The sequence below is a fragment of the Urocampus carinirostris genome, chromosome 6 (genome assembly GCF_059441175.1).
Source record: "Urocampus carinirostris isolate Australia breed hairy pipefish chromosome 6, RoL_Ucar_1.0, whole genome shotgun sequence".
NCBI classification, from domain to species: domain Eukaryota; kingdom Metazoa; phylum Chordata; class Actinopteri; order Syngnathiformes; family Syngnathidae; genus Urocampus; species Urocampus carinirostris.
In genome coordinates, this window is record NC_142354.1 from 24,394,133 (window position 1) to 24,455,080 (window position 60,948).

General features: G+C 38.3%; 4 protein-coding genes across 4 annotated transcripts; all 4 read left to right on the plus strand.

Annotated features, from left to right (window-relative positions):
- Window positions 1-6,993: 6,993 nt before the first annotated feature.
- On the plus strand, window positions 6,994-17,763 carry ip6k2b (inositol hexakisphosphate kinase 2b). The gene is made up of 5 exons (XM_088338385.1): window positions 6,994-7,367; window positions 11,854-12,085; window positions 13,301-13,464; window positions 13,568-13,743; window positions 15,351-17,763. Exons 1-5 carry the CDS (start codon window positions 7,154-7,156, stop codon window positions 15,879-15,881), a joined length of 1,317 nt encoding a protein of 438 aa, XP_088194511.1. The 5' UTR covers window positions 6,994-7,153; the 3' UTR covers window positions 15,882-17,763.
- A 9,555-nt stretch (window positions 17,764-27,318) lies between these two features.
- On the plus strand, window positions 27,319-35,079 carry sec61a1a (SEC61 translocon subunit alpha 1a). The gene is given in 8 exon segments (XM_088337346.1): window positions 27,319-27,502; window positions 32,561-32,607; window positions 32,746-32,824; window positions 32,892-33,032; window positions 33,102-33,166; window positions 33,168-33,212; window positions 34,722-34,875; window positions 34,964-35,079. Coding segments are annotated over 8 exon segments (831 nt in total).
- Window positions 35,080-35,321: 242 nt separating this feature from the next.
- On the plus strand, window positions 35,322-39,317 carry LOC148364322 (mitochondrial intermembrane space import and assembly protein 40-B-like). The gene is made up of 3 exons (XM_088337179.1): window positions 35,322-35,522; window positions 35,760-35,855; window positions 38,362-39,317. Exons 1-3 carry the CDS (start codon window positions 35,501-35,503, stop codon window positions 38,697-38,699), a joined length of 456 nt encoding a protein of 151 aa, XP_088193305.1. The 5' UTR covers window positions 35,322-35,500; the 3' UTR covers window positions 38,700-39,317.
- A 3,335-nt stretch (window positions 39,318-42,652) lies between these two features.
- uroc1 (urocanate hydratase 1) lies at window positions 42,653-60,325 on the plus strand. Its single transcript, XM_088338386.1, has 19 exons — window positions 42,653-42,928; window positions 44,923-45,053; window positions 45,144-45,237; window positions 45,312-45,371; window positions 48,407-48,535; window positions 48,608-48,669; window positions 50,559-50,625; window positions 50,691-50,834; window positions 50,943-51,031; window positions 51,155-51,217; window positions 51,580-51,759; window positions 51,836-51,933; window positions 53,511-53,583; window positions 53,727-53,916; window positions 53,995-54,093; window positions 56,209-56,308; window positions 56,406-56,487; window positions 59,687-59,786; window positions 59,891-60,325. The coding sequence occupies exons 1-19, from the start codon at window positions 42,803-42,805 to the stop codon at window positions 60,029-60,031; spliced, it is 2,028 nt and encodes a 675-aa protein (XP_088194512.1). The 5' UTR covers window positions 42,653-42,802; the 3' UTR covers window positions 60,032-60,325.
- The last annotated feature ends 623 nt before the right edge of the window (window positions 60,326-60,948 follow it).

Here is a 60,948-nt window from a genome sequence, read left to right on the forward strand (position 1 = left end):
TAAGTTATCTACAAAAGGAATGTTAGTTATTCAGCACATAGTTTTAGAATTTGCCACAAGTATGATACTAATGATAACAGGATGACAAGTACAAGCGGAATTCTTGGGAAGACCTGGCCCAGCCCGTGTAAACGACAAATTTAGAAGTTTTTCCAGGAAATTTCCTGGTTACAACTCTTAGGTCTAAACACCTATGTAACATAATGCTAGGTTGCTTAATAATAACATAATATATGTCAAGTGTTTAAAATAATAAAATTAAACATCTGGTCTTGTATAAGTGGAAAACTGAAAACTTATTAATTTATTTCTTTATGTATTTATAACCACATTTAACAGTTCCTGTCGAAGAATAATAACAGACAGTGTGTATTATTTAGAGCCTCCTACTGTTAAAAAAAAAAACTCTGTTCATTAAAAAATGAATATTGGTTTGAAATAATAAGCAGAATACATGATCATATAAACATGCATTTAGAAAAAGATATTCACAGATAGTGTTTATTTTAAATAGCATGAGCCTCACCTTACAGCAAGGGTCGGGAACCTTTTTGACTCAAAGAGCCATAAAAGCAAAAAATATTAATTTTATTTTGGGAAAGAGCCACACCATATATTATGAGACAAAATTGCTAAACCCGCACCCCAGACAAAAGCTTAGTCTTCAGCACATTTATTTTTGATGATTTGATAAAAAAGATGAAAAGAGAATAATGGCAGAGCCCCTGTCCCAAAATCAACAAACATACCACTTTAAACTTGTCTCTTTCTTGCAATTACTCAAGATCGGTTTAACTCCTTTTGACCCTTTTTTTCATACATATTGGTTTCAAAACCAGATGCAAGCAGTTATTGTGTAAAAACGTCACAACATTCTGCAAATAGGGAGCCTAATGAGCTCACTTTTGGCGCAGATGGCGTAGGGCGAGAGATGGGAGGGAGTGCTTGCACTTTTTGCATGGCTCCACCCATCCCTCCCACTCACCCAATCAAAAGACTAAGTTCTCTTCCGGTGTTTTGGCGTATTTACAGTGTGTTCTGTGGATTCATCATAAGGTATCTGAACACTGAACACAGATTATATAGTGAACTTTTATATAAAGGATTCTTTAGCGTTGTACAGCCAAAACGAGTTTTTTCCCCCCCTTTTTTGTGTGACACCTCGACTGTAAATTGTAGTGAAAAACGTGCCCTATATATACTGCGAAGTAACATCGGTTATTAAGCTTTGAATTGGATTTGCGTGTACCTGAATAGGTTGAAGAATTCAAATTTCGAACAAGATGGAGAAATTTTGCATGCAATCAAATTTGTCTCTGAGCCATAGATATTCATAGAAAGAGCCATATATGGCTCGCGAGCCATAGGTTCCCGACCCCTGCCTTACAGGGAGCAGACATATTTGTCCACCATCTCACTTCTACGGGTACCCAAACACCTCAAAAAGGCTGGGCGAAAAAACAGTAAAATGGTGCTTTTTGCTCGGTTTCAGTCTCTGTAACTTGTATTTTTCTTTGTGCTTTTAAGCAGGCGTTTTAGGTTTCCCTCCACAATACAGCAATACTTAATAGTCAAATAATACTCACTATCCCTTAAAAGCTGCAACAGACAAGGTCTGGGAAACAGAGGAAAACCACTGCTGTTACAAGAGAACAAAAATAATCGTCTCACATTTGCCAAAAAGCATCTTGATTATCCTCAAGACTTTTGGAGAAACATTTTGTGGACTGATGTGTCAAAAATTTAACTTTTTGGAAGGTGGCACAGCATTTGACCACAAGAACAAGATGCCAAAGATAAAGCATGGTGGTGGCAGTGTGATGTTTTAGGTTGCTTTGCTGCCTAAGGACCAGAACAACTGGCAAATATTTTTTCACGACAGTTTATGCCAATCGTAAGAGTTTATTTTTAGTGCATGCAGGGACTTTAGTACAATGACCTACAGCGACTTATAACCGCAACCCATGTTATGACTAAAGATAAATAACAATCAAAACAAAACCTTGTTTAAACCCAAATCAATTGAAGGCACAACTCGATAAGCTGACCTTGATGTCACCCGCCTAACACACTATCAACAACTCTCTCATTCTCTGTCTCAGGTGATATGAGGTATTGGGCCCCTATGCACAGGAATGTCAAAGTTGTTTTCTCCTGGTTCGACATCAGGAATAGCAGAAGTAGCAAAACTTCTTGTCTTTTGTGTAAACAGAAAAATTGAAAAACATCTGAAATGAAACAGCAGCTTATTTTTTTCTGGGAAGGGAAGAATAAACTAGATTTGAGACTGCGTTTTTTTTTCGGATCAATTCCGAGACCTCTAATATGTTTTATGTTATTATTTACTGGTCTTAAATAATCCTTAGACCATAGATTTGTATTTACTCCTCTAGCGGCCTGTTTTGTACACAAATCGGCAATAATAGCTTACATTAACTCAGTGTTACTAAACCTTTTTTGAGCCAAGGCCCATTTTTTTTCATCAAAAATATCGAGCGACACTTTCTGTCGAAAATATTTTTTAAATGTATTCCACACACATGTTTCATGCTACAATTTCAGGTTAAAAACTGAACAATGCAATTTTTTTGCCATAGAAGACGTCGATGCTAGTTTTCAGTGAAGGAAAAAACGCTAGTTACCAAAGTGGAAGAAATCGCTTGCAGAGTAAAAGGAAATGGCATTGGTTTTTGACACACTTTATATCTACAGTGCGACTTATAGTCCGGCAAATACGTTTACATGAAATTGACAAATCATTTATTATTTTATTGTTTTTAATATTGTAAATCTGCAAAGGAAATTTCCTAGGATGCCTGTTCCTTATTTTGACTAATTGACTCTTGTTCATTGTTTTGACTGTCACAATCAGACAATTATGTTACTGTTCTTTGATTTCCACGACGTTTTGGACTGATTGGCTTTACTAACCTATGAGTTGTAATAAAAATTTAAAAAACTCGGGAGCGGTCTTTTAGAACAGGGGGTCTTTCTATCTGAAGTTGACCGGCCCTGGTCCTCCTTACATGTTCAAAATTCACTGATGTCTTCTCTCCTTATTTTGAGTGTCTACCAAACTTTAAACTTATTACAATTTAAAACATTAACTCCTTAGGTTTGACCACTTTTCTTAAGGGGAAGTTTACATCCAGCAACCCCTGACAGAGCACCTGACCAACATGTCTGGACTCAAACGGTTGTACAGAGTTTTCCGTCTGGACATACAATTCCCATGAGACGTCAGACTGTTACAACATGTACATGCTTCGCTGTCACCTCCACGAGTGAGGGAGAAGCCTGTGTGTCATGTTTCCTACTCAGAGTTCAATGCAGTGGGCAACATGAGACCAGGCTAACGTAATTGGTGGAAATATGTCAAGTGGTCAGGTTGGGGTTTATTATTTCGATTTTTTTTCAATGTTGTGTGCGGTTCGCTGTTGTAATACGTATTTTTAGATGGAACATAACAAACGGACAGGTTGGAAATGAGGGTCAACACAATCCAAAGTACTGACCTACTTGAAACGTAAAATCTACTTGACCCTGTTTAAAAGGCTGACAGATTATTTCCTCCTTTGCGTGCTCGCGGGTTGCGAGATGAGATGGGTAAAAACCAGCGCTGGAGTGGGCAGTTTGATGTTTTTTATTACAATAAAACAAAAGAGATAAATAACACTGGATATTCTTGGTTTGTGAGTACAGAACCAATTTTCACCAACATTACAGTTTTATATGTTAGACTACCGCTTTTCTCCTCTTAAAAACACCTACTGATTTTTTTTTAAGTCTACTTTTTTCAAATCTAACAACAAATCTTGATACAAGAATAGTATTTAGTTTACGCCTTCTTGATCATAAAGCAAGACTACTCCAACTGCTCCAACGACCGTATTACATTTCCCTTTTGATACAAGTTTGCCACCTTCTGTTTTAAATAAACACATTTTGTTGTCTTTTAATATTCCTTAGATGGATAGTCATCTACAGCTTTTTAACGTCAAAAGGTTGGCTTGTGTTCAGAACAAGACTGTAAAAATTTCACAAGTGCACTTTCAAAATGGCTGACAGTATATATATATATATATATAAGATATATACACAACTGTAGTTGTAATAATAAAACGTGGCACATCATTTAAAGTCCAAATTGTGTGAGTTCTCCAGTTATATGTTATAAGCATCTCAATAATCTAATCAAGTTAATAATTTAGTGGTAGGTAATGCACATAATGATTATTCATAAACACAGCAAGGTATGACAAAAAGAAACATGAGTCATTGGAAAATTCCCTAAATTCTAGCTTCATACTAGACCTTTGTCCAGACTGAATCCTGCAGGCAGTAAGATGAGACTCATGGCCTCCCTACCGACTGTAAATGAGAACACCATTTAAAACAAGGTAGAGAATGTATAACGACAAATACATTGAGACAAATTAATAAGTATTTTGAATTTATGTATATATATATATATATATATATATATATATATATATATATATATATATATATATATATATATATATATATATATATATATATATATATATATATATATATATATATACATATATGATGTAAATATTTGGTTTCTGTTTTCACTTTATGTGTACATCATGTCCATGTTTTTGTTGTCCAAGACTTCTGCTTCAGGGTAGTCACGTTTTTTGCCGATCGAGCATAACAACATTCATGTCCATTTCAGCAGTCAACAATAATCAGGCAGGCACATAGCAGCAAATTCTCCACGGCAAGATGGAAAAATAATATGTTTTTACTGTGACTAAATTACATTAAGAATGGGACTGCGTGCAACTTAAAATCAGAAAGTCTCGCCTTCAACTTCTAAACACACAGCAATGTAATTTGTTCTGCTTGAAATGGAACGATTATTTTGTCAACAAAGATGTTTTTGAAAAGTACGATTATTGAGCAAGTCTTATTGTCCAACTACCATGATAAATCCAAAGCTAACGGGTTATGTTTTTTTTCACTAAACATTTACTTCGCTTAAGTAATTATTTACTACCTTCACTTGAATAATATTATTCCAAAGTAACAATAAAGTTACTTGGGTAGAATGTTTGACTATTAAACTCACCTTTGATCCTCCCAGGGCCAGCTTGCACCTCTGAACAGCAAAACATGTATACAAATCTGAACAAAAATACATTTAAATACTGTATTATCAAAGTATTATGTTATGAATTACTTATAGTTTTAGAATTAGATTCCTTCTGGTTTGTTTTTGATTACAATGCAGTGTTCATTGTTCAAAACCGCGATAAATATGCAATAAAATACTTAAAAGAGACCGTTGCATTATTGAGCGACTCTGTTGTTGCAAAACCAAACAATATTGATTCCAGAAATATGCAAAAATACATCAAGTATTATACAAATTTGCATTTTTTAAGGTTGGGAGGTGTATTTATTCGACATAACCTGAGCCTCACCTAAAGGGAGGTGGCATAATTGTCCGCCATCTTTCATCTTCGGGTAAATGAAAAAAAGTCATGAAAAGCTTGGCATTAAAATGAGAAGAAAAACGATGCCGTTTGGTCACTTTAGTCCTCTTAGTTTGTTGTGTTTCTTGTGCTTTTTAGGTTGCACTACACAATCCAGCAAGATCTAGTGGTCAAAGAGTAAACACTGTCCCTTTAAGAAAAACAATAAGATTAAAAAAAAACATAGGTTAGATCGGCAAAATTTTACAAGCCAGGGCTTATTAACTTTCCCAGGTTGTGAGTCATAAAATAGTGCAACGTTGTAAAATGGACTGATTTTGTCTTTGCGTAGTCCACATTTCTTGGCTAAGAAACATGGGAAATGTAGTGTTACATCACTGCTGACGTGTTACATCCCTTTTTGCGTTTAAATATGTCAAGGTATAGAAATCAATATTAAGTTATAAAGACAATGTCGAAAAGGCTTCCATGCAAAATGCATACGGCACAATTTTGATTTACTCCATTGCCAGGGTTGGGTAGGGTTACTTTAACTGGATTACTTTCAATTACTTTTGGATTACTCCAATACCAAATATGCTCATAAAAGAGAAAAGACACTAAATATTAATAAAATTATGACTCACAACACGTGGTGAGCTTTCTCTCCTGGCTTTGATCTCTTTGATCTCCGGCAAAACTAACATCAAATGCAACAGAAACAAAATGAAAATAAATCCAAACAGCTTGCCAACATCATTTTTGCCGTTCTATGTATTCCGTTACTCCCCAAGCCTGCACAAAATTTAGTAATTTTATTCTTATTTAGTTTTTGTCTTTTATTAGCATATTTGGTATTGGAGTAATCCAAAAGTAATTGAAAGTAATCCAGTTAAAGTAACCCTACCCAACCCTGTCCATTGCACTGTGCAAATGGTGGGTTTAGCCAGATACTGTGAATTCCGTAATCAGTTCATGTAAACAAATCTTTTAACCGTACTTCTCTCTGGCCTACCTTTACTTCCCACTGACATTTAAAAACAATGCTCGTGCTGCATCTTGTCACCCTGGCAACAAAGAATAAGAACCTGCAACTTAAGTAAACAAGCCCAAAATTAAAGGGCGGGAGGCTTCGGTGATGTTTTTGTCTCGTATTTTTCCTGTCCTCCCATCCCCCTTTATTTTTTCTTTCTCTCTCCCCTTTGTTTTTGTGAGCCTCTCGGAGATGCCTTGTCTCCTCCCAGCGACAAGAGCAACCTCCTGATTGGTCAATTCTCGATAGGGGAGGTGAGCATTGGGGGCGGGGCTTCCCGATCTTCACCAAGCGAGCCCTTTAACCAGTGCGTCAGTTGTTCTTCATTATCGCGACGTCGAGCATCTACGTTTGTACAGCACATTTTTCATTCGCCTTTAATGACACACACGTTGCGTTTGATGACAAGTTAATAATCCATAAGATTGTTAAATTATACAGGGGAGACATACACCCTGTCTCAGGACTCGTTTCGCGAAGAATTAGGGAGATTTTCTTGCCTCCGTTCTTCCTGCTTGAAGCCTTTTGTTTTCGCTCGAGCGCTCCCTCGGCAGCGCCCCCTGTGGACAAAATAGGAAACAGATCCAGGATCGAGAACCAGACCAGCGGGGGTGCCTTTCGCCTCCGTCGGGACCTGGGTCTACCGCGCTCGGATGTCCGATGCGCATTGAGGATGAGTCCCGCTCTAGAAACCCTCATGCAGGCGGAAGGGACTCACTGTTCGGGGAAAGGGGTGATGCTGGAGCCCTTCGTGCACCAAGTGGGGGGACACTCATGCGTGCTGCGATTTGGGGAGCAAACCATCTGCAAGCCCCTCATCCCCCGAGAGCATCAGTTTTACAAGAGCTTGCCTGCAGAAATGAGGAAATTCACTCCTCAGTATAAAGGTAAGATGATGAACTCGTCTGGTATGGCGGCCTTAAGCTAGCTCGCGTGGTTGCCATCTTTTTGATGAGCATTACGTAACGATCAGGTTGCTCTTGTGTTTGAATACTATTTGGTTATACATACCTGTCGCTGTATACCTCTTCTCTGTGTACGTGTTTAGGATCATTGAAGTTATCTACCCTGTTTTTTGTTCTGCTGTACCAGGGTTTGGCAACCCAAAATGCTGAAAGAGCCATATTGGACCCCAAAATATATATAAGATTTATATAAGCCATATAACACTCACAGCACACACAGTTTATTAATGCATACATGTATAGAGATATAAAGGGAAAAGTTGGTTGTGTCGTTTTATGTGTCCTAAAATATATTATATTATATAGTATGTGTTAAAAAATTCTTTCGTCAGAGCTGTTCAGAGCAGAACACATTAGGTTCAGAGAAAGAGGGTTGGGAAGAGTGCTGAAAAGGTACATCATGGTCCTCCCTGTTGATGTTTTTTTGTTTCTATTTGTTAGCATAGAATGAATGGTGAAAGTAAGAAAAAGCCTGATTCTCGTAACGTTCAAACGCCAACCCAAACCCCAAAAATGATAAAAAATGAGGAGTTTATTCGAGTGCACACGCGTCATGAATGACCTGACTAAGGCTACGATCATGACTTTATGCTAGCAAAGAGGGCAGAGAGCTCCTTTGATGCTGTGTGTGCCGTGTGTTTCCTCCTAGAGAAACCATATAATTTTCCATTATCAAACATTCTGTCAAAAAGTCCCAAAGAGCCACTAGGGAAAGCCAAAGAGCCGTACACAGCTACAGAGCCGCCTGTTGCCGACCCGGTATTAGACTGATCTCATCGTGCTCATTTCAGCTGCAATCCAGATCGTCTCAGTCACTAGTAGCAGACTTCAACGTCAATGTATTGTTGCTGTACAGTGCAGTGGTTAGCACATTCGCCCATCATGTGAAGGGTCCCCAGTTTAAGACCGGGTGGTAACATGTCAGAATGTAGAGGGACAGGTGTCACCTGGATGTACTTGCCCAAGATACACCACAGGAAATGATGGGGTCCAACGGGAAAATAGCTCATAAAGATGCTGAAATAATCGATTGGGTTGTTTTTCTTCTGACTAGAATAATCTTGTTTACTTAAATTATCTTTGATTTTATTCTACATACTCCTTTCTGTAAATTTAAAGGTGCTGTTTCCTGTTTGTAAGGTTTATTATCACTTAATAAGGGGGATTGCAATCATCACTAAGAAGAGAAATTGGTTGACAAGTCTGTAATGTTCTTTTTGGATATCAGTTGTGTTGTGGAAGCTTTGAATTTGCTGTTTAGGCTTGTAAGGCCATCATAATAGTCCAGCTGAGGACTGATAACCGCAAAGGTTGCATTAGGTGACTAATTAAAATGTAATAATCGTCAATTATCGACAAACACCAACATACTCTAAAAACCCAGACAATTAAGCGATATTAAAGTGCAACAAGTTTGGCGAGTTTCCTTTTTTCTGGGGTGAAGCTATTATTAATAGTCATAGATAACTACTTGAATATAAAACATTTTTAAAGAGACAGTGTGTATCATTTAGCACCTTCTAGTGTTTGAAAAAACATAACTCATTAAAAAAAATGCAATTTTTAAAACTAAGCAAAAATACATGAATTGTCATATAAAAGTGCATTTTTTATAATACTTGTTGGTGGAGAATTTTGCATTTATTTGACATCATTGTCGGCCATCTTGCTGCTACGGGTACCCAAAAACCCTTGTGAAAGGCTTAGCAAAAGAAAGAAAAATAGTGCCGTTTGGTCACTCTGTTGTTTGTGTTCTTCCTTTTGCTTTTTAGCACTTGGTTTCGGTTGCACAACACAATACACCAATATCTGGTGGTCAAATAATAAGCACTGCCACTTTAAGTTCAGAAGGAAACGTTTAGAAAAATCAGATGTCCTTAAGCATAATGGACAAGAAACAAAAGTCATTGTTTTGAGCATGCTTTTAAAATCTTTTTCTTTTTTTTTTTTTTTTAATTGTATATATATATTTCAAATTTCTACTGACTGGCCACACCGGTGCACATGTTTTTCAAACCAGTCTTGCAAATTCATATACTTGTGAATATATGGTCAAAATGAACCATCTACAAATACAGGATTTGTATATCCGTCGTAAAACGACTTTTCTATAGTGCATAAAGTACTGTATGTGTCCTTCCATCTTTAGAGTAATGCCCTTTAGTAAACGCTGATCCACGTCTCCAAAGACATCCTTTAAGGAGTTAGACTTATGTTATTTGACACCTTTGAAATGTAACGTGGTACTATTAAAAGACTGTTTGGCGTCTGAGCAGTTACACAGCAGACTTCTAGGACTGACGAAATATGTGTATCTAAACGTTCCTATCTTATCTTTGATATTACTTTGAAACATAAAGGACCCAAGAACAGTTTCCCATCCCCACTCCCTTTGTAGCATTATTCATTTTATGGGAATTTCAAGCAGTTGAGTCAGGAGTTCCCACACCGGCTGCTTGTGGTGCGATGACTGTGCAGGTCCCCCTTAGGCCACAATGGCGACCAGGCGATAAAGGGACGGTGTGCTGATGTCAGCATGGATGATGTCATACGAGCCTTAAGCTTGGGGGTTTGTGCGGACGAGCTCATGCAATGTAGTTCATAAAGTTTTGATTTTGGGGGGTTTTAAACCAGGAAGTAATACATGTTTTCCTCACTTTGTGTTTGCTGTTAAAAACGTCATATTGGAATATAATATTGTGAATGTGCTTAATTGCTGTTGAGATTGTCATGATTGTTTTCTGTTATTAGTGTCAATAAATTTGTTCAAACCAAAAAAAAAAATACATGTTTTCAGTGACACTGTTTTTATCAAGCTTTTTTTGAGACTAGGCACACTTTTTCCATTGGGAAAGACTCGAGGCAAAATGGTCTATAATGATAATTTCTCAGCTCCAGTCTCATTTTTAGTGTTTACATGCTCAAAATAAGCTATTGGTAGGTTAACAATAAAAGTTGTTCTGGTCAAAGTGTCTTAAATAGGAATAATGGTTTGTTGAGGCTGTTCCTCTGGGGGTATTATTTCTATATCATATGTTATGTTGTATAAATATTAACCCTTTCTTTATTTTGATTTTTTTTTAAAAGACATGATACATTAAATAAACAAAATGACCTACCATTTGAAAATATTTTTGGAAGTATATGGTCAAACAAAATTCCCCTATTTATTCGCATATAACACTCTTTTTTTTTTTTACTGTTTTTTAAAAAAGAACTCTGTTTGGGTTTGTATTGTACACCAGGTTTTATGGTTGCATATTCCCCTATTTCTGCAATGATTTATTAGTGGAACAATAACGCTGACCAAAATTGCTACACATTGAATCTTGGCAGTGTGATGGCCAAATCCTCACCATTAGACCACCAGTGATATAGATAACATACAAAAAGTCACTACACATTATCTCATTATCACACTCTTTTTATCACACTATTTTTCACAGTACCCGAGACAAATGTTAAATATTGAAGGGAACCGAAATCGTCCTGAAACATAGAAATACAATAAGGGAAAATACTCTTTGGAGTATCAGAATGTTAATCAGATTTTGAAGAAAATTAAATAAATACATTGTAAATTTTATGTTTTCAATTGTTTTAATTATGGCCACACATATTCAACGTTAGTCACTTTCAATTATACGGATTTAAAAAAAAAAAAAATCAGGAGTGCGTGATAGACACGAGTGTCCATTATACACAAACAAATTCGGTTAAAAAATATTTGCTGAACTACCCCCTTATAAAAATTCTATTACTGTATGCTACTATCTACCGATATTCGGCAATCACCGGAAGACTTTACAGCTACTTGAACAAAGCATGTTTTCTGACAATAATTATAGATTTGTTTACACCAATTCAATAAAATTGGACAATTTTCTGGTAGGGAAAGTTAAGAAACTGGTGAAAAAATATTTGTATGCTCGCATTGTGTTTGAATTGATGGATGATGATGTATAATGATATTGGAGAGGTTCTCCTTTCAGTGCAAGTAAAACAAATTAAAAAGATCAAAAACTATTTATTAATGATCTATAACAAATATGTGAATAGTTGTTCAATACATTGTGCTCACAGATGCTGTAGATGGTTCAGGGTGGTAATGGCTCTTGGGATGAAGCTGTTCCTCATTCTGTTGGATTTTGTTCTGATGCACCTAAACAAATGACCTTCCAATAACAAACTTTCTCCTATTAGTCTTTTGTTACTTATTTAGTTTAGCTTGTCTGGCGATGTATTGTTTTTCAATTTCCTTGTTTGGTTGTTCTTGTGACATGTTGCACAACCTCTTTTGGAAGGTTAAGCTTGCATTGTGTGACTTTGTTGAAAGGAATTCATGGAACTCTGGCCTGCTCAGTACATTCTTATTGTGTTAACAATGATCTTGTATTCCTTTTCATAGGTGTCGTTTCGGTCAGTTTTGAGGAGGACGAAAGAGGGAACCTGTGCCTCATCGCTTACCCTCTCCATAGCGAATCGAGCGACCTGGAAAACAAAGACCCTTCGTCGGACTGCGAGCTCAAGAGCAAGATGTTGAAGTGGAGCAACAAAAAGCAGTCTCCTCTACACGTAGAGAACGATAACTACAACAAGGAACGAGCTCGTCAGAGCCGAAAAGACGACAACATCATCAGGTAACGTTGCAAGGCGTAGGAAAAATAATACTAAATAAATACATCCATCCATTATCTGCACTACATGTATTTATTTCGGTATTTAGTCATTTATTTTGTCGTGTACTTTATCACAACAAAATGTTATTCGGATGAGGGTACAGGACTGCCTGAGCTGTTCACCTATTGGTTTATCGACTAGTGCCCCAATCAACTGCAATGCCTTTCTTCCCTTTAGCTAGCAGTCGATTGGGGCACTAGTCGATCAACCAATAGGTGAAGAGCTCAGCTAGTTGGAATTGCCCCTTCATTTGATTACCATTTTATTGTGATAACCCACACAACAAAATACATGCTAAAAATGCATGACAAAATAAAGGACAAAATAAAGATAAATAAAGTTAAAAGTTTAACATTTGGAAGATGAGGTTCAAGAGGTCCTCCATGGTAAAGAGTGGACAAAAAAAGTGATCCTATCATTTTCTCAACCGCATCAAGCATTCTTATTCCACTTTCATTTCAAAAGAAATGTCTCGCCTCCTCATTACACCTTACACCAACCATAATGAATGGATGCCCGAGATATTAAGCAATAAAAATGTCAAAGTTCTGAGCACGCTGGAGATTCAGTACACAAACTAGGAAGTGGACCCCGGATTTCTTCTTGGGGTGGATGCCTTTAAAGGCGCCATACGTAGGTAGTGGTGGAAAGAAGCACTGCAGTACTGTCCTCTATTCGGAAAAATGTGCCCACAATACTAAATCTAACTTACAGCAATGTCCGGATATTTTTTGACATCCCGAAAAAAATGTCCGTATCTAATGTTTTTCGTAAGTCGAATGGTCGCAAGTAGGGAGCGTCTGTTGGCGTCAAAATAAAAAACAAAATGCACAACTAAATACATGACAAAACACTACAAAAAGTGCTATAATTCACGACAAGATAAATAACAAAATACACGAAAAACATAGGACTAAAAAAATAATCACAAAATATATGACAAAGCATATACTGTACTCATATGAATAAATTGCATTCATGTCATAGATTTAAGTATGTGATTTACTTATCTGTTCATTTGTATTAATGTCATGTTTGTAGGTATTTTTTTACATATACATTTATTTCTACATTCTGTTGTTTTTTTTAATATTTGTACATTAATTTCTACATATGGCTAGATCAGTCCTCGTTACCTTGCAGCCCCAAGCGCTGACTTTTGCCTTCTTTTGCAGTTACCGTGACGACGTGCAGGCTCAGCAGCAAGCGGAGGTCCTGTATTTAGGCCTGGAGAAGGGCAACATAGTCCCACAGATCAAACACAATCCCTGGAGTCTCAAATGTCACCAGCAGCACTTGCAGAGAATGAAGGACAACGCGAAACACCGGAACCAATACAGTATCCTTTCATGTGGCCTTCGTCACGGAACACACCACACGTGTCTTTTGTTAATCATAAGAACATATGATGTTGGTGTGAGTTCCTTGACTCGCTTCCACAGAGTTCATCCTTTTGGAGAACCTGACATGGCGTTACACGGTTCCATGTGTCCTGGACCTGAAGATGGGTACCCGGCAACATGGCGACGACGCATCCGAGGAGAAGAAAGCCAATCAGATCCGAAAGTGCCAACAAAGCACGTCGGCTTCCATCGGAGTGCGACTCTGCGGCATGCAGGTAAATTTGTGTCAAGGAGGTTGTTGTGCCTTGACATTCCTGTCTTAACTTTTGGGAATAGTGAGCCCAAAGTGAGTTTTGTTGCAATTGAGTGAAATGAAAAAAAAAGGCGTAAAGCCAAAATAAGTTTCTTTAGAACGGGTTTAATGTGGTAGCGCCGTAAAGACTTCCTTAGTAGCCCATGGACTGGTACTGAAAATATGGATCATTGGATTTTCTAGGAAATGTTTATTCCTAACTGGCATGATGTTTAGTTGTTTTCTATACCTATTTTAACCTCTAATAATTACAACCTGGTAATAACATTGTAGTATCATGTTATTTTAGAAATGCTTATCAAACAGTTAACCCTTCCTGCAAACCAGAAAAAAAACAGTAGCTCTCAGCTTCAAAATAGTTGGCGACCCCAAATTGTTTTCACTCAAGCTAAACACGTGGCAAGGTTCTGTATTTGGTTAAAACAATATGAGTTAAAAAATGTCATAAAATGATGCGATCAAAGGACTTTTTGGGGACTACATTACACAACAATGACAACGTAGCCATTATTGGTCCTGACTCACGCCCTTGTTTTTTGATGTTCTATATTGGGATGGATTCCTCAAAGAAGAGCAAAAATAGTTGAATACAATATACAATAATTTATTTTTTTAAAAACAACAACATAGGGACCCCAAAAAACATTGGAATCTACCCATGATTTTTAAAACATGTACAATAAAATTTATTGTACATGTTTTAATAAAAAGTGTATTCATTACACTTTTTAGAAAAACAAAATATTTTTGCCCTTTTATCATTTACAAACGTATTTTTTGTTTAATAAAAATGGTAACAAAAGTAAAAAAAAAACTACGAATATGACCTTCAGTATTGAACGAGAGGATATTTTTTTTCCAATTTAAATTTAAGTATTTAATTACAGCTTAACAAATGGAATAACAGGACGAGTTACTTAAATTTGGTATTCCATTGGAGTTTTTTAATGTCATGATATTAAGGAATTGAATGAATAATTGTATGAATTAATGTTAAATCACATTGCAGATGATCAAATACAAAAAAAATCACCTCTTCTGAATACAAATTAAATATTCCAAATTATTATTTCTAACGTCCTTCCTCTATATATTTAAAAAGCACAAGATATGAACTACAGTGTATTACACGTTAATATTCTGGTCATTGTTTATATCACTGGGCCTTTTTATTTGGGCACAGTACAAAAAAAGACAATGTAAACTACCAATAAACTATAGGAATCCACCCCCAATCTATTTTTTTCATAGCAGAGGAAACTTACTAGAAATCAAAACAAGAAAAAAAAGATCTTTTATAGATTTTTAAAAATGTGCTCAAAAGGAGTAGTATATCAAGAGTTTCTCTGGGTATTAAATGTTATAGGAGTCGCTAGCGGTACTATTGTAGTTTGTTTTCTAATTTGCCCTTTGTGGGGTAAGAGGATAAACGATAGATGAAATAGTTGGATGGTGCCAGCAAAGCCAATATTTTGTCAAATCGACCTTTGCTCTAAGACTGTATTGATTTATTGAGTCATAGTACTACTGCATCTTGTGTTTGATTCCGTTGCGCTTCTCTGCCCTCAGGTGTACCAGTCTGATTCCGGCCAACTCATGTTCATGAACAAGTACCACGGGCGCAAGCTGACCTTCGCCGGCTTCGAGGAGGCCCTCTACCAGTTTTTCCACAACGGCCGCCGGTTGCGCCGCGAGCTGCTCTCCCCGGTGCTGCAGCGTCTGCGCGAGATGCAAGCCGCCCTAGAGTCGTGCGAGTCGTACCGGTTCTACTCCAGTTCCCTGCTCATCATCTACGACGGGGATCCCCCCAGGACGCCTTCTCGCCCTAGACACCGCGGGGGGGAAGAAGGCGATGAGGACGATTTGTCGGATGAAGAAGAGGAGGAGGAAGAAGACGCCTTCGGTTTCGGCTGCAGCGCCGGAGGGGGTGTGAGCAACGGCCCAGCGGTGGACGTGCGCATGATCGATTTTGCGCACACGACCTGTCGTCACTACGGCGAGGACAGTGTAGTGCACGAAGGCCAAGACAGCGGCTTCATCTTCGGCTTGCAGAACTTGATCACCATCATCTCCCAACTGGAGGATAACAGCGCTGACTGAAGATAGCGGCGGAAGCCCACATGTTGTGAAATTTCAAGCCCTGGGGAACGCGGCCCGACGAGGCCAGGCCCCCAGCCGTAACCCCGAGGCATGTTATCCCGATGGGAACCTCGGGGGCGAGGAAGGAGAGTGCGCACTGGGTCCCGGGCTCGGCGTCAGGAGACCTCGGTCGCACTTTTTCCTTTTTGAGACTGCTCCTTTTCTTTATTGCGCAAGAGGAATGAAATTGAGATCTTGCCACGAATACTTGTAGCATCCTAGGACACTCCTCCGCTTTATTGTGTATTCTCTTTAAGAGAGAAATTGCGAGCTAGGTGGTTGGAAATCGAGTGTACTGTAGTCAAGGTGCTTTGCCCGGGGCAGGTTTTTTTGTGGGGAGGTGGGCAGTTAGATGGATTGTCCCTAAGAGCAGTGGTCAGCAACCTTCTTTGTTCAATGGACCGTTTTATTTTTTTTTACAATACAGGGTGTCTCAAAAAGAAGGATATCTGAGATGAAAATATCACAGAAAGTACATGATTAAGGCAAATTAAATTAAAACTTATTTAATTTTAAGATTTTCCAAATCTGAATGAAATTCAAAAGCATGTAGGATATCAATTTTTTTAAAACACCCTGTATTTTCAAAGCCCAGCCAAAGGGATGGATTAAACATTTTTGCACTTTTTTAAAAACAATGATAACCATAATAGTAATGACTGCACTTAACATTTATGAAACGGATAATAACGATGAGCGTAAATCCACTGTGTAGTCATGCGGAACATTCAGATGCCTTCGTAACTTCAAACCAAAATCACATTCATTTTGCCGAATCAGGGAGGAAACCGGAGTACCCCAGGGCACGGGAAGAACATGCAAACTCCACACAAGTAGGCCGGTAGCTGGAATTGAACCCTTGAAGTCTAATCTGTGAAGCTGATTTTCTAATAAATACACACTTTGGTTGCTATTGTAATGTTTAACGCAAAGCGTCGTCAATCAGTGTGTAATTCCAAATACAAACTTGCAATTTGAACCATCCCATTTTTGGTTTTGTGTTCTTGAGTTAGGGATCAATGCATCCTCCAAAATCCTTGCAAAGGTTTTTTCATCACGCTAAGTTGTTTCTAGCATGACTTAGTTGACCGTTCTCCATTCTGATTGGTTGTAAGCCCAAAAGTTTGGTTGGATTCCTCCTTCAGTGTCTCTTCAGAGAACGGGAATCCTTGTCTCCAGTTGCACCGCCCAACAGGTTGCTGCACTAGCCCGTGCAAACCACACTGATTTGAATCTATTCGTATTACCATTTAGTCAGAAACGTAGCAGTGCCATTAAGACAATAGGTAAAATTATTTTCTCCAGGGTACCAAACTACACGTGGCCCAGTGGTTGCCGACCACTGCCCAAGAAGCACATTAATACTTAGGGACAGACTTTAAGGGCTGACCTTGGCTGGTTAGGCCAGCAGCCTTGTAGCAATCACCAACCTAAGCTCACAGGAAGGAGATTTTGTGTTTTATGTCGGTGCTTGTATTAAAACTGCTCTCGTGTCCAGTGCGACACTTTGACGGACGTTTAAGATGAAGACGAAGGAGTTTGCCTTTTTTCATCTGTACTTTTTTGTCCTGTAAACAAAAGACATTATTTTTTTTTATTCCCATTGTGTGTTTTCTTGGACTTTCTCCAATTCATTCCGGGAAGAGAATTTACTGATTTAAAATCAAGAGACTTTATATATGTACACGTTATGGAAAACGGGGAGAAGAAAAAAAATCACATTCCAAATAACCACTGTTGTATGTTCTCTTATACTGAATTTATTTTGTTATCGCGAGGGGATAAGCTTGCTTGTACCTTTGGTGAGCAATGTCTTGACAATAAAGGCATTCATTGTTTTTAAGTAGTTTACTTCCTTTCTCTTTTTCTTGAAACAAATCGAGCAGATTAAAGGTAAGCAAAAAAATCTGGTAGCCAATGGAGGCTTATTGTATTTACACGTGTAGCCAAATTGGCCGGGGTTTGACGCAGGGCATGGCTGCATTAGCCCAAGGTACACCCACAATAATTAGCTTTTATCCTGCAACGACGTTGCGGTCTGGATTGCGCAAAGTTCAAGATTATGCAATCTGACGTGGAACAACCTGAGCGGCTCAAGCAGGAAGTATTAGAAGGTGTTAGGTACCACAAACACACTCAGCGCGAGTTAACCTGGAAAGCTAATTATGCTGAGCAATGGAATCAATTGCAATGTATATATAAATAGGTGCTCCCATGGTCAAAGTAGGGTGTGACGCCATTGTATCAAGTTCTTTTAGATGGCTTAAATTGCCTGCAGTGAAATGATCATTGTAGCCAAGACCAATAACAATCACTGCACAGAAGCTCAAAAACAACTTATAAATACCTAGAATTGTGCGCTATGAGACAAAACCATTCCCTTTTTGGCAAGGTCATTGGCACATGAGACTGAAAACCCCAGAGTAAGACTGGGTCTATCTGGAGACTAAAATCCTTAAATGGAGGTAAACACAGCACAAATATGTTTGTACAAGATTAACCTCAAGATTCAAAGAATCCAAGGAGAAGACAAAAACTAAAGACTGAAAATTGAAATGCAGCTGTTCAGTCATCCTTTATAGTTTTTGCTGAAAAATCATGAGACAACAAAACCAAAAGTGCTGAGTCAGCTTTTTAACATCTAAGGTAACCTACCTGAAAGATGGGTGTGAGATCTAAACACAAAATCCCCATCACAACTATTCGGATATAAGAGGACGAAAACTGGTGAGAACCTTTGTACTGGTAGTATCGTCTACAAAGCTCTGCAATGATCAGAAGTGTTTTTTATTGACTGAGTAATTAATTTGTTTTTCCAATGTGTTACATGCTGCCCCTATTCAAAACACAGCAATAACTATCAATAATATGATTAATTATAAAAAGGAAAGTTTATTGAATTTACAGGCATTTTAAAAGAAAATCAAGGTCCTCGAACAATCAATATTAAAAGCTGTATGGCAATGTATTAGATTTAGAATATGAATTGTATTCATTGATAACAATGCAGTGAACTATATTTACAGTGAGATTAGACAAGGTACTTCAGTAGAAATACGTAAAAAAGACAAAAATACATTATGTAATCACAATCAAAGCACAAGAAAGAATACAATCTATGGAGACTCAAAGTGACCAAACCACACATTTTTTCTTCTCATTTTCTTTTGCCCAGCCTTTCAAAAGGTTTTTGGTTTTGGGGGTTATCATTAGCAGCATGATGGCAGACAACCACCTTGGCTCCCTATAGGTGAGCAAGTTATGTCAAGTAAGTATGAATTTTTTTACATACGAGTATTGTACAATAGTCACATTTATAGTATAGTTTGTGTATTGTTTTTCTTATTGTTCAAATCTTAGTGTTGTTTTTTTAAATACACATTTTATCTCTTGGAGGCAATAAATAATGCACAATTTCCCTTTAAAAAAGAAAATCAGAATAAAAAGAATGCCAGGATAAAAAGGCCAAAATATTTATAAGATAGTGCTTGGGGACTAACCTAAATTGGAAGTGCATTGTAATAATAATGCAATTCAAATAATATTTAGCAAGAATATTATCAAACAAGTCAATAAAAAGATATGAATACCTATTTTTCTGTTATCAGGGATCTCCAACCTTTTTCAAGCTGAGAGCTATTTTATGTTACAAAGGCAGGCAAAGGGCACCCAGTTTGATAAGCTTTTCTAAAAAAACAGCTTACCAGATTATTATGTTTTTACTACATTATTAATGGGTTAATTTTCGGATTTAGGGCTAAATAGACTCAGTCAACCGCTGAAAAAAATAATTTGACTAGAAATTCGCAACGACCCAGCACTGGTGAGATATATTATCAAAAAAGAGCATTACAGCTGTCCTGAGGGAGCAACACAGTGAAGACCAATGTTCTATAAAATACCAATTTTCAATAAAACTGGCTCGATACATATTTTTCACAGGTTGCTAATGGCCCTAGAGAAGATATGATGTCGGGGCAGGACCTCAGAAAAAAGTCCAGAATGGGTACGAGTACGGGGCGGTACGGCAGCTGAGAGGATAGCGTGTCTATGGCACAGTTCTAAAGTCATGGGATCAAATCCAGCTATCAGCCTTTCTGTGTGGAGTTTGCATATTCTCCCTGTGCTTGCTTGCGTTTCCTCCGGGCTCTCCAGTTTCCTCCCACATTCCAGAATCATGCATGTCAGGTTAATTGGCAGGTCCAAATTGTCCCTAGGTGCGAATGAGCGAGTGAATTGTCTGTCTCTGTGTGCCCTGCGATTGGCTGGCAACCAGTTCAGGGTGTCCCCTGCCCACTACCCAAAGATAGCTGGGATGGGCTCCAGCACACCCGCGACCCTACTGAGGATAAGCCCGTCAGACAATGGCTGGATAAATGGATAGATTACGAATAGGGCTATGTAATTTGTAAACTGTGTTTTTTTTTATCTAATTAATTTTAATTGAAGACAGCATTAATTATAATCTGGCAGATTTCTTTGTACGTTAGCAGGTGTGATTGGGAGCGTCTTGTTTATGCAACACAAAGGAAGAAACAGGTTGACCTCAATAGCAGCATGGGCTGTGGGGTAAATTACTTTGTGATTATACTTATATCACTTCATTTATGACGTACAAGTATAAACGTGGCAGTTTGCACATAGGCATCTGTGGTTCCTACTTCAGTTTAATTGTATTTGGTAGGCCTCGTTGCGTTGAGGTTTCAATCAAGAATATTTTTTTTTTCTGACTATAAGTATTGTGAAAAATAGGAGTGCATGTAGTTAGTGTGATTATATGGAAGTGTTAAATAGAAAATGAATTCAAATATTTATTTGTATAGCGCTTTTCGCACAGTGAATCGTAACTTCAATATTGGGAGAAACCAGAAACTACGTTATGTAATAAATTGAATTATTTAAATTATTTTAACATTTATATTTTTGAAAGGGAAAATTTGAGAATTTGCTAAATGGCAAAAAACAATGGTAGGAGTTTCAAAGTTCATTTGGAATTGGTCGATACTGGTCCTCAATATGTCTTTGTATTTTTTTAGTTATTTCTTTCTTTTCAGTCATGTTGCAGCAAACATCACTTCACAGAATGAACAAATCTCCTAAAAAGAAAAAGGGGTCACAGGTTAATCCAAATATTTATGAGAGACCTGTCCCCAAAATAACTTCTTCAAGCAATCTAATAAATAAATGATCATATCTTACATCTTTATAACAATCATTTGTTAATCCATTTTAAAAATGAACACGTTATTGAACCACGATATACTCAGTATTTTACTGTTTCAGAGAAGTTATTCTTTTCACATCCTTCTCCTCCTTACTCTCTAAGAACAATATAATGTGTAAAACCTGTAACAAACATGCATTTTCTGTCATGATTACTGATGTGACTCAGCTGTGCCAGCTCATTTGGCGCTAACCGCCGCGGGTTCTCATTGGCTCCCTGTCACTATTTGAACCCAGTCCGGTCAATCCCCTGATGTCAGTCCGCCTGCGAACCCCTGTTTTTCAAGGCAAGCCTTTTACGACCCTGACTCACGCTTGTCACGTTTTTTTTGCTCCTGTTTGTCTCCTGCTACGACCTGTTTTGATCCCGACCACGTCCCGAATTACGATCCGTTTTTGATCCCGACCACATCTGCTCTCCCATCCCGGCTTACGACTCGTTTCCGACCCCAACCTCGTCTTGCGCTCCCAGTCCCGGCTACCGACCAGTTTTCCGCCCCTGACACCGCCATCGCTCGCTACGGAAGATCCACTTCCGTGTTCAGATCACAATCCGAGTACGAGAGCGACTTGCCCAGCGAACACCGGATTTTGGGCCCAGCCCTTTCCTTTCTCTTTCAATAAAACTTGTGGGTCCTGTTTCCGTTCTGGTCCTGACATTTTCTTGTGAAAATTTTAAATTCTATAGTGGGATCGGACGTGCACCAAGAGTGAGCCACAAGAGCCTGACCAGACCAGTTGAGTGCCTGTGCCCAGGCCCACCTCTGTGGCTTTTTGAAGCTCAGATGACATCAGCCTTAACAAGGATCTTCTCCAGTGTCGTCTGTTCGATGAGGACCAAGATGGCATCTCGGCGTTACTCACACTAATGTTGCTTTGACGAGCATACAGTACTGAATTTACAGGTCAAGATCAAGCTGGACATCAGTATTGTGTCTTCTTGGGAGGTTAGGCACAAGGGAAGTTCATTATAACTTGGTTATTAAGCGTTTCACTTATTTGATATCAATACATTTACATTTTCATTATCACTCTCATTTGTTGATTATACATGTACATCCGGTGGAGTTTAACATCACAAAATATCATAAAAGGTTGTACTGTCACGGTTGCCATGGCGGCCAATTGGTCCCGCCCGTGTGGCGTCAGCTGCGGCTCGTTGACGGATTGGCTTCCCTTCTATTTAAGCTCAGTGCTCTCACTCTCCCTTTGTCAGTCTGTCAACAAACCTCTGCCGCACAAGATGTGGGTTTTGACTCTGTCCGATTTCCTGCCTGCGTTTCCTGTCCAGTATCGTTCCTGTCTATTTTGTCCTGTTTATTATTATTTCCAGTTTTCGTTCCCGTCTAGTTTGTTTAATTTCGATGTCCTGTTTCATTATCATTCCTGTCTGTCCCGTCCTGCCCGGTATCGACCCCATCTGTCTGATATCTACTCGGGCAATTGGTATCGATCTCGTCGGCCTCTGGCTTCTTATCATTTCATGCCAGACTGCTGCCTAACGAGCATGATTCCCCATTTCCTGTAAAATAAAAGGCTTGTGTGAGAATCGTCATCGCGTTTGGGTCCTGATCTAGTTCTGGTTCATGACATTAAAATCAGTTATCATTGTCTGAAAATTTTGCACAGAATGTATTTTTTTAATAAATTAAACTTTCTGTGATAAACGTGTGTTATGTGTTTTCTTTTCTTTTGTTTTTTTAATCTTAATGTTCATGTAAAATGAAAGCTTTTTGGGGGTGGCCATATTGCCCAGGGCTACACAACATTTTAAGCTAGCATCATGCTAAAGCCTGGTAGAAAAGAAAAACATGTATACAAGTTAAAAAACAATATGTACATTTTGTCTAAACATTCAAACAATTTCATAGGTATATTTTGTGTTTCCTTGGTAAAAATACTATTACTACCGGTACTCAAAATTTACTGAATTACAGTAGTTGTGAAAGTCTTCTCAGTTTATTTACTTCTGACAGAATTAGCGCGTGTGCGGCACAGTTCTAAGGTCTTGGGAACCTCCTGTGTGGGTTCAAATCCAGCTACCGGACTTCCTGTGCGGAGTTTGTATGTTCTCCCCGTGCTTGCGTGGGTTTCCTCCGGGCACTCCAGTGTCCTCCCACATTCCAAAGACATGCATTTCAGGTGGATTGGCCGGTCCAAATTGTCCCTAGGTGTGAATGAGCGAGCGAGTTGTCTGTCCCCTGTGTGCCCTGCGATTGGCTGGCAACCAGTTCAGGGTGTCCCTGCCCACTGCCCGATGATTGCTGGGATGGGCTCCAGCACCCCCGCGATCCTACTGTACTGAGGATAAGCGTTGCAGATAATGAGATGAGATGAGAGATGGAATTATACTGCCTCCTGATGGCAAAGTCAAGCACAACAGAAAAGATTCACAAAGCAGGAAACATTGATAACATTGTACTCCATTTCAGTGTGAAAAAATAGCTTGCGATTATAACGTCTTGCTATACAAGCATGTTAATGAGATGAATTTACCTCATATCTCAAAAATTCTACATTCATAGGTCACCTTATAAAATTTCTAGTATTACAATTGCTCAGAGTTGCGTTACAAGTGAAAGTCAAGTTTAATGTCACTGAATGGATTTCTCTTATCACAGTCCAGCAGGATGCTTATTTTTAGTTCCGATATCAACAAAAAAACAGCTATCTTGCTTGCTCACTTGATAGCTCTCGTCCAACATTTTTAGCTCCAGGAACCTACTATTGACTTGTGCATTGAATCAGAGCAAGATTAGAGGTTTTCTTTTACTGCTAAGAGTGTACATCATAAATTATGTCAACGCTTTCACAGGGGTCAAAGAGCGCACATAGAAGGTAAAGCAAATGTGTACCCTGTGTGCTGTGTGCGTAAACTCAAAACCAGTGAACACAGTTCAAAGGTTGTGGAAATACTTATCTAAATATTGTCATAACCATTTTGGTCTGTTGGACTTCTAATCAAGTATGCTAAGAGACTAGAAAAGTGTGTATTATTTAGCGCTTCCTCGTGGTAAAAAAACTACATTTTGATTTAAGTAGTAAGTGTTCAGAGAAGAAGCAAAGAGCAATGTTTTTCTCTTTTTGTTCAAAAAAGGCTGCGCAAAAAATAAAGGTCACTTTGAGTCCCTGTAGTTTGTGTTCTCCGTTATGCCTTTTTAATACTCGTTTTCCAGTTGCATCTTACAATAGACTGACATCTAGTGGTTAAATACTAGACACTGTCCCTTTAAGTTGACATCAAATAAGTGTGGGAGTTCAATGCAACGCTTCATAAAAGAAACAAGTAAGCAATAGTGCTTTAAACTACAAATGACGAAAGAACATTTTTTAATAAGTCTACAAATGCAATTTTTCTGTCAAGTACAAAAGCACAAGTACGGTTTTAATTATTATTATTATTATTATTATTCACGTCATTTCTCAGCAGTTTTTAGACTTTTTTTCTTAGTGATCCTATCTAAAGAATTATTATTTTATGTCACGGTTGCCCATGGCGCCCAATGGGCCCCGCCCGTTGGGCGCCAGCTGCGGCTCGTTGACTGATTGGCTTCCTTCCTATTTAAGCTCAGCGCTCTCACTCACCCTTTGTCAGTCCGTCAACGAACATCTGCACCAGCAAGACGTGTGTTTTGACTTGCTTGTGTTTCCCGTCTATTTTGTCCTGTTTAATATTGATCTGCAGTGTCATTCCCGGCTATTTTGTTCTGCTGCATTACGTCTTCCGCCCAACGATCGCCAAATCACTGGCGTTTGGGTTAACGTGCATGACTGCCCAATTTCCCATAAAATAAAGCTTGTGTGAGAAACGTCACGCATCTGGGTCCTCCTCCTGTTCCAGTTCTTGACATTTTAATTCGAGCAACATTTACGGTCTGGAATTTTGTTTAACCCTAACCCGTTGTATTTGACGGAAATATATCATTAAAGAAGTGCAAAAATCATAAAATCCGTTTACTGTCAGAAATACAAAGTAATATTAAGCGATTTAAATTCTAATAAATTTTTATTATATGTTGTTTGAATTGGTAGTACCGTAATTGACGTCTTTAGACGCATTAATAGAATTTTACCATTTAAAAGTTTACCATAACTTACACTGAGAGCTGGCATTGAACGCACCTCTGGTCTGGTTCCTAGAGCTATTGACGTCATGTATGTTCTTCGTTATATTTCTTAACATTACTAATGTTTGTTTGTGATTTGAAACTTCCCAGTTATTTATTACTGTGAGTTTAATCATTTACAATACAAACGTCAAGTAGCTCTTTTTACCTGCACTCCATGTACTGGATGCACACATCATTTTCAGATTTCATGAAATAATGCAACTCTTTCGGTGCAGAAGATATGACATAACGCTAATCCTAAAACTCTGACCGACTCAAAAAGAGTGTGCCTACAATTTCATTTGTCAGACTTTCAACAAGATTTTAAAAACTTTTTACACAAATTAGTTCTTCCAGAGCTGTCATTTTGGCTCAGGATATGATTATTTCTTCCCCTTTTCCACATTTTAGTATTTTATTCTAGATATAGTAACCTTTAATTTACTGCTGTATTTTCCAGACTACAAACAAATTTTAAAAAATTCATAGGTGCACCCGAGAATTTGGTGGGCCTTGTCGGGCCAGAATCATGCTAAATAAAATTGTAAATCAATAACTACATGAAAATGCTGCTTCATGTGGTAACTTTTTATGAATTATACTTTTTTAAAGGAGATCAAGATTTCTTAATGTTTGTCTGTGTTATAGGAAATTAGTTTTCAGGATTCTTTGACATTTGTTTTGTTTTGTTTGATGCAACCATAGCCATCACAGTAGTTTAAATGTAATTTGCCTTGTATTTCAGTGCGCATTATGAATTAAAATGATTTCACAATTTTTTTAGTGCACGTAATAATCCAGTGCACTTTATGGTCTGGAAAATACGTTAGAATTCTGTGAATCTTTTTATTTTTCACTTTTGCCTTAAATATCTGAGCTCTCTTGACAGCAAAAAACATCAAATGTGCAGAAGTTGAGTATTTCCCACACAATGTTGACTCACTTTCTCAGGTGATTTGCTCTAAATAAAGAGTGAGTAGGTGTGTTTGCGTGCGAAGACCTAATAATGATGGTAGTGATGTGTGTAATAAAATACAAAAAAAACCCACAAAGAAATCGCTGCAGGGGAAAAACTTTCTATTCATGACAGTGCATGCATACTTATTTGTCCTGCAGATGACATCTCTGTGGAGGAGTTATAAATACCCCTGGCAAAACAAGGGAAGTCGTAGGATAGGATCATTAGTAGACTATTTCAAACTGTATGACTACATTTCATCTAATCATAGTTGATATTCATTGTTTTTCAAGTTCATTTAGTCTCCAAACATTTTTATTCGTTCTTTCTGAAGTATATAAAAATGGCTGCTTTGAATACATTTCAACACTTTTACACATTCTAAGCAATAATGTTCTTATTTAACTACGTTTCTCAAACCTTTCTTTTCAGGTTGAATAAAATAAAATGTTAACTCTGAAGGGAAAGGGTGTTTCAAAAGTCTTGGGCACTTTTTGACATTGAATATCTGAATATTAAGGATATAAAATTACATCTGGTGAATTCAGGAAGCTTGTAGTTTCATTTTTGCAAGGAATGTTAAGATATTTTCAATGTTAGCACCGTGAGTCCCACAATTATCAAGCAGATATTCAAATTATTGCAAAGCCAGTATTCATTGTCATTGTTTGCAACAGCCTCTGGTATTCGTGCCTCCAGCTCAAACACATTTTGAATAGGGGGCACATAGACAAATCGTAAGGTGTGAGATCTGGATATCTGGGTGGCCAGGACATGAGATTGTGATAATTCTGCCCAGACCGTCCAATCCATCTGTCAGGCAGTGTTGTGTTCAGAAACTGTCTAATCCTGAAGCTCCAGTGTGGTGGCGCCCCATTCTGTAAGAAAATTAAATCATCAGGCTCTTTCTCACTTACTTTATCCATTAAATAGTATTTCAGCATGTTGAAGTACATCTCACCTTTGATTGGTGCTCCTTCAAAGAAGAATGTTTCATAGACAGCTTTCTCCGAAATAGCACCTTTGGGGATTTTTTGTTGATGCTCACGAAGTACTTGTTAAATTTGCCATGCACCATTCTAAGCACAAATTACCAAGGGCGGGGCCAATGCGTAAAGCTGACGAGCAAGAACCTCCAGGGGCGCATCTACCCTTTCTTGCTGGCGCTGAAGCCACTCTTGTTGCTGCCGAACAATTCAAAGAATGGCGGACATGTCACCCGACATCCGTCGGATCTCCACCTCAGTCTGATGCGAACGCTGCATGTCTCCTTCTTTCTCCGATCGGCGCTCGTAAGAAACGTTCGCTGGGTCCTTTTCTGGTCAGACCGTTCTGTCACAAGCCAGAGACGTAGACAGGACCCAATAGCATTCTTTTTACCTCGGTTTTATTGAGAAAGAGAGCAGTGCTTGCTTCCACGATCCGATGATCGTCGGACACGGGTAGCTGATGGCAGGAACGCGGAAGTGGCACTTAAGTGTCAAACGAGGATAGTCGTAGGCAGCGGGAAAACTGGTCGATATCCGGGACGGAAGAGCAGGGCAGAAATGGGTACAGAAACATGTCGGCAACAGGTATCAGGCAGGAGAAAACAGGGCAGGAGATTGTCGGAAGGTACAGAGCCTGCCTAGCTGAAAGCAATGGTTCGCAGGACGGTCTGACACTGGTAAGAGGGAGCCGGGGGATTTAAAAAGTGGCAGGTAGCCAGTCAGCGACCAGGGCTGTTGGCGCCAACGGGGCAGCTGCAGGTGCCCCGAATCAGTAATCATCACAGTATTTAACAACCTCACAAGCTTCACAGATTCACTACCTCTCCTGCTATGCTGTTCAATGCATCTATCCAACTCAGCAGCCTCCCCTTCGTTCATCGACCCAACAGCTGCTTCTACCTTTTCTCTCACAATCTCTTCATTCAATTCACCAAACAAAGGCATCCGTCCACCACCCACAGGGACAATAAATGCCTCCCTCTCATCATTCACATTTAACAGCTCACTAAAATCTGAGCCCATCATTCACACATCTCTTGCCCTTCTACCAACAGCCTGCCATTCTGATCTTTCACACCCTCCTTCCAACCTATCTTTCCTTCCTTATCCTCTTCACTTCCTTCCAAAACATCCATTTATTCTCTTCAAAACTCTCAGTCAACTTCCTCTCACATCTATCATTCGCTGCTTTTTTCGCATGTCTTACCACTTGCGTCACACAATGTATTTTCATTTTATACATCTCATATACTTCCCGATCATCACTCTGCAACCATTCCTCAATTGCCTTTCTCTCTTCATCAACTGCTGCTCTCACATCCTCAAACCACAGCTCAGTACCCTTTCTAACACTTCCACCTACCTTGCGCATTCCACATTCAGCAATACGCTGCGCTTCATGCATTTCTTCAGACATTCCTACTCTTCCTCCACTCCATCTACAGATTTAGTCAAGTCAAGTCACATTCATTTGTATAGCCCTTAATCACAAAATGTCACAAATTGTCACGTCGGGCGCGGTTGCCATGGCGCCCAGTCGGTCCCGGCCAGGTGGCGCTGGATTCTGGCGCGGTTGCCGTGGCGCCAATTGGCCCTGCCCATGGACACAGGCTGAGGCGCATTGACTGCTTTTTGGAGTACTTAAACGCATTCCTTCTAACTGTGCTTGGCCTGAGCTTTTGTTAAACTTTGGTGAAACCTTCTGTGAGATTCCTGCAAGTTCTGTTTAACTCTGAGAAATGCCTAGTCTGTAAATTTGCCAGCGTTTGATCCTGTTTTGTTTTTGGTCTGATCCGTTTGGACATTTTTTTTCTTTTGAGTGGATTTCTAATCCACTCCTGCTACCATCGATTCCTGGATCGATTGTGCGCCCTCCTCCTCTTTCCCCAATAAATTGAGAGTACGTCTACGCGAATGGGTCCTTATTTCCTGTTTCCCACTCCGCTCCGTGACACAAATTACTGAACAGGTTACAATTACACCATCCCCTGATTTTAAACCAACATGCAGGCAAGGAAAAACTCAAAACCTCAGCACGAGGAAAATAAGAAACCTTCAGAAGGGGCCTCACAAGTGGTAATCCCCCTTCCAGGATGACCAGGGTGCCCTAGATTTAGCATTGGCTAACAGTACACAGAACATAGTGAACATCACCTCTCAGTACATTCACAATCAACTATCTCCAACACACATTCCTACTGATCAACACGTAATTCATTAATGCTCTCTCAACTGTTTGTCCATCAACCCCTCTAATCTATGTGTTCTTATTGACAACCGTCTTTCCAAACATGCTATTACCTAATCTTAACTCCTGGTTAAGACACATTCAAATCAGTCTTTTGCCAGTGTCATTCACTCCTGGGTCACCAAATCTTGTAATAGCCCTCTTCCATCCATACATTACCAACTCTGGCTTTCAAACCTCCCAACACAATCACATGACAATTTTTTTCAAAACTGTAATACACACATTGACAAATCACCCAGAATTCATACTTCTCTTCCTTATGACTCTTAGCATTTGGAACACACACGCTGAGAAAGACCCACATCTCGCTTTCCCACTTCGCCTTAACCCACATCAATCTCTCCTTCAATTCCAGAACTCTCTCTCACCCCAAGTCTTAGGGTGGTTGAGAAAACACCTCTTCCACCCTCTGTGTGATCTTGACTCCTTCTGGGAAATTGATGCAGAGGAGGGAATTCCCAGCCCCCTCAATTTCCCACTTTTAGACACCTCTTACGTCATGCCGGAGATATAGTGGGAGTATTCCTGTTTTCTGAAGCAGCAAACAGATGTAAGCATATGTTAGCATATTACTCATACCACATGCCCCATTATGTGCCCCTCCCACAAATATAACCAAACATCTTTTCTGGTTAAGTGAACGCCATTAATGGGTCTGACAAGAAGATTTTTTTAAAAATCAATATCTTTACAAAAAATCTTGTAACTAGCTTTAAAACGACACAACTTGGATCTTACTACCATTCATGGTTTAGGAGATACTGCATGGAGACTTCAAATATGCCCAACACTTTATAGAAAATGGCAGATAATTTTGTTTATGTTAAGTATTCTTTTTATTTACTTTTTAAAAATAGTTATGGGAGTATTTTTTAAACAAGATAAATGACATATAAAATAAACAAAATTATCTGCCAACAAAACTAAAACATTTCAATTTTAAAGACAATTATTTTGTCAATGATTTTCCTCCTCAATTCTCTAATTAGATGTTTTGAAGTGTAAACAATTTCTGTTGTAAGTATTTATTTTTCTTCGTCTTTTATTTCTATTTTGTATTAGTTTAAGGTAGTCTGCCATACAAAGGAAGCTAAACTGTTTAAATTAGATTGAATCCCTATCTAAAGATTATTACGAGTATTGTTATTATTAGTATTAATATCCCCAAGTCAAATGTCCACTGCTTGTTCGGGGTACTCTATCTTATGGACTACATTACTAAAAAAATGTTTGAGAACGACTAAAATCATGGACAGTAAAATGAAAATAAACATTTTATAATAATTATATGGCAGTAATAATATGGTATCAAAGAAAAAATAATTTGGAGTGCTGGACCAATTTACATTCCAAATAGCATACCATTATTACACATCCCACAAGTAGTTTGCTTGGAGAGCCCCAAAGGAAGTGACACACACCGATGGGGGAGTCATGGCCTTGTGACTTGATTTGCACAGTTTCTTTTTCGTTTCATTATCTCCACCAAAGTCCTTAAAGTGCCTCCCCCTGAACGTGTGCACATTGGAATGTAATCGCTGCTGACTCCCTCCCCGCACACACCTTTCCTCTTTTGCCTGTTTGTGATGAAATGGCACAATAGCCTCTAATATTTAGTAAGTTGGTGCATATTGCCGAATTAATTCAACTTGCCATGTGAGTCACTAATAGTTGTACAATTCTACTGGGAATGAAACAAAACATCCATCCATTCATTATCTGCACCGCTTATCCTCAGTAGGGTCGCGGGGGTGCTGGAGCCCATCCTAGCTGTTTTCAGGCAGTGGGCAGGGGACACCATGAACTGGTTGTCAGCCAGTAGCAGGGCACACAGGGACAGACAATTTGCTCGCTCATTCACACCTAGGGACAATTTGGACTGGCCAATTAACCTGACATGCCTGTTTTTGGAATGTGGGAGGAAACCGGAGTGCCCGGAGGAAACCCACCCAAGCACAGGGAGAACATGCAAACTCTACGCAGGAGGTTCAATCTCATGACCTCAGATCTGTGCCTCACACGCACTAACCACTGCGCCGCCGTGCTGCCCAAAACAAAACATGTAAACCAATATTAATTGTTCAGAAATAACATGGTCTTTCTTTCTTGTGGTTAGTTATGCATTGTAAATACTTGAGGGAAGATAAAAGGAGTGTGAAAAAAAGCTGCAGACATTTCCAGATTTCTTTTTCCTGACAGTGGCAAAACTTGACAAAGATTACATCTTCTAATCTTTGTTTTATTATGTCCCACAGACTCAGATAAGATAAATTTCTCAAAATGACACCAAATCCTATGTTAGAGTTGTAGTCCTTTTCTCTTCGATTCACTCCTATAATGAGTTTATTACTAATATTGTGTACAAATGAAGGGCAATTAGCAGAATAAATCCCAATATTGGGCAGTTTTCAGCTTTTACGTCATTTAAACATTTTCCCTTTAAAGCGAGATTATGCACGACTTCTTTGCAGTTCTTTGCTGCCATCTCCTGGCTCGAACGAGATTTCATACACAGTATCGATTTCTTTTTATCAGTTATCATGTGTTTTGGTATGTTGAGCTGTTTTGGGGGTAATTTTATCAAATTTCAAATAATCTTAATTTGATGACAACAACTCTAAAATATTACAAAATAAAATAGCAGTATATAGACACGTGCTGTCTTTTTAAGAGAGAAAATGACGACTTGTTTGTTGTGCTTCTCAATCCGGTGTTGTGCGGAGAAATGCATCCCTGCCGAGATTTGCATCCCCTAGCTACTATAACCACTTTTACCTCGTTTTATCTCACTTTTATATCACTTTTCGGGAATGCAATGGCGAACATATAACCAAAACCACTGCGTCTTGCATTTGTTGGGAATGTGATACAACTTAAACCATTCCGACTTTGTATTTGTTGTGAATGTAATCGAACGATAATGCACCGTATACAAATCACTTTTGAGCAGGTAATATGTTTATTTTGCCTTTTTCTATTCAAATTGCCCGTATTGAAACTGTTATACACTCTACCATAAAGCTTATTTAAGAAAGGTACGTGTGACCGCTGAGTCACAATTATGTTGACTTTTCTTGAGTTGTAACACATGTTCCAATTGTCTTCTTAAGGTCCAGTCCAGGGAGAAGGTTCTATGGACTTCCTAGTTTGCTGCCAAGTGCGTTATATTTTCAAACCTTAGAAAAAATGTTTTTGAATGTTTATGATTTATAGTTGTAGCTCAACATTTCCTTTAAAATTACAACAGTAAAATTGCTGGGCAATTCATAACCAAAATGTAATTGTGTTTTTCTAGATTCCTCTATTTGGCATCATGTCATCTGACTCTGCAGATTCATTCTACTGGATGAGAGTGATTCTAGCCTCAAATCGAGCTAGATGCATGACATTGTACTTAAGCACATTACTGCTTTGACATTCATCACGATTGTGTTTTCCCAAGAACATTGATGGAGCTGGGCATCTCCCCGATTGTCACATCTGGGCTGATCATGCAACTGCTTGCTGGGGCCAAAATAATTGAAGTTGGAGACACTCCCAAAGACAGAGCCCTTTTCAATGGGGTGCAGAATGTAAGAGACTGTGATCTAGTTTCCCAAACTGACTCACTGAAGTAAGTTTAAGCGTCTGATGTTTATAAATGTCTTTCAGTGTTGGGAATGATCATTACCATTGGCCAGGATATTGTTTATGTCATTAATGGGATGTATGGGGACCCCCTCAGAGATGGGAGCTGGAATCTGCCTGCTTATCATCATTCAGGTATGACCTACCTTCTGTATATTCCGGACTATAAATAGCTCCGGATTATAAATTGCCCCAGCCAAAACATGCATAATTAGGAAGGAAATAACATGTATAAGACACCGGAATATAAGTCGCAACCCCAGCCAAAACTATGAATTTATAGTCCGGAAAAGACTGTAATTATGGCAGCAAATGGAGAGATTTCTTTTATTGCAAATCACAATTTTTGTCAAGAACCGGAACAGGAGGAGGACCTAGATGCGTGACGTTTCTCAAACAAGCTTTATTTTACGGGAAATGGGGCAGTCATGCACGTTAACCCAAACGCCAGTGATATGGCGATCGTTGGGCGGAAGACGTAAGGCAGCAGTCTGGCGTGGAATGACAGGAAGCCAAAGGCCGACCGGATCGATACCAATTGCAGGAGCAGATATCGGACAGATGGGGTCGATACCGTACAGGACGGAACAGACAGGATCGATATCAGGCACCGGAGACTGGAGACCTATAATACGCAGGACGAGATAGACGGGAACGCTACCAGACACTGGAGATCGATATCAAACAGAACAGAATAGCCAGCAACGAAACTGGAGATCGATATTAAACACAACAAAATAAACGGGAACGATACTGGGCAGGAAACTGAACAGAGTCAAAACCCACGTCTTGCGAATCCAGAGGTTTGTTTACAGACTGACCAAGGGTGAGTGAAAGCACTGAGCTTAAATAACTACGAGCCGCAGCTGTCGCCAAACGGGCGGGGCCCATTGGGCGCTATGGGCAACCGTGACAATTTTTCATACACTCACATAGGAATATAATAATTTTGATTATTGATCCATTTTTAACTCATTTTAAGCAGTGAACTAATAGACTTAAACTACATTTAATTTTCATTCCCTAGTTTAATTGCCTTTGTCTTGTTTAATGTCAGCAGTTACATCTTGACTTAAAAGGGACAGTGTGTAATATTCAGTGCCTCCTAGTGGTACAAAAAAACTTTCATTCAGTTAAAAGAACATTGATTTGAATCCTAGGCAAAAATGCCTGACCTGATTATCAATGTTAATTTTTTATTCAAAAAGATCATGGATCGAGAAGTTTGTATTTCTTTCACATAATGGAATCTCTACCTAAGGTAACCGCCATGTTTGTCTGCAACTTGCCGCTACGCTGTGCATTGTGGCACTGGATTTCATTTGCATTAGGCGATACAGGGCCATCTGGCGGCTTTAACGGTCAACATATTTAACTCAACCGTGCCAAAATGCCCTCATGATCTAAAACCTACATGAGGGCAAGGAAAGACTCAAAAACCCCAACATGAGGAAAATGAAGATACCTTGAGAAGGGACCGCACATGAGGTAATCCCCCTTTTTTAAAACTGGTTGAGGTATATTTAAAATTTAAAAGCACATCCAGACCAGTGAATGCCACACCTACTAATCCAGATTATTTTTCATTTTGTTGCGAAACTATTTTATTTTTTAATGAGCATTTGTGAAAAATGTATTCTGCAGCTGTTCGTAGCCGGACTCGTTGTGTTGCTACTAGATGAGTTGCTCCAAAAAGGCTACGGACTAGGTTCCGGTATTTCCATTTTCATCGCAACCAACATCTGTGAAACGATCGTCTGGAAGGCTTTCAGCCCTACCATGGTCAACACCGGCCGTAGTAAGAAGAATTTGCTGAAAAATCGTATTGTATTGATTGTATTTCTAAAATGTTTTTAAATTGATTTCCTGTAAAATGATTTTTACAGGCCCTGAGTATTTTTGTCATCACGGAGTCTTTCCCGACGCCGCATTACAACTAGCAGGATGCACGCTTCACCAGCACAAACGAGACGGAGACTCTGGTAAAAACAGGGGTTGGTGAATTCGGGAAAAAACACTGGACTGTGTGTACTGTAAGATCCACCATTTCTGTTTGTCCCTCAACCCCCTCATCAATTCAATGTACGATTAGAAAAAGAGGTAGTTTTGTTTATTAAAAACAAAAAAGAATAAACGTGAGTTTTGACGCATTGTGTACAACACACGTCGATTCCCATTGGCTCAGACGTGTACACGTGACTTATGCTAAAGCTATTTAGCTTTCCTCTTTCAGCCAATGAGAAACGTACGCTCCACGAGTCAGTAGGTACCTGAGGTCAGCCGTAGACGAAGATGTCTATGTGTGGCATCGTAGTTGCTCACTGATATTGTTGCTGTAACACCCACATTTTTGGGTATTAATATATATTATATATACCCAAATTGGGTATCACGCCTTCCTTTTTGAAATTTTGTGGGAAATCATGACTACAGTCAGGGAAATTGGTAAGCACGCTTTGCTAGTCGGCTAACTCCTTCATTCACTATAAGTTATAAATATTTAAATTGAATTGGTAAAATAATGTGTATTTTTTTCTTTATAATGTGGAGACTGAATCGCCATAGCACACGCAATGTCTTATGACATAATTAATTATATGATATTCGTTTACCTAACCTTGAACACATAACGTTACGTTGAGTTGTGCAACAGACTTCATTCATGTTATTTTTTCCACTCAGATAAAGACAAAGTCATTTTTGTCTCCAAAGAGGATCATGCTACACCAAGCAGCGCTAAAGTTGTTGAAGACATCGGGGATCCCTTTGAGGAACGAGGTGACAAACTTAAAACTTGAAAGTACAGTACTGCAGATTTTTAGGAATGCCACTAGATGGTGACACTGCCCTCAAAAGTAATTCAATAGCCTCACACACGGCGCGACTTAAGGTTCAGGTCTTTGAGGGTGCTAAGCACCCAGAGTGTCTCGCAGTTTTTTTTTTTTTGTCATTTTTCCCATTTCACAATGTCACTTCTCATTGTGAGCATCACGTACAATTTGTGGTTTCCAGAAACACTATTACTACGCCATGACTTTTTAATACTTATAATATATTTCTAAAAGAGCACACATACATATACACGGGGTTGGGTAGGGTTACTTTAACTTGATTCCTTTCAATTACTTTTGGATTACTCAAATAACAAATATGCTAATCAAAGACAAAATAAACTAAATATGAATAAAATTATGACTCACAACAAGTTCCAGCAGCTTTCTCTCCAGGCTTTGATCTCTTTGATCTCCGGCAAAACTAACATAAAATGCGACAGAAACTAAATGAAAATAAATCCAAACGGCTTGCCAACATCATTTTTGCCGTTCCATGTATTCCATTACTCCCCAAGCCTGCACAAAATTAAGTAATTTTGTTCATATTTAGTTTATTTAGTCTTTCATTAGCATATTTGGTATTGGAGTAAACCAAAAGTAATTGAAAGTAATCAAGTTAAAGTAACCCTACCCAATCCTGCATATACAGATGACAAAGTCATAGTATTGGGTTGTACATCGTTGTTCAACACAACCACCGTATATCATCCTTTCACCGTAATACACCGGTGCCTCCACCGCTATGCCGCAAGTGACACAAGCCAAGGGAAATAGGAGGGGAGTGTGAACAGTGCTGGGAATCAAATGGACTGAACCATTTCAAGGCAGTGGATTATTTTTGACGCTGCTTTGTTCACATTTTTGTTTTTTGTTTTTCTTTAAAAAAAATAAAATCTAACGTTTTCATCATATTTATTAAAGAAAAAAGAGGTTTTTAAAATGCTACAATTTTTGGCAGTGCTTGAGTTAAATTTGGGGTTGCCTAAACACCCCCAAAAATCGACTGGTTACACTCTCGCTCACACAATGTTGAACGATTACAATTTAATTAGGATTGTCTTTATTGTCATTGAAAACAAGGTAAACATTGTTTAAAACTAGATCAAACATGGCATTCCAGGACTCCTGTATGATATGGGCTAAAAAGGGAATATAAGATAGAATAGAATATGCCTTTATTGTCATTGTTACAACATGGGATATATTGTAACAATGAAATTGGACGACTCCAGTTCCACATTTTACAGTGAGGATAATGAAACAAAGAGATAAAGGAACAAAGAACATGTTTTAACTGTCTTTGTTGTAAATAGGCTCTGCTTCCTCCGGAGGAGGGGTGATGAGGGGGTAAGGGACAAACAGAAATGGTGGATCCAACTGGATGTTTGATCCTACAGTACACACAGTCCAGTGTTTTTTCCCGAATTGCTCAGTCCACGTATTGAATGGATTTGGGAAGTACAGTCCATAAACATGCCCGATTAAAGTCGCCGGCGACGATAAAAGCTCCGTTGGGGTGTGCAAGCTGCTGTTTATTGATAGCAGCAGGCAGGAGATTTAGCGCTATGCTAACGTTAGCATAAACAAAAAGCACAATGACCACAGTTAGCTCTCCCGGTAGATAGAAGTGTCTGCACGATACTGCTAGGAACTCCATATCGAGTGAGCAGTGTGTGTCAATGATAAAAAGAATGTCAGGAATATTGGGCAAAAAATATGTATGAGGTAATTCTTGGAGACCTGCCTGAGTTGTAAGTGGATCAGAACAATTGTGCAATGGGATAAAGTAGTGCAGTGACATTTAGCAGCAACATAATTCCAAAAACGGATGCAGAATGTTCATTCTATTGCGCCCTTCTAATCCAAACACAAAATTCGGTGTTATTACGTTATCTGAAAATGAATTTATTCATCTCTGATGCAGCTATGTTTACATTGCATATGCTCCTAAACAGGTGAATGGACACTACAAGAAATGGATGAAAAATGTGATATTTTGCATTTCAACCCTTGTCAAGGCAGTGCTTTGAGACTTGCTTAAGTAGTAAATACGTCAGAACAACTAGTGTAATAAAAAAAAGTGGATGATAATAAGTCAAGTCACATTTATTTATATAGCCCCTGATCACAAGTTTCAAATGGCTGCACAGACCACCATTACACCATCCTCTGATCTGAAACTTACATGAGTGCAAGGAAAAACTCAAAAGACCTCAGCATAGGGGCAAATTAAGAAGCTTTAAGGGATCACACATGAGGTAATCCCTCTTGCAGGACATCCAATAGAGAATACACAGTCAACATCAACACTGAATTCAAGTAATTACAAAAATCATGCAAAAGGTTTAGTTGAAAGCAAATACGAGCTCTTTTCGTAAATACATCACCTTATATTTTTGGTACATCATCTTAATCTCATTTTTTTTAATGCTGAGCATCTTTTTTATCAGGCTTGATTCTTCCCAACGGGGAAATAAACTGGAACTGCCCCTGCCTGGGTGGGATGGCGAGTGGTCCATGTGGGACCGAATTCAAGGAGGCCTTCTCCTGTTTCCATTACAGCAAAGAGGAGATGAAGGGCTCAGAGTGTCTAGAACAGTTCACAAAAATGCAAGAGTGCATGCAGCGCTATCCTGAACTCTACCCGCGAGATGACGACAAGGTCCCTGAAGAAAATACTTCCAATGTGGAACAGACCTCAGGAGAAGCCACAGCAACTGATCCCAAGTCCACATCTGATGCAACGCAGGACTCAAATAACATACAAACCAGTTCAATGGAACACTGATAAATAATGTCAGTTATGAAAGACTTAAAGTGAACTCAGATATCTTGTTGGTTTTGTTTTTACTTAATCAATGTTTAAAATTGTCTTAGACTTTAGACTTTTCTTTAGACTTTAATGCCTATATTCATCATTTTCATTGGAGTGATTGTCACTTCCGGATGTGTTTTCCACCTGAGGGGTTCAAGCCTTTAGTAAAACAGATACAAAGCATTTACTGAAACTTCTGATCACATGCAAGTACCGTACATTCATAGATTAACATTTTCCCTGTACTATTTTACGACTACAACTTCCAGAGTATTTTGTGAGTTTTTTGGCAGGTGACTTGGGAGAAAAAGGAAAAAACGCACCTTAGCAACCTGTTTGGGGAAAGAGTGTAAGCATTGGGGGTGAAAATCAAAACGGATAAGTACTGTTTCTATATGATACCGATAATGATATGTTGGTGATGGAGAATCATTTTTTTCCTGATTTGCATAAATAACAACATGTCACTTTCTCTGGGTATTTATTTTTTGTAATCTTGGTGTAAAATTCATCTTAAAATTAGCAAAACTTTCTTATTTAGAAGATGGTCACCAATTTTGCTCATTTTATGAATAAATACCTGAAAAACAATCCACCATCCGTGCCTCCATTCAATTTAGCTGATTTTAAGTGGGGTTTTTTTCTATGTGTAAAATTATGTTAGGGGGAATTGATCATCTACCCTATAAATCATAGGTAGTCAAATTACGGGCCAAATCAGACCCACCAATGGATTGAATCCGCCCTGTGTGACAATGTTGAGAAGAATTAGCTGCATCTTGTCAATGACCTGCAGTTTTGAATATGTCCACTAGATTTTGCCAAAAAACGAGGCCACTCGCAAAGCCGACCTACTGTATCTTCATTTGCTGATACAATTTATCAACCAAAGAACATTTGCGCAAAAGAAAAAAAGCATTCCCCATGTTATTTGACTTTGAGTTTTAGATTATTTCTGTGATTGATATAAAATCTAACAAGGTTCCCAAATTCAGGTAAACATAGAAAAAGAAACAGCAGAAACCAACTAAATTATTTAGCTCGGGTGTGAGCAAACAAAATGGTAAAAAATATAATGCTAACATACATGTTATTTAAAAGTAACGCTAAAAAAATACCTTGCTTAAATGTCATATCCTATGTCCCTTTGTGTGCCCCTATAAAAACTCTATTTTTATAATTCTCATGGCCAACATTCAAATAGCTGGTTAAATTATTCCGCACTTGCTTTTTATAATCAACTTTATTAAATAACCTTGAAGTTGCTCTTTTGCTTTGGAGGTTTCAATGCCAGTGATCAAATTTAGTGCTTAAAAAGGGAGATACAGGTCCTTGAGAAAGTAATTGGCCCCTGTCATGCCATATTTCTGACTTCAATCATATAGATGAAAAAATATTCAACATTTTTTGAAGAATCAACAGCTTGCGAAATACACTCGTGAAAAGAAATCAGTTATTCAACATTTGATATCGTGTTGACGAATAAAAATTGAAAAGTAAGTGTTTCAATAACATTGCCCCCCTTTGAGTTAATACTTTGTGCAACTTCCTTTTGCAGTGATCACAGCCACAAGTCTTGTTAGGTATGTCTTGATACAGTACATTTTGAAATCCAAAATGTTTGCCCATTATTCCTTACAAAAAAGCTAGCAAGTTCCTTAAGGCTTGGTGGTGATCGTTTGTGTTTAGCATTTTTCACAAATGTTCTAAAGAATCAAGGTTTGGACTTTGGCTTGGTCCTTCTAACACATTTATATTGATAGTTCTAAACCATTCCCTTGTAGATGTTGCTTTATGTTTAGGCTCGGTGTCCTGTTGACTGCGGCTACATCAGCTCGCTACAGTTTTTTACACTTCGGCCATAAGACCCAGTCTTCGTCTCAGTTTTGACGGCGCACAAAGTCAACTCAAACTGCAGTTTTTTTTGCTGGTTATGCGATCATCCAGACATCAAGCGCTCGGTTCTACGACCACTTGGGAGTGTTTTAGCCACGGGCTGCTATGTCAACAAGACCCAGCGGCCTACATAGCAGAGTGGCAAGAGAGCGGCGTGACCGGAGGAGGAAGCGAGGTTGTCGGGCCGGGCTAACCGCTATGCTAAAGGCTAAACCCTTCAAAACGCCTCTCCCATCCATTTTCCTCTCCAACGTTCGCTCTCTGGACAATAAACTGAACCATTTACAACTGGAAGTAACATCGAACCGCGAGATGACGAACTGCTGCGCTAAAATTCTGACGAAAACATGGTTAATCTTATCCCGACTGACGCTCAAGGAAACTGTGCGGGTCAGATGTATCGACATTTCGTTCTGTATACACATGTACACGAATGACAATAAAGTAAATCTGAATCTGTTGGAAGGTGTCTTGCAGACTCCAAAAGATTTTCTGCCAGATTTACCCTTTTTTTTTTGCGCTTCATCCATCTTCCCATAATGCTAGCACCACCATGTTTGACGGTGGGGATGGTGTCTTAAGGGAAACGTACAGTGTTACTCTTGTGCCAAACATATCGCTCTGCATTCGTCCCAAAAAAATTCTATTTGAATCTCATCTGATCAGAGCACCTTGTTCCACATGTTAGTTATGTCTCCCTTGTGGCTTTTTGCAAACGCCAGCCTTTTTATGATAATCTTTCAGAGAGTGCTTACCTTTTGCCACTCTTCCATAAAGAGCAGATTTATGCAGGGCATGACTTATAGTGGTCTTATTGTCCCACAGCTGTGTATGCCTGACGGTCATCCAATGTGATCATGGGCCTCTTAGTTGATTCTCTGATTCATTTTTCTCATTGTTTAGGCCGAAGGTTTATAGTGGGACAGCTAGGTCTTGGTAGGTTTGCAGTGGTTTCATGCTTTCTCAATTTTTATGTTATTGTTTCCAATGTGCCTGCATTAGACACATTCTTGTTTCCTATTCCTGCTATGAGCTTTTTCATAACTTTATCTGCCCGGTGATTTATTTGGTCTTCAGTATGCTGGAACTTAATGACATACCAGTGAGTTCTGTCTGTCCTTTCTAGTCATTTACATCATTCAGAAGTCATCAAACATCTGGAGTCCGTTGACTGTCCTGAGAGAACGGGGGCAATATTTTTGCAACACATTATGTTTTTTTTTTTGTAAATGTAATATAAAATGTTGAAATAATTTGGTTCCACTTCCAGATTGTCTCACATGTTTTTGATTCTTAGAAAATACAGTGGCTTGCGAAACTATTTGGCCCCCTTGAACTTTGGTGACCTTTTGCCACATTTCAGACTTCAAACATAAAGATATAAAAATTTAATTTCTTGTGAGAAATCATCAATAAGTGGGACACAATCATCAAGTGGAACACACTTTATTGGATATTTTAAACTTTTTTAACAAAAAAAATACGAAAAAGTGTCTGTGCTAAATTATTTTGTTAGGCAGTGTATCGGTTTACTTTTGGTTTTAATTTGGGTTCTTATTTCTAAACAAATATAGTTGTTTGTATTTTTAAGTTTTTCAAAGCCAATCGGATGAATTTTTTTCAAATATATTATGAAAAATAACTCGTGGGTAAATGCAAACGAAAAAGTATGTACAAGCTAATGTTATCTTTTTTCTTTATATATTGTCGAGGTATTCATTTTAAAATATAAAATACATATTAAATACATCAATCAGACTTGTCCCCCCAGCCCTTGTTCAAAACGTTTGCCCACACCGATATCAATTATTTAAAAAAAGCTTCTGAACAATCACGTGAGTGAAATTATGCAATAAAAAATTTATATTAGTGAATATGGTTTATTATGTGCGATGCCACCAGCACACAACGTTTTAAGCTGTTTATTCTCTTGTTCAAAGGTTCTCCCGCTCACTTTAGTGTACGCAAGGACCAGGGGTCAGAGGTAAGTTTGACCACTGAGGCGCTCACGCTTCAAACTCCCTTCGGCGATCAATAATTAATTCTCGAACATCCTCGCCTGTCATTGGTGGCCTTTGAGGGGCAAGATAACCAAAAAGCCAATGAAGCAACTGGGAAATGAGTCCTCTCAGGTATTCATCAGCAGTCCTACATTCTTTAAATGTTGAAGACTCGACAGAATGGCTACCCTAAAGGAGATTTGCAGCGGTTTACCTCTGGACCATTTGCCCACGAACCGAGGAAGGGACCCAAATGTCCCCCATGCACCCATTCGGACCCCGAACCTCACGGTCCAAGAGGAAAGGGTATGTACGTTCAGTCATTTCGCAGATATAACCTGCAAAGTTGTCGGGTTTGTCCTTAGCTGAGAACTAGATTTATTTTCTTGTTTTGGGGATGATTATCTTGAAAATCAACCAAGCTTTGTCGTTGCAGGATTAAACTGAAGCAAAAGTTGTTTTTTAATACGTTTAAGGTCAAAATGAAATGATCAGAGCACATGATAACTACAAAGGCTAAATCCTTCTTTTCAAGGTGTATAACTTGTCAAACTGGTAGCCCTTCATGTTAATCAGTACCCCAGAATAAACCTCCAGTTTTAGAAGGGTTAGTCAATCTTCAATCAACTGAAAATCTTGACACATTCAACGCCATTGATGTCAAACATACTGGGTACTTTATCTTGTCCGGCTGCCTCCGAATGGAAAAAAAATCTGGTGAAGCCTGTTACATCATAAGGATATGTTCTGTAACCGTGTTACAACATCACTGTTGGCGATTGTGTTGCACTAATATTGATTGTTCACTAAGGTCACTTTTGGTCAAAAGTAAATCAAAGACTGGTCAATCCTCAAAGGATTGAGTGTCTACTATCTTAAAAATCTACTGCAGAAAAAAAGAAAAACGTGTTGCTCATTTTTTCTTATTTGAGGATCTTCCATCTTATTTCTCCATTAAAATGAGGAAAAACAATTACATTGTTTTATATTGTCGATGGATTGTTTTGTTAATTTTGGGCCTTTATTTTTTTCGAATCTTGATGGAAAATTTATCTTAAAATGAGCAAAACTATCTTATTTAGCAGATGGTTAATAATTTTGCTTATTTTGAAGAATAAATACCACAAATAGGTAAAACAATCCAACATCCATTCGTCCATTTTCTTGCGCTATCTGGGCTCGGGTCGCGGGGGCAGCAACCTCAATTTAGCCGATTTTAAGTTTCAATTTTCTTAATTTACTAAATAAACACGACAAAAAATATCAGAATATGAAATATATACTCAAAAGCAGCAACCAATGACAAAATCCACCGAATTTCCACTTGCTATAACATTTGCTTAAGGTAAATGTTACTATCAATCACGACTCTGCTTCAGAAAACACTTGAGACCATATTCCACAAACATTTTCTAGTAAGACTTTTGGATGTTAAAAGAACATATTTTAAAAACATTTCTTTACTTAACTACCTTTTTAAGAAACACTAATGACTATGGATGGTCGATATCCAAATGTTGAGCAATCATATACAATACCATTTGATATATAAAATTTCCTTCCCAATTTTTCTGCAGCCACCTCTTGGCTTGTGTCGTCGTCGCAGCCTCGGTCAGCTCATTCATGATGCGAGTGCAAGTGCGTGCGTTTCTTAGACGCACATAAACGCAATAAACTTATTTTTTTATCTTTCCTGGGGTTTGGACTATACTAGAAGCAGGCCCTTTTTAACCTGCACCATTTTCATAAAACACAGAGAGAAAAAAAAACCTTTAGGGACGAGCATGACGTCACTCTCCAGCACTGCCTCCTTTTCCTGAAACCTATTGTGTTCCGCCTTGAACAGCTCTGATAAAAGATCGAAGCAGATAGGCGCTGTGGAAAATAAAGCATTAGATCTCTTTGAACCCAATCGGGCATTGTAACACATACTTAAGAGAGAGTATATTTAACTTTAAATTCTTTTAAGAACACCTCAACAAATGCACCCCACCTTTAACTAAGGGCAAGACTGTGAATATGTTTAATGACTTTGAAGGGATCTTAATGCTACCTATGTTAGAAGCCTTGTCAGTGTCAATGCAAAATGATGCAGGAATAGTATGATTGTATCTGTTTATGGACACCTCAAATGATGCACCCGACTAATAACATTGCATTTATTTAAAGGCAATATAACATCCCTTTCATTTCAGCGTCCTGACTGATAAATGGCCTCTATGGGGTTGTGGATACTGTTTAAATGGTTTAGTATCGGTACTCAACAATCCTTGCAAATTAAATCTTATCTCATCCTTTAGTTGGCATTGAGAAACGCTCTACGTTATTTCCCCACGGCTCATCATGCAACACTTGCACCTGAGTTTGCACAAGAGCTGCGGCAGTACGGCCACATTTACATGTATCGCTTTTGTCCTGCCTTACGCATGAGGTAAGATGATGCGCACGACTTTAAGGACAGTAAGAAAAGGGAATGTTGACGGTTTTGTTTTGTTTTTTGGGGGGTTGCTGTTTTGCTCAGAGCGTACCCGATCCACGAGTACCCGTGTCGTACACGCCAAGCGGCTTCCATCATGCTAATGATCATGAACAACTTGGACCCGGCTGTGGCTCAGGTACTGTACTTCTTCTACAACTGTTTGTTTTCAGTTCTCACTTTTGATAATTCTAACAGGAGTTTGTGTTTTAGTTTCCCCAGGAGCTCGTCACCTATGGAGGAAACGGGCAAGTTTTCAGTAACTGGGCTCAGGTATAGTCATAACCTCCTTTTACTATCAGAACATCAGGTACCTTTTATGAAAAATAATCGGTTCATATTGTCCACTGATTGACCTCCAATTTAAATTGTAAAATGGTCTATATAGCGTTTTTCAAGTCATTGAAGGACCTCCCAAAGCGCTTTACAATGTATTTCACACCGATAGCGGCGTCAGCCATGCAAGGCACCTACCTGTTTATTTGGGGGTTCAGTGTCTTGGTCAAGGACACTTCGATATTTAACCCGGAGGAATAGGGAATAGAAACTGCGACCCCTCTGCCCCAAGACGAGCAGTCTACCTCTAAATTACTGATGAAAATGACATAACAATGACATGCTAGAGGCCTTTTTAAGAGCAGAAAAAGGCAGGCGACAGTGATTTATTCTTAAAACAAATTATTGCAGAAAGATCAACATTTTCAGAGATTGGCGACTTTGAGGATGGAAAAGACCCCTCCTAAACAGCAAAAACATCTTAGTCTATAGTAAATACACCTGCCATCTAATGGTTGCAGTATTACTTAAGATCCCTCAATTTGAAATCAGTATTTACAGTTGAACACTGTCACGGCCAAAAAAAGGAGATCCTACAAGACTGCCGATGGTATACAACGTCTGCTTGCACCTTGTTTTGATATCATTTTTATGTGAACAATAAAGGTCTTAAAAGTTTCAATTATCTTAAGTAAATGCAAGGGTGGAGACAAGTTTAAAGTGGTATATTTCTTGGTATGGGACACAGGTTCTGGCATATTTTTTATGTAATAAATGTGATCAAATAATCTAAACGTCACAAAAATATGAAAAATATAAATACATTTTCTTACAGAAGATTTTCAGAAATGGAGCTTTTAAAAAAAAAAACGTTATCTGTGAAGGCATTTGTAAAGATACAAGTATTGTACAAGTATTGATTTGACATATATTAAGTAAACATTTTTTTTCTTTGCATAAAACAATGATCGCATTAGCAAAAAATAAAAGGAAACATCGGTTCACATTTATAGAGCAAGATTATTTTAAGCAACATGATCTGACAGCACGGAAATTTCCGTTTTAAATTTTTGTTTTGTATTCCGATATATATACTGAAATAAATGAATGAAATGCCTTTATTGACATTTATTGACAAGAGTACAACAAAATATGAAGTGCTTCATCCCTCAGTGCAAAGCAAGGCTAGTTAAAAAGATACAAATGTATAAGAGAATAAAAATGTTTAAAAAATATATATAGAATTAATCCAACTTTTATTTTTAACATGACTAAAAAAACAAATCTAAGAAGAAAAAAAAACACACAAACAATGTTATCGTACATGTTCGAAAGGGAGTAGGAAGAAGCATATGCTTATTAAATCCTACCCATTTGGGGCGGCAGTAGCTCAGGAGGTAGAGCGATCGTTTTAGGATTAAGGGATCCCAGTTCGAATCCCGGCTTGTCCGTGTTACATGTCGAAGTGTCCTTGGGTAAGACATTGAACCCCCAGTTACCCCCAATAAGCAGGTTAGCGCCTTACATGGCTGCACAGATCACGGCCGCTATTGGGAAATGTGAAGCACAATGTAAAGCGCTTTGGGAAGTCATTGACTTGAAAAGCGCTATATAAATGCAGATCATTTCATTTCATTTCATTTCATTTCATTTCATTTCATTTGACTTCATTAATAATTGTGTCACACAGTTAGCTCTTCTGTGTATTTACAAACAACAAATACCTCTTGAATATACATATTTACATTAGCTCTATGGATACACAGTCTCTTCGTTATCATTGTCATCACCATCACCACGTCGATCACTGTTTTTATCCTACCAGTTTAATTTAGTTTTAACCCTCTATTAACTCTATAATGCTAGTAATCACCTAATATCATTCAGTCACCAATAATGACAATAACAATTAATGAAAGTTATGATAATTGTAATTATTATTTCATTAATATAGTAATAATAATTTTGATTTGCATACATCTACCTTTTGCTACATCATTCAGACACTATTTTTTTCCTCTCTGTACTTTGCCAATATTGTTTTTTGTAGCTGGATTTGAACAGGCTCATCTTGTAATTTGTTCCAAAGTTTAACTCCACATACAGACACACACATACTTTTCCTGGTAGTTCTCACTGGTTGGATTTTAAAGTTAGCACATCCCCTCAAGTTATAGCTTCCTTCTTTTTGTGTGAATAATTTTTGGATGTTCTCTGGCAGTATATCGTTGTTCACTTTGAATAGTAGTTGGCAAGTGCAAAACTCTACTAGATCAAACTGTTTTAATAATTTGGACTGCCGAAATAGGATATTGTTATGATCACAGTATCCTGCCTTGTGTATAATTCTTATTGCTCGTTTTTGGAGTATAGAAAGGGATGGGGTGAACTTTTGTAATTATTGCCCCAAACTTCTGCACAGTACGGTAATGATAAAATGAATGTGTGTATATTCACTGTGGCAGTAGTACAGAACATTATGCTCATGAATTCTGTCGGTGAGAGCTGGAATGGAAACTCCCCAAAACGATGATGGATACACACCTACTCCATCCTTTTTTTTACTTAAAATTGCGTTAGACAAATTCTTGGATTTTTTATTTTTAATTACCCACTGTGAAATGACAGCTTCAGGTGTGTATTGCCTTATGCCCTTAAGCAGGGGTCGGGAACCCATGGCTCTTTTGATGAGTACGTATTACTTGGAGAGAAAATTGTTTGCATGTAGATTTCCTCCATGTCGTTTCAAATTTGAAAAAAACCCATCGTGGTGAAGCAAACCAACTCTGAATCTCAGAGTGGTACTATCCAGTATATATAGGGCACATTTTTAACCACACTGAGTGATGATATATAAAATACTCATCAATTATTTGAATTATTTTAGTTTTAATTTGTTTACGACCAATTTTAAAGCTTATCAACAAATAAAGCTCAGGTGTCTTATCATTTTCCCTTCAAGTGTACAGAAAATTCACCTATCGACATTTTCTGTGCTTTTGAACAAAACAACATGTGCTATGTTTGCACAGTTCCGTCTAGTGATGCATTACCTGAGCGAGATGACGGAGGAGCAGACTTTGGTCATGTACAGCGGCCACCCAATGGGTCTCTTCCCCAGCTTACCCTCCTCCCCCCGCGCCATCATCACTAACGGCATGGTACCATAAAAGTACAACAACACGAATTGTTTTATTTTTTTCTTCTAATAATGTCTTTTTTTTTTCATTCAGGTCATTCCAAACTATTCCTCCAGAGAGCAATATGAAAGGATGTTTGCGCTCGGTGTGTCCATGTAAGTCGATAGGTCATTCAGTTGCAAAGACATTTGAAATGAATCAATGTATCTTTTGTTTTGAGGTCCGTACTATTGTATAAGTTAGTGTTTCCCAACTGGGGGTCGCGGACCTGTTTTCAGTAGGTCGCTGGCAGAAGGTCAATTACAATCCTTAACAGAAAATCTTTTTTTCCTGTTCAGTCAATCGGCGCGTCTTCATTGTGTTTGAGATGGACCCCATTTCATTTTGTGATTTTGTTGGTTTTATGTATCTGCCCATAATAATGGGTCCCAAGAAAGTAAGCGATAAGGTTGACAACAACGATCGAGTGTGAGAAGGAAATCAATGTTAAAAAAAAAAAGATGTACAAAAATGTTTTATTTTAAACTTTTCACAGTATTTTGATTTTTATTATTCACATAACAAAATAATTATCAACGTTTAGGTACAAGTTTTATGAATAAAATGTGTACAAACTTATATTAGTATGTGGCTATTTAAAAGTTGTTTTTTGGGGTCGCTTATATTCTATGTAGGCTTGTATGCGAGAAAATACGGTATGTTTTGATTTTGTTGGTCATTTTTGTCTTGGAAAAAATGTGAGTATATTCTGCTATCCATGCTTCAAAAGGCACAATCCTTTCATTCAAGAAATAAGAGAAGCTGAATTGTTTTCTTGATTTGGGTTGCAACTTGTCATTAGGATGGAATAGTGAGTCCTCAAGTCAGACCAGTTGAGAACCACTGGTATACAATTATTTTTAGGAAATTGTGATGGGTTTTCTTATAAAAGTTATTTGGTAGAGACGATTCAGACACGAATGTATGACGCTCTGTTGACAAGAATCACACCTCCCCCAGGAAGAGCATTCTGTCGCATTCTGCACTGGACTCACGGTGCATTCAAAACCAAAAGCAGGAACTTTGAAATACTGAAAGAAAAAGCACTAGCGCACGTGTGGGCAAACTACAGTACGTGGGCCAGAACAGGCGTGTTTGGAGGGTTGGATCTGGCCCTTGAGACAATGCTGAGAGAAGCATGAGAGAAAATAAGCCACATCAATGACCTGCAGTTTTAAACATGTCCACTGGGTATCGCCAAAGGCAAGCGCCACTCCAAACCACCCGCTGTAGCTGTGTTTGGTGACTACCATTTATCAACCACAGAACATTTGAGGAAACAGCCATTACCATGTTATTTTACTTAGAATATAGTTTTTATAATTCTTTTTTTTCTAGAAAAAAACAAAGATGGAAATATAGTAAAACTTGAGAAATAGGTTGAGAATACAGAAAAATACCCAATCACAGCAAATTATTAACTAAAATGAATAACGTGTGTTAAATTTTAAGTCATTGTGACTACAAATGCCTGAAAGTTTAGACAATACAGTAAGACCTCGGTTATCGCGGTTAATGGGGACGAAAACCACCCGCAAAAAGTGAAAATCTGCGAAATAGCAACGACCCTTCCAAAAAAAAAAATATATATATATATATATATATTAACCATTACAAACCGCGAAGCTCTGAAGCCGTGAACATCGAACCGCGAAGTAGCGAGGTCCCACTGTATAACAATTTGAGCTTACAAATAAAGAACTGTAGATAAAAGCATAAATTAATGAAACTGGTGCCAGAAATGAATTTTTAAACATATTCGACAAACCGTGTGTCCTGAGACTTTTTAATTAAAAAATGTTGGAAAATACTGATCAAAATTTTCCTTCAATGATTTTTATAACATCTTTTAAAGAGCAGTTGTTTTATAAAGCTTTCTGTATTTAATGTATTGTTGTTTTTATGTTTCATGTAATCTCTAATAAATCTGGGGGTGGGGTTTTTGGTTGGGGTTTTTTTCCCATCCTCCTGAAAAAAAAAAACAAATTTTGGGATATTTTTTCAGGTATGGTCAAATGACAGCCGGCAGCTACTGCTACATTGGACCTCAAGGGATTGTTCACGGCACTATGGTACAAAAAAGATTCTGAATCCAATCCAGAACTCGATCTGCATTCTGATCTCATTTCCAACGCAGCTGACCGTGCTGAACGCTGGTCGGCGGTACCTGGGGACCGACGATCTGAGGGGCCGCGTCTTCGTGACTTCCGGCCTTGGGGGCATGAGTGGGGCTCAGGCTAAAGCTGCTGTCATTGCCGGTTGTGTTGGCGTCATTGCTGAGGTGATGCAGCAGTTACTTTCAGTGCAAAGTGTGTTTGTGATTAATGATGTATATGAGTTAAGGTTAAGATCTTTAGGTCAAGTCGTAAGTGAGGGTCATTTGTGTCAGGTGGACGAGGCTCCTCTCAAAAAAAGACATGAGCAAGGCTGGTTGATGGAGGTGACCGGGGATTTGGAGCATTGTATTAAGCGTATCAGGTAACTTGAACATTGTTTTTATTCTTATTTAGCGATACGATGCAAAGATCATAGCAAATTTAGTCCAACCGTTCGATATGTGCATTTGCTGCAATTTTGAATGAGCGTTTTGGTGGCTTGCAGAGAAACCAGATGTTCAAAGACTCCTCTTAGTTTGGGTTACCATGGCAACATCGTGGACTTGTGGTGAGTGCAGAAAAAGTGCAATCTTCTACACGTTTTTGATATGTTTTTCTTCTGTAACTATCACAATTGAGGGTTTCAACAGATTATTGAAGTTGATTATATACTGAGAGGTAGCCTTAGAAACCTTACAAATGTCAAATGAAAATCAAAACTGTCACAAATGATAAAAGTACAGTATATAAGATGTATACATCTATAAGTTTAAACTTGAGTAGACACTCAAAATCAGGAGAGAAGACATTAATGGAATTTGAACTTGCAAGGAGGACAGGGAGCGAAGCCTTCAGATACAAAAGTCAATCACATTTAGAGGCCTTCCAGTTTGCCTTATGATATTCCATGATACTTGTATTGTTGACTAGGGAGAGACTTCTTTTGGAGTTCCAGAAGACAGGTGAGCTGCTGGTGGATTTGGGCTCGGACCAAACCTCCCTCCACAACCCTTTCAACGGGGGCTACTATCCAGTCCAGCTCAGTTTCCGCCAGGCCAACCAGCTCATGTCTACCGATCCCAGTCGATTCCGCAGCATGGTCAAGGAGAGGTGCTTGTAGCAATTTCAGTCGATGCAATCTTTGAGCACAAGTCGCTAACACGTTTGTTTTTTTCTTTTTCGGCAGCCTTCAGAGACATGTAACTGCTATTAACAAGCTTTCGGATGCTGGCATGTTCTTTTGGGACTACGGCAACGCTTTCCTGCTTGAGGCGCAAAGAGCTGGTATGCTAATTTCAGTAACATCATGTAATTTACAATTTAGCATGCGCAAAAAACTTAATATCGCAGGTTGTTTCAGAAATTCAGGTAAAATTACCTTTGTATAGGCTATTTCAGGTCATTTAGAACGCACCGTTTTTGTCTGTATTTCTTGATTCCTTCAAAGCTGCATTAATGTGCGAATATCAGATTAAATATATTTAATTAGTTAACATTTATGTGACTTTTAATGACCAAATTTTCTGGACTATAAGGTGCACCTAAAAACCCCAAATTTAAATTTGAAACTGCGCCTATTGTGCTTAAAAATACAGTGGATGAATTTTACAATGCATAATTAAAATTGACTAATACTGCATGGTCACTGTTTTGCCTTTGAGAAACATATATAGTGGTCTTCGAGTGCCCTCCAGTAGTTAACATGCGAATTGCTTGTTGCTAAAATTAGCTTTAGTGGTGAAACCAGAAGTCATATTGATAATTTATGTTCTATGAAATAAATTATTCTAATTTAACTATGTTTATTCATTTTTAATGCAACCCTAGCGCTTTGTGTGGTTTTAATTTCTCGCACCTTATAGTCCGGTGCGCCGTATATGTGAAATGTATGACACAAAAGACTTTTTTGGGAGTGCTCTTTATAGTGCTCTGCATAAAATGTAACAGGTTTTGGATTAATTCCAGCCTATGAACAAAGTTGATGTACTGCATGTGGGACTGAATTTCATAACAGAATACTGCAAAATATTTAGCCTGTTTTACTTTTTTTTGTGGTATTGTTTTAGTATTTCAAAATATTTTTTTCAAAATTTTCTTACAAGCTGTTTTGCCAGTAAATATAGTCCTTATAACAAGAAAATAATTGTCTAAAATGTTAAATACTTTAAAATTATGCTAATTTTGAATAGTTTTCCTGATTATAATAAAACAATCTTTTTTTTAAACATTACTTGAGAAAAAGGTTGAAAATGAAATATCTTTAAAGGGACAGTGTATGTGTTATTTAGTGACTCCTAGAGAAAAATAAACAATATTGATTTGAAAAATAGGCAAAAATACTTGATCTATCATATAAACATGTGTTTTTTACCATTATTATGAATTATTATTTCATCTTGCTGCTAAGGGTACCCCCAATGACCAAAAACCCTGTGAAAAGCTTTGCAAAAACATCAGACACAAAACGGTGCGATGTGGTAACTTTGAGTCTCCGTAGTTTGTATTCTTCCTTGTTTTGTAGCAATCATTTTTGGTTACACAATGACATCTAGTGGTCAAATGTTACAGGGTCCCTTTAATATTACTTGAGAAAAAGTTGAAAAATAACATTCTTGGTCAATCTTTTAAAAATAAATGAAAAATAATACTTAAAGTAAGTACTATTTTTCATGGCAGAATAAAATTAAATTGTTGAAATTAATAAAAGGTGTTTTATTGCCAATTGCAACTGATCCAGGGAATTTATTGTTCAAAAAGTTAAAACTTAGACTTAGTCAAGTAAAATAACAACAATCAACGAATTGTTTTACATTTTATGAGTCCTGAATGCAACTCAAGAATATTCCGTTTCCTGTTTTCAGGAGCCAAAGTGGAAAAAGTCGGAGGCGGAGCCACAGAATTTCGCTACCCGTCCTACGTACAACACATAATGGGGTGAGTCAATTCATACTAATATATATATATATATATATATATATATATAATTATTTTTTTTTTTTCAATATTAAAAATGATTCAAGTCACCTACACTTGGAGCTTTCACTCGTGAGCAATAATTTGAATGCGTTGCCTCCCAGGGACATTTTCTCCTTGGGTTTTGGCCCGTTTCGTTGGGTGTGCACCTCTGGCAATCCAGAGGACCTATCTATAACGGATAAAATTGCCGCCTCGGTCCTTGAAGAGTTGAGCGCCGGCGTGAGCGACAAAGTCCGACAGCAGTACAACGACAACATCCTTTGGATCAGAGAGGCCGGAAAACACCAGATGGTGTGTAGTATCCCTATTTACGTTACAGGAGATTTTTATTTTTTTATTTTCAAGCATGAGTATCATCTGACCCTGCAGGTTGTGGGATCCCAAGCCAGAATTCTCTACTCAGATCAGAAGGGAAGAGTTTCCATCGCTTTGGCTATCAACCGCGCTGTTTCTGATGGAAAGGTTACGGTAAGTGAATATGGCATGCTTTTTGTTGTATTCTGGGGTGGGTAATTAACTTTGCTCGCTAGATTGATAGACGGAAAGAGTGAAAGTGATGGATAGAGTAAAAATGATGGATGAGAGAGTAATGGATGGAGAGAGTGATGGCATGAGAGTGATAAAGTGAGAGTAATAGAGTGATATTGTAATTGAAGGATAGATATTGTGGTTGAAGGATAAATGTTGTGGTTGAGGGATAGATATTGTGATGGAGTGATGATAGATGGATAGAGTGATGGATAGTGATAGATGGCTGGATTGATAGAACTGAAAACAAAAATTCAAAATTGGTGGAAAACCTAGCTTTTTTAAGTTTATTACTCTTAATTTAAATATATATATTTTCAAATGTTTTAAAATAAGCAAGATTGTCTATAATGGCAGATGGAATATCATTCAGCTTCTTTTAAGCACATGAAGCTTATTTATTGTTATTTTGGTAGACATTATTTTGGAGATAAAATAATTACCCCCCCCCCCCCCCCCCCCGCTATATTGGATATTTTGCTCATTTTAAGACTCAATGATCATATAAATTCTATTATTGTGATTATATAATTCTCATTTAATTTGAGAAACAAGTTCCAAAAATTTAAAGATAAAACAAAATGCTACTTAAAATGAGAGAAATATTCTGAAGTTGGCTAATGCAATATCTACATACCTAGTTACCGTAAATTCCGGACTTTAAGCCGCTACTTTTTTCCCAAACGTTCAACCCTGCGGCTTATTCAGTGATGCAGCCAATTTGTGTAATTTTTCTAACGGCCGCCAGCGGCGCTCGAGTACAAAAGGTAAGATTTAGACCGCTGGAATATATGCGCCGAGGAAGACTGCAACTTCGAATATATGCGCCGAGGAAGACTGCAACTTCTTAGCTTGTGCACAAATTAAATTAGCGTAAACTTTTAATGTGGGCGCATGCGGCTTATATACAGGTGCGGCTTGTGTAAGTACAAAAGTGGTTATCCTCTTAAAATGTGGTGGGTGCGGCTTATAATCAGGTGCGCTCTATAGGCCGGTAATTACGGTAAATATAAAGTAGCTAGATAGAAACATACTGTAGCTTGCTTGATGCTGTGGTTAAATTCTACCCACCGTAAATAGCATCTACTGAAACTAACAAACTAAATAGCTAAAGAGCAAGCATGCTAGTTACCTATCAGGTAGCTAAATAGATAGTGTGGCTAGCTAGATTGCAAACTTTAGATACAGTAGCCACTAGCTGTATTGGCACAGAATATATGAGGAATCTAGCTAGTTAAATTGCTACATAACTAGTGTTGTCATACCAATATTTATTATATATAAATATATATATATATATATATATATATATATATATATATATATATATATATATATATATATATATATATATATATATATATATATATATATATATATATATATATATAATTAGTCATGATTGTTAAGTTTTTTTCATTTATAACCTTTTTTATAATTTTATCATTTGAGTCATTTATAGCTCCTTCAATTATTTAGCCAATCCAATAGAGAGAGTAACCAATCCACTTCATGGTTATTTATATAATTAGGTGTAATTATTTACTTTTTGACTTAATAACTTTACTTCTTGATGTATCCATTCATACAGTTATTCTTCAGTCTCTACATAGCTTCAAGTTGTGTTTTTCAAGTTTGCAGTTAGGATAAAGCCTCGAGTTTGATCAGTACTTACCAGACCTAGTTTAGATAAAGGGCTGGTATAAGGCAGGGATTTTTTTCACCCCCTCAAATATTTTGTTTTTGTCATATTCCCTCCTCCTAGTACAAAGGTGATTATCAGCCATTTTGACCATGCGCTTGTGAATCACACAACTTTGTTCTGCACCCCATTTGTGCCTGGAATATTCTGTAATAAACACTTAAACTGAAGTATTCAGCTTCAGCGCATGTTTTACCCGTCTTACTCAGATGCAAAGAGGAAAAATGCAAAGGGAGAAAAGTAATTCCTTACAACTACTTATCTGATGGATGCATAGATATTGATCAATCCATACATTATTATTTCTTAACAATTTGCCGATCCCCTCATAATGGTGCTTTTATGTGTATCAGGCTCCAGTGGTAATAAGCAGAGACCACCATGACGTGAGTGGTACCGACAGCCCTTTCAGAGAGACCTCCAACGTGTATGATGGTTCTGCATTTTGTGCAGGTGTGTTGTTGCAGACGTTAGACAAATGCTCATAAGTTTAGGAACTTCTTGATTCCTGCAGTCATTGTTGATTCACATGACTGTTTACCTCTTGTAGATATGGCAGTCCAGAACTTCGTCGGCGATGCGTTCAGAGGCGCCACCTGGGTGGCCTTGCACAATGGGGGTGGCGTTGGCTGGTGAGTCAACATTGTGCACGAGCGATATCCAATTAATTTCCTCCTAGGGAGACGCACAAAATCATGAGCAATACGCATAATTTGGTGAATTGGGAAAATTGAGAGGGAACACTGTGTTACTATATCTGGGTATTTGCTTTGCCTTCAACCAACTATGAAATATTTATGAAAAGTACAAATGTACAGAAATCTAAACACGCTGAGCCTTAAGTACCGTATTTTCCGCACTACAAGGCGCACCTAAAAGCCTTTATTTTTTTCAAAAGCTGACCATGCGCCTTATAATACAGTGCGCCTTATTTATGGATCAAAATTAAATCACAAAGTCTTGCAACTAATGCAGCAGACGCCGAATAGATTTTCCCCCGAAGGCCAAGTAGTCCGCGGTGTATGCTGGGATTTATTTACCGGTGTTTCAATGGCTAACCAATGTGTCAATCATCATTTGAATCGATCACTATTGGCTAAAGTTATTCGGAGGTAAAGGGGGCGGATCCTTTTTATCATTTATAGGCTGGCATAGGCTAAAGCGGCAAAACAAAACCTGCAATTGGCCGAAAAAGATGAATGTGAATCACACATTGGGTTGACGGCATAGAGAAAGCATTTTTTACAATTCTGTATTTGTAAATATTTTATTCTCCTGGATTTACTACACTCACGGATATAAGAGGACCATGGTTGCACATTATTATTGAACACAACGACTTCGGTGAGCTACTCCGGCTATATATTTTCCCTGTATCTTGTTTCAGACTGAACTCGATGTTTCTGTGATAAGCTGTGCAAATAATGGATGGAATGGAGTGTCTATTTTTAAATTAAACTCAAAAGTGTTTATTGTCATATGCACAGTAAAGTTGCGAGCGAAAAAGAAAATAGAAACTAAGGAATGGTTGGCATTTCTTGAATCCCAAGACTTTAACCTTCCAAATGATATTTGGAACGATGCATTTGAATGACATCGTACGGACACCGCATCCGCACGTGTTCTTGACGTGTATTTGCTTCTTTGCAAGCTTTCGGAATGTTAAGGGGGTAATAAGTCTGACTGAACTATCTGACTGTTTTGTCGACGTTCCCATTGTAGCACCTTATAATCCGGTGCGTCTTATGTATGTCAAATATAGGACCAAAAACTATTTTTTCGGGGTGCGCCCTATAACCCGGTGCGCCTCATAGTGCGGAAAATACTAAATAATGAAAAGGGTTACCATTAACTACAAATTAGGATCCATGTGGTGGAGACATGTATCATAGTTTATTAGTCACTTGGGTAAATTATAAGTCAAATAAATACACGAATACATAAAACTAGATCAAGTACTCCATTTTTTATTTAGAAATTGTTGTGGCAATAGTCAAGTCAATGTGAGGCTCTTGTGTTAATATATAATAGAGCAGTTTTTACAACCTTTTTTCAGCCAAGGCCCTTTTTAAAAATAATGTCAATGCACACCATAGAAATGTTTAAATTTTGGCACCAGTTTCGGGTGTTTTTTTTTCTTCTTGAATTATTATGTTGCCTCAAATGACACGATAAAGTTTTTGTTATCATTCATAGTCACCGTGGCTTACAGGGTAATACAAGTTATTCATTTTGGTTAATGAATTTGCAGTAATCTTGTTTTTGAAGAAAAATAACAAGGTATAATAATTAAAATCAGCATAACTTATGTCCTAGTAGAACATTTTTTACTAGATTCTTAATGTTTTCTTTTTTTTTGTAAAATAAGACAATAATTGAAAAGAGAAAATTATTCAATTGTTTTTATTCGATTTATTTTACTATTTCTTGCAGTGCAATCTTAAACCGCTTCCTGATACATAATATACTATTAAATTCAGTTGTACCTCATGACCAGGGAATTAGTATAGGACTGTCGAAGAAAATTTGAATATTGTGATTATGTATTTTCTGTAATGCAAATAAAAGAAAAATCATTCATTATGTATTCATTACCAATCAACTGAAATACTGCAAGCCTTTTATTATTTTGATATTGCTGATTATGGCTTCAAGATACTTGAACTCCTCCACTTGGGGCAAGATCTCATCCCCAACCCGGAGGGAGCGTGCCACCCTTTTCGGCTGAGTACAATGGTCTCGGACTTAGAGGTGCTGATCCTCATCCCGGCTGCTTCACACTCGGCTGCGAATCGCTCCAGTGAGAGCTGAAGATCACGTCCTGAGGAAGCCAACAGCACCACATCTTCTGCAAAAAGCAGAGATGCAATGCGAACGGGAGAGCGCCAGACGGGTCGGTGCAGCGGCTGCTATCATGCGGACCCTGTACCGCTCCGTCGAGGTGAAGAGGGAGCTGAGCCGAAAGGCAAAGCTCTTGATTTACCAGTCGATCTAAGTTCCTACCCTCACCTATGGTCATGAACTGTGGGTTGTGACCGAAAAACATGGTGTCTGGGCTCTCACTTTGAGATAAGTTAAGAAGCTCAGTCATACGGGAGGGACTCTGAGTAGAGCCAATGCTCCTGCGCATTAAGTGGAGCCAGTTGAGGTGGCTTGGGAATCTGATAAGGATGCTTCCTGGAGGCATCGGGAGGTGTTCCGGGCATGTCCCACCGACAGGAAGCCCAGGGGATGACCCAAGACGCATTGGAGAGACTATGTCTCGGGATCCCGTCGGATGAGCTGGAAGAAGTGGCTGGGGATAGGGAGGTCTGGGCTTCCCTGTTAAGGCTGCTGCCCCCACGATCCGACCCTGGATAAGCGGAAGATGATGGATGGGGGATTATGGCTTACAGACTACTGGTATACCTTTTCATGATATCTGTGTTTTCGTCATAATAAACAATAATAAACCAATCAAAGGTTTGCAATTCTTCCTTTTGATTTGTAATAAATCCCGAATGTATGAAATTTAAAAATACATTACAGTTGATAAGGAATTGTATTACAATATTATAATTTTCTGAGACAGTTCTTCCTGTTAAAAAAAAGGTACTCTGTTGCCACCTGCAAATATGGATGAATTTTTGAGTTACCCTGCTGATCACTGGAAGAAAGTAAGTACTGTATACCGAACAATGCTTTTCTGCAAATATAAAATAGGGCATGTTCCGGTGGCACACCAGACAAGCTATCACGGCACACTGGTTGAAAAAAAACTGCAAGAAGGCCCTCTGTTTTTAGCAGCAACTGTAACCTGAACCTGTTGTCTCTTGCGCCACCTACGTGCAGGGGCGAAGTAATGAACGGAGGATTTGGCTTGCTTTTGGACGGTTCTGAAGAAGCGGCCAAGCGCGCCTCGCTTATGCTCAACTGGGACGTCTCCAACGGGGTAAGCTCATACAAACTAAGCGGATTTGGACGATGCCTTGCATCCTGTCCAAATGACTCTCGTTCCCTCTCACTTTCTTTCCCGTCTCTCTCTTTCCAACCAAGGTTGCACGTCGCAGCTGGTGTGGGAACTCAAATGCCTACGAGACAATCCAGCGCACAATGGAAGAGAACCGGAAGCTCCGGGTCACCATGCCCTTCCCTGTAAATGACGAGCGCGTTCTGGATCGGGCCCTGCAGGGATGACTTCGAAGAGACCGAATATCTGAATGACAACACCAGTTGCTTGGTTTCATGATGCACACATTGCCTAATGAAGGAGGTGTTTTAAATTGATTTAATATATTTTTCACTAAATCACATTTTATGCACAAGACTCTAAAGGTGTTGTGTATAGATAGGCCTTTTTAAATGTGTCTCTCGTTCTCAGAATGAGGTAGCCCTAAATATTGTTTGGTAATAGACATTTTCCTCTTCTGCGTGTTTGTTTGATTCCGGGTAGCGAGAAGGTAGGATATCAAAATAAAGGCTGAAAAAGGATGAGCAATCCCTGTGTGGGTTTTATTTACAGAATATTCTGGGCACAAATGAGTCACAGAATATAGCTCACGAGTGCAAATACTTAGGTGTTTTACCGTCATTCTCATACTACTGGTCCATAAGATGATTATAAATCTATTATGCATTTGCCAAAAAGTTCAGCGTTAGGGGATTCCACAGTTCAATAAAAAAAGAATAAACTTAACATTTTTGTACAAACACAATTACACTAAAACACAGGAAATGTAATGAAACTATTAATAAATCTACAAAAAAGATCAAATACAAAACAATTTTAATCTTTTTTATGCTCAACCAATTTAAAGTCAACAACACAGAATCCCCAAAAAGTGCATGTTACTTAATCATAAGAAAAAAAGGCATCTCAGAGGAAACCTCTTTTTGTTTACTTCCAAGCGCCGGCTCGCGAACGACACGAGTCGGGTTGCTCAAAGTTTTCCCGAACCAGCCCTCGTTTGCCTTTTCTTTCAACGCATTGGTAAATACCATGTTCGTAATCGCTATCCAACTATATAGAAGTCGTTATTTTAAATAGTGACATGATGCGAAAAGACGTGATGCAAACAAATTAGAGAAGCGTGGAAAAAACGCGCCGCTGGTAG

Coding starts and splice junctions, on each gene's coding strand:
- ip6k2b (XM_088338385.1), top strand. CDS start 7,154: ATGAGTCCCGCTCTAGAAACCCTCATGCAGGCGGAAGGGACTCACTGT. Junction 13,465..13,567: donor GAAACACCGGAACCAATACA/GTATCCTTTCAT, acceptor TCGCTTCCACAG/AGTTCATCCTTTTGGAGAAC. Junction 13,744..15,350: donor TGCGACTCTGCGGCATGCAG/GTAAATTTGTGT, acceptor CTCTGCCCTCAG/GTGTACCAGTCTGATTCCGG.
- uroc1 (XM_088338386.1), top strand. CDS start 42,803: ATGGCTACCCTAAAGGAGATTTGCAGCGGTTTACCTCTGGACCATTTG. Junction 51,218..51,579: donor GGCAACATCGTGGACTTGTG/GTGAGTGCAGAA, acceptor ATTGTTGACTAG/GGAGAGACTTCTTTTGGAGT. Junction 56,488..59,686: donor AATGGGGGTGGCGTTGGCTG/GTGAGTCAACAT, acceptor ACCTACGTGCAG/GGGCGAAGTAATGAACGGAG.
- LOC148364322 (XM_088337179.1), top strand. CDS start 35,501: ATGACTACAGTCAGGGAAATTG. Junction 35,523..35,759: donor GACTACAGTCAGGGAAATTG/GTAAGCACGCTT, acceptor TTTTCCACTCAG/ATAAAGACAAAGTCATTTTT. Junction 35,856..38,361: donor GGATCCCTTTGAGGAACGAG/GTGACAAACTTA, acceptor CTTTTTTATCAG/GCTTGATTCTTCCCAACGGG.